Source organism: Lepidochelys olivacea, assembly GCF_965140295.1.
Source record: "Lepidochelys olivacea isolate rLepOli2 genome assembly, chromosome: 7".
In the NCBI taxonomy this organism is placed as follows: domain Eukaryota; kingdom Metazoa; phylum Chordata; order Testudines; family Cheloniidae; genus Lepidochelys; species Lepidochelys olivacea.
In genome coordinates this window covers 54,182,852-54,236,772 of record NC_140417.1, presented here as the reverse complement: position 1 = coordinate 54,236,772, position 53,921 = coordinate 54,182,852, and the positions used below count along the sequence as shown (strand labels likewise).

Genomic DNA, 53,921 nt, shown 5'->3' with positions numbered 1-53,921 from the left:
TTCTCAACCGGCTGCAAAATTTAACAACCGGTTCGCGCAAACTGTTGCAAACCGGCTCCAGCTAACCCCTGGATATGGGCTCTGGGCTGCAGGTGCGGGCTCTGGGGTGGGGCCAGGAATGCGGGATTCGGAGTGCAGCAGGGGGCTGTGGGTTGAGGCAGCGGGTTGGGGTGCAGAGGGAGTGAGGGATCTGGCTGGGGGTACAGGCTCTGGGGTGGGGCCAGGGATGAGGCGTTTGAGGTGCAAGAGGGGGCTTCAGGTTTGGGGGGGCTCAGGGCTGGGGAGGAGGATAGGGCTCGGGGTTAGGGTGTGGGCTTACCTTGGGCAGCTCCTGGTCAGTGGGGCTAAGGCAGGCTCCCTGACTGTCCTGGCTCCGTGCTGCGCCCTGGAAATGGCCAGTAGGTCCGGCTCCTAGGCAGCGGGGCAGGAGGCTCCGCGCGCTGCTCTCACCCGCAGGCACCGCCCTCCCAGGTCCCATTGGCTGTGGTTCCCAGCCAATGGGAATCTGGAGCCAGTGTTTGGGATGGTGTGTGGAGTGTGTGGAGCCCCATGGCCCCCTCACCTAGGAGCCGGACCTGCTGGCCACTTCAGGGGTGCAGCGCAGTGCCAGGACAGGTAGGGACTAGCGTGACTTAGACCCGCAGCACTGCTGACTGGACTTTTAATGGCCCGGTCGGCAGTGCTGACCGGAACCACCAGGATCCCTTTTCTCCTGGGCATTCCAGTCGAAAACCGGATGCCTGGCAACCTGAGCCGGGCAACACGGCTGCAGAGCCTCCAGCCTCGGAGCACGGGGCAGGTGGTGCCGCCCCAGCCCCAGCCAGCCTGGACCACGGAAGAGGGGGTCTGGGGGTAGGGTGTGGATGAGGCCACACCAGACTGGTTGGGAAAGTTCAGCCTCCCCAGCCTATAATACCCACTGCCCATGGATTTCAGAGTTCTAGGGCTGCTTGTCCTAATGCAAGCTGAGGGGAGGAGTGGCTCAAACTGAGAGAGTAAAATGGCAACTCAGTGACAATGACTGAAAGTTCAGGCTTTGGAAATCCTTCACACCACAAGATCAACCGGGGAAAGTTTATCAATGCTCATTGTTAGGTGACAGCAAATATTTTGATCTGGGTCTCCCTTAAACGTGTTTATTGTTAGACAACCTTCAGACTAAGTCCTTCTCTCTGAGGAAAAGGCAGAGCAACAGCTGGAGACAGCCAGACAGCTCATCTGTTACAGCAGCTGAGGGCCTGGAAAGGACCAGCTCTATTCAATCCTGCCTTCCAATGGAAATTATTGTGGTTGATGATCTGCAGCAAGAGCCCTTGTTTTGGGCCACTAGCACAATAGCTAGTGGCTGCTGCTTTCTCCCACTCAAGACAGTTTCTGAGGTATTTCAAAGTGCCTCACCCTCAAACAGGAACGCAGGGCATGCTAAAAGCAATCAGCAGTCCATCAACTTCCATACTCGGTCTCTGGAGAAATAACAGCTCACACTCACACAATGAGACACTTGAACTTGCAGCATGTGCCCCTCTGCAATGGGCTGTTATCCGGGCTATAATTTCACTCTTGTTGAGACCTGACACTATTTCAGTTTGGCAGCTGCATCAAGGAAACAAATGTGGTAGCAAATAAAACTGACTTGGGCAAAACCCAAAGGGTTCCAATGGCCAGTCTGCCCTTTCCCTCCCCACCAGCACACACCATTTTGTACTCTGCTGCTGTCTAAGTGAGATCAGGGCTTGTTCATACAGGAAAGTGTTACCAGTTATTCCATGTAATTACAATGGTATCATTAAACCACTACAGTATTTCAGGTTTCAGAGAAGCAGCCGTGTTAGTCTGTATTCGCAAAAAGAAAAGGAGTACTAGTGGCACCTTATAGACTAACAAATTTATTTGAGCATAAGTTTTCATGAGCTCCAACTCACTTCATCGGATGCATTCAGTGGAATATTCAGGAGTGCAGGAGGAGGCTGTGGGTTGAGGCAGTGGGTTGGGGTGCAGAGGGGGAATATTCAGCCCTCACCTTACTTTATAACTTTTCCCCTGAATGCATCCGATGAAGTGAGCTGTAGCTCACGATAGCTTATGCTCAAATAAATTTGTTAGTCTCTAAGGTGCCACAAGTACTCCTTTTCTTTTTATAGTATTTCAGTATTACTTCCCGTGTGGACACCTTTATTCCAGAATAAGAGTGGCTTTTTCAGCTTGGTTTAAACTGCTTCCAAAATGACAAACTAAACTGAAAAGGGCCCTTTTATACTAAAATAAGTGTCCACCTGGGGGGAGAGGGGGCTCTACCAGTTAAAGTCCTCACCTTACTTTATAACTTTCCTGTGTATACAAGACCTAACTAGCTGCAAATCACCTCAATCCAGTGTGTATCTGTAGAGAAATCCCCTCCCTCCCCTTTGATTAAAGCACATCCCTTGGTCCCTTTGTGGGACAAACCTCTTTCAGCCATAGCCAGCAGATTAGAATCCCCCCGAAGCCAACCTACCCATGCTGCTCCTATGTAATCTGCACTGACCCCTTTAAGCAAGGAAAAGCTTTCCCTTCCCCTACTGTGCTATTGGCCTGAGGAGCTGATCCTGGTCTCCTCCATAGTAGTGGCAAGCTGTAACCATAGCATTTCTGAACTGCCCCCACACCGCACATGGCTCTGCCACCACAGAGACAGAGTTATCCTTCCCTTTGACCTATTTGTGGGCAATGAATGAGCACAGCTCAGGATTACGGTCTTCCCCTTAAGAGGTGCAACATCCTTGTGATGGGTTTCCCTTGGGCTGCCACTTGGAATTGGGGTACCACTGAGCCCGCTTGTCCCACCAGCCTGGGCTCCCTTCATATTGTATTGCTGAGACAAATCAGACAAGCCCTCAGGCTTTACCAGCACACAAACAGGTAGGAACACACCCAGCTGCAGTTTCACACAGATGCAGAGATCAGCTCTGCATGAGAAAGCTCAGTGAAAGAATTGCCCAGCACTCAAGTGCACACCCCCTCTGGGGTGTAAACCCAAAATTGTATCATCTTCTGAGGCACAGAGAACTATGCAGCATAAGCTCATTGAAATCCGTCCCCTTCCTCAACGTGGAGGAAGATATGCACAGCTTTCCCCCCCCCCCCCCGTTATGAATTCCACAAACTGGTTTTAGAGAAAACAAAAACAAGTTTATTAACTACAAAAGATAAATTTTAAGTGATAGCAAACAGATCAAAGCAGATTATCTAGCAAATGAAACAAACACACAAGTTAAGCTTAATATACTAAAGAAATGGTTATAACTAGCAAATTCTCACCCTAAATGTTGTTTTAGGCAGATTGCAGAGATTCTTGAAGGCAAGCTGCTCTCGCTTGCAGCTTAAAACCCCAGGTATTTCTTTCACAGACAAAACACCCTCCAGCCTAGGTTCAATCCTTTCTTCCCCAGTTCAGTCTTAGATGTTTACAGCAGTCATCTTGGGCAGGCAGACGGTGAAGAAGGAACCACGATTATGTCACTCCCTGGCCTTAAATAGGTTTTACATATGGCAAAAGGAATCCTTTGTCTTCCAGTGTGATTCCCACCCCCCACCCCCGGTCAGTGGAAAAGTACTAATTTTATCATGGAGTCCAATATCAGATGATATGATCACATGGCCCTGCAGCCATAACTCAAAGTCTATTTACAGCGTACACAGGAAGGCTTTCCAGGAAGGTGGGAGATCAGCATCTTCAAAGACCTATTGTTTTTCCTGATGGCCCTTTCCAGCCAGCAATCTAGACTGCTTGTATTCTGTCCAGTGGGCGTTCACCAGGTGTAAACACATTTGTAATAGGTGCATCAACAATATTCCTAACTTCAGATACCAAAATGATTCATGCATACAAATATGATAATCATATTCAGTAAATCATAACCTTTCCAATGATATCTCACATGACCCATCTTGCATAAAATACATCTTAGATATGCCATAATCATACTATAACAATATTTCTCTGAAGAACATGGGAATTAGTGTCACAATCCCAATCCCCCTTTGTCAAGAAGCAGGGAGGTGGAATTGCTTTCTGCTTCTGCTGTAGGGTCAAATCCTGCTCACATGGAAGTCAATGGCAAGACTCCTCCTGAATTCACTGCAGCAAGCCTTGGGCCTTAGGCTATGTCTACGCTGGCAATTGAACGACAAAACTTTTGCCTTTCAGAGGTGTCCTCCCACCCCCACCCCCACCCTGAAAAGACAAAAGTTTTGCCACGACAAGTGCCAGTGTGAATAGTGCATTGTTGTCAGATGCACTCTCCTGCTGACAACGCAAACTCCACTCGTTGGGGGTGGAAGTTTTATGTCGGCAGGAGAACAGACAAACAGTGGCTACACTGCATGACTTTTAGCAGCACAGCTGTAGCAACAAAAGCTGGGTAGTGTAGACATAGTCTTAGTCCCTCATCCTTGTGGGCTCAGCACAGAGAACAGCATTTTTTTAAAGATCAGGAAGTGACACTGACTTCGTATCCTTCAGGAGAGGCAATCTTTTACTTCCTCAGTAATGTGGAGGTCACACACCCTAACACAGGAACAGTACACCCCCTGCCACCTCCTCATCTACGTGCTTGTAACTAATCGAGTCAGTTAATCCAGATCAGCTTTGCTGCCTGAACCGTAACTGTAGTGCAGTGGATTTCCCTGTGACTGTTGTTTGGGTGGGTGGACAGCAGGGAGAGAAGAGACTGTTTAGCAGCCAAAGAGTCAAGTTACTCTCTTCCTTCTAAGACTCTAGTGACATGAATGTGATGTGGGGATGTCAAAGGATACCCCTTCCCCCAAAAGAGAGGTTGGAGAGCGAAGGTATTAAAACAAATCTGAATAATCACACCCATTATTTAGCAAATCCACACTAGATCAATCCAGACCATGTTGGTACTGTGCCCAGAAGTCAGTGAGCCTACAAAGACACAGGCATTACCATAGGCCATTTGTTTTTCTCCTTTTTTGATATTACTCACACCAATCAAAGGTAGAATGGGTGCAAGAAGAAAGTTATTCCATGCCTTCACATCTGTGTATGCCTCAGGAATTCTGAATGATTTCCTGTCTCCTAGGAGAGCACCGTTTGTGTTCAGGGAAGTAAAGAGAGAATATTGTCTCCTCCATACACCTTATCATTTTATCATATAAGAGAGGGATTTAAGAGTGCAATCATGCCCAGAGCTGGTGATAGCCAGGCTGTAAGGTGAGTGGAAGAAACAGGGAGAATAAGATCAAGGAATTCTAACAGGTTTGCTTAAATCCTACTTAGAGAAGGAAAAACAGCTAGGTAAACTTTCATTTAATTAACACTTTCCCCACTTCGCTATTATGAAGGTACAGCACTCTTGAGAAAGGCTGTGGTGCTAAATGGAGCAGCAGAATCTAACAGGTACATCCAGCTTCCAAGATCCAGCAATATCACCATGTACATCATCCAGCAGTGCTCCCACAGAACTCATTAAGAGGAGATAATTATCCTCTGCACAGTTGCACACAGTAAGCATCCCAGGGACTGTTTCTGTTAGTGAGCGAGTAAATGTCTCAACACCCCAGACTCTCTGCTTAATTACAAGTGTAATAGTCAGACAGAGAGTGATCATAGCAGCTATAACTGCCCAGGACACAGTCAGCATCCACACTTAATGACTACAGCATGAAATCCAGAGTCAAGTGAACTGTCAAAGTAGTTTTTAAACAAACAAGTATTGTAATGCCTAAGTGCATTAATGGAAAAGAAAAAAAACAACAGAGCACATTCAGTGCTTTAGCAACTGTAAGACCCAAGTATGGCATACTATGGCTATGGTAAAGATATAGCAGAGATTTAAATGATCAGAGAAGGCAACTAAATCAGTGAGAAGCACTGCATAATTTACTAATGCGACTGTAAAATCGGGGATTAGTTAGCATGGAACATACAGTTAAAGGGACTCCAATGAATTATTTGAGATGAAGGTTGAAGAAAAAAAAATGGATAGTTCCCTCTTTTTCTCCCTATCCTATAATAAGAGACTATTTGTTGATGTTCATATCAGATACATATAGAACAAGATACTTGTCTCTCCACCTGAGTAAGGGGCATGAGGCTATGTTCAATGCTAAAGGTTTTAGAGTACAGAATAGACAGAGCAGTCAGTGGGAGAGGTGATCTTAGAATTCACGGCCTCCTTGCTCCCAGCTTAGTGCATATTCTATTTAACCAAAGGGTATTTGGCAAGTCTCTCATCCACATCATCCGGCTTGGCAGTACTGTGGGCCAAGGAGACCAACCCTGAAATGTAGAATGCACCACAAAATCCAGGCCCTTACATGCAGAACTTCCTCCCTGGACCAACAGGTAGGGACATCATCCTCTTTCAGGTTCCTCTTCAAGACCCATGATGCCACCAAGAAATGTCTGCCATCTTATATTGGCTAGGTTGTGGGACAATCCACTGCAACCAATGCTCATGAACTTATAGTTAAAGAAAACCACAGATAATTTGGAACTATCAAATTGAACAGACTGGGAATTGGGGACCTTTTTCAATTCCTCACTTTCCCGTGTTGTGTCATCTTTGATAAGTCACTTTATCATTCTGTTCTTGCTTCCTCTCCCACCACTTGTTTTGTCCTGTCCACGTAGAGCATAAGCTGATTGGGGCAGGAACTGTCTGTAAGTAAACTGTATAGCACAACAGGGATCCGATCTTGATTGGGGCCTCTAGGCACTACTGTAATACAAGTAACAGAAACGAATCCAGGTAACATTATCTTATTACTGTTACACCCATGCCATGCCATGCGCCCCTCCCTTTCTATTGTCCACTAAGGCCATGTCTATACATACAGCGCTGCAGCGACCCAGTTGTACTGACACAACTGCATGACTGCAGCGCGTCTGGTGAAGACGCTCTATGTTGATGGGAGAGCACTCTCTCATCGGCATAAAAAAACCCCACCTCTGTGAGCGGCAGAAGCTACGTCTGTGGGAGAAGCTCTCCTGCTGCCACAGCACTGTGCATATAAGCACTTATGTTGGTGTAACTTATGTTGCTCAGGGGGGTGGTTTACTCACACCCCTGAGTGACATAAGTTATGTCAACTATAATAAGCTATCCAAGCCAGGTAGTGGGTCTTCTTGTGTGATGTTACTGTAGTACAGCTAAGGAGAACAGAGCATGGCAAACTCTTTGTCCGTCCCCCCTGCCCTGAAAAGCGGGTGGTCTAAACTAGAAGTGCTTCGGAGGAAGTCACATTTGATATCTCCCCCACCAATGTATTCTGTGGTAAAAAGGATGCTACTCTGGGAGTTGGTCCTGAATTTCTACCTTTCTTGGTCATTCTTCATAGATTAATGGAAGGTCCAAAAACGTCAAGGACTAAGAGAAGAAAGATTAATACACATCTGGTGAAGCACACCTTTACCATTACAATCAATTGTAAGTTAAACTCAATTTTGGGTCAGGAACCAGCAACTCAAGTCAGGCAGGAGGCTTGCTGTAGAGGCTGCATGTGCTAACACACACAAGCACTTATTGTTTCATATTGTTTCATATTCTCTATGTGTATATAAAGTCTGCTGCAGTTTCCACAGTATGCATCTGATGAAGTGAGCTGTAGCTCACGAAAGCTCATGCTCAAATAAATTGGTTAGTCTCTAAGGTGCCACAAGTACTCCTTTTCTTTTTACACACAAGCACTGTTCACACCCTAGTTGTGAAAACAATTTATTTTATTCCTTATAAGGCTTTATTTCACAATGAAGCAAAACTCAAGACCACATTATGGCTGACTGACTAACACTTAGCAAACATCCATCCTGTTATCACAAGACCCTGTGACCCCATAGAACAATCTCAGCTAATGGAGAAAGTGACCCCACCCCAAAGAAATGTTCAAGTCAAGAACCCCTGAGGAATGCTAACAGCCACCATCAGCCCCAAATGCTCACTGATCACTACTTTTAACTTCTTCTCCAAAGATGACACCAGCTTCAGCTACTGGTCTCCAGTTACTTGGGAAAAGCAAGTCTTCCTTTAAAAATCATCTGTGATATTAGGGAACCTTCTCAGTAAATTGTTCACTGTCTTTGGAGATAAGTTTCCCATCTGGCCCAGGGCCTCCTGTTTAAGTCTTTTCTTGTGCTCCACCTGAAACACAAAGAATTAACCTCTTTTATTTGCTGAAGTGATTCGTGCACATACCCCAGCAATACTTCTAATGATACAGTCATTTCAAAAGCATACCATCCGCCCACTGAGTGAGAGTTATGGTACCAATTGCCTGTATACGCCTAAGGATTGCTTTCAGAAGCCAGTGACTGCTGCCTATTTGAAATGCAGCATAGCTGAAGTTGTGTTGGTCCCAGGATATTAGAGAGACAAGGTGGGTGAGGTAATAGCTTTTATTGGACCAAAACTGCCACAGAACTGTTTTCCAGGTGTGGGGAAAAGTACTCTGAGCATCACAGCTAAATGCAAGATGGAACAGTCTGTTTAGTGTAAATAGTTAGCATATAATCTAAGGGACCATTCAAGGTTGATTCAATGATCAACACCCCCCACATGCACCTTTCAAGATCCATGGATCCTACACATGCCAAACACAACATGTGGTGTACCTCATCCAGTGCACTAAATGCCCCAAATAAGACCTATGTGGGTGAAACCAGACAATCACTACACTCTCGAATGAAGTCACATAGGAAAATGATAAAAGACAAAAGCACCCCATCACCTGTGAGTGAACACCTTCCATAAAGCAATCACTCTATATCTGACCAGCGAGTCCTCACCCTCAAAGGAAACCTGCACAAACACTTTCAAAAGACGAGCCTGGGAGCTTAAATTCATAGACACTAAAAGTCATAGATTGAAAAGACACACTGGATTTATGGTTTACAACAGCAGTTCTCAAACTTTAGTAACCCGAGGATGCCTATTTTGATCAAAAAATTTTCAGGGACCCCCAAAGCCCCAGCTCAGCCCCAGACCCTGCCCCCACTCCACCCCTTCCCCCAAGGCCCTTCCCCACCTCTTTCTGCCCCCTCCCCACTCCTTTTCAGCACCTCCTGCACACCAGGGAACAGTGTGCAGGAGGCAGTGGGAGGGAGGGGGAGAAGTTGGGGGGGGGCAGGGGAACAGTTAAACAGTGGGGGCCTGAGGACCCCCTGGAGTACCCTCGTGGACCCCAATTTGAGAAATGCTGGTTTACAACAATCTGTAACCCACTAACCCCCCTTTTAATCCTATGACTGCAGACGTGTTAATGGGCCACTCTACCTTGAATGCAAAAAAGGATGAGAAGTACTTGTGGCACTTTAGAGACTAACCAATTTATTTGGGCATAAGCTTTCATGGGCTAAAGCCCACTTCATCGGATGCATGCAGTGGAAAATACAGTAGGAAGATATATACGCACACAGAGAACATGAAAAAATGGGGGTTGCCATACCAACTCTAACGAGAGTAATCGATTAAGGTGGGCTATTATCAGCAGGAGAGAAAAAAACCCAAAACTTTTGTAGTGATAATCAGGATGGCCCATTTTTCACTACAAAAGTTTTGGGTTTTTTTCTCTCCTGCTGATAATAGCCCACTTTAATCGATTACTCTCGTTAGAGTTGGTATGGCAACCCCCATTTTTTCATGTTCTCTATGTGCGTATATATCTTCCTACTGTATTTTCCACTGCATGCATCCGATGAAGTGGGCTTTAGCCCACGAAAGCTTATGCTCAAATAAATTGGTTAGTCTCTGAAGTGCCACAAGTACTCCTTTTCTTTTTGCTGATACAGACTAACACAGCTACCACTCTGAAACCTGTCTACCTTGAATGGTTCCTCAGAATATGTGCTAATTACTTATGCTAAACAATCTTCTCCATCTTGCATTTAGCTGTGACACAGAGTACTTTTTCCACACCTGAAGAAGAGCTCTGTGTGGCTTGAAAGCGTCTCTCCCCCGAATAGAAGTTGGTCAAATAAAAGATTACCTCACCCACCTCCTCTCTCATTTGAGATTATGAAGTTAAAGGGCACTGTCAACTTAAAAAAACCCCAAACATCTTTCAGTTTTTTAGTTTACTGCTGTTACAAGTAACTTCTAGGTTTACTGAAACAGTACTAGTGTGGAGTTAAAAATACTGTTCTTTATTTTTGCAATTTGTTTACTTTGTAATTTGACAATGCTTCATATCTAGTCAGTTTCCTGTTTATGCAAGTCTTTCACACAGTGGAATAGAATGACAAAGGCAAATGTAGTACATGAAACTATTTTTAGGAGGGTTTTTTAAATTTGAAATCTAGTCAGTATTAATGTGTTCCTTTAAGTAGGAACACAGTCTTACTGTGTCTATACTTTGCTTTACTACTTTTGGATCCTCCTCTTTCTCCAAATGTCTCTGTTTTCACCTCCATGGGGTCTTCATCCTGCGAAGTACTTTTTGGCTTGTTCCCCATGATCACAAGGATGGCTCTATAAGACTTCTGAATTTTCATTACCATTTTCAATACCAGAAGGTTTGGATTTCCATTGCTCTCCAGTGACAGATTAAGACCACCTATCCCACCACTAAACATGTAAGTGAATGTTTCTGAAGCCCAGGGTCAGATTGAGCAGGTACTGTCTGGTACACTGTACGAACACCAGTTGTCTATCAGCTCTGGTATTTCTGAAGTATCAGAGGGGAAGCCGTATTAGTCTGTATCCACAAAAACAACAAGGAGTCCAGTGGCACCTTAAAGACTAACAGATTTATTTGGGCATAAGCCTGAATCTGAAGAAGTGGGGTTCTTTTACCCACAAAATCTTATGCCCAAATAAATCTGTTAATCTTTAAGGTGCCACCGGACTCTTCGGTATTTCTGAAGTATCTGACCTTTTTTTAAAATAAAATTTCTAAACATAACAAACCTTCCACCATAGTTTATCTGAATCTAAAGACAATTTGGGCATAATGGTTTTAATAGACATAACTGCCTTATGCATCCCAGTGGGTTGTTTACTATGAAGACAGTCAAGCAGAAAAATCCAGCTATTCTGGGATTCGTGGGAAGAGCTTGGAGTCCAGTCCCACTGCCTTCTCAATCTGGCCCCTGCCTTGCACAGACATGTACCCAACTTTAGGAACCAACATTAACTCACAAGTTTAAAAAGCAGATTAATCAGTCTGCAGCTCACTTTATTAGGGCTAATGGCAAGCCCAGAACTAATAGCACAGAATACTGTACATCACTTGATCTTCTTGCACCAAGAGGTTTACACCCCTCATTCAAAACTCTCTTGGTGTAGAGGGGAACAATGTTTTCTGCATCTCCACCACAGCAGAGTCCATAGTTATCAGACTATAACTGACATTAACCCCACATTTTACTCAACTTCTGTTTAGTTTGAAAGTGCACCTGCTGTACTGATCAGAGGTTGGTAAACGCGTAACTATTCACATCCAAATGCTCTCCGACACACAAGAAGCAATGTGTGTCTGATCTAATGTGGATCATCTCCCTCCCCCAGATCAGTGCAATACAAATTAAATTGCATACTGAGTGTCCTTGGCACTACTAAAAGAATAATTGAGGGCTTCCTCCCTCCCTGCCACTAATTTAAGATGACCAAAGAGGCTTTAATTACATCTGTCTTTGCCACACAGTCATAGAATGTCTGGATCTCCTTGGCACAAGCTGCATCGCTGAACTCATTCTGCTTCCAGCAAGCCATCAGTAATGACATCTCTGTAGTACACGTTGCCTCTGGAAGGAAGAGATACTGCAGTAAAAAATCTCAGTTACTCAGGAATATTTCATATTAACAGCCTCTGTGTTGCATAACTCTCAGGAGAGAGGGATAAAACAAGTAGGTGGAGAGAGGAGAAGAGCAAAAAAAAAAAACAACACAGGAAAGAAGAAATCTCAGCATCACTTTGATGTTATGCACCCTTTCAGTCCAAAGATCTGAGCCATTGCAGTTATCGGATATCCAATCAGTCTTAATGATCTCTAGCATTTACATAGTGTTTTGTGCATAACATACTTTACAAACACACATCACATTTCAGGATACCCCAGAAGCTGCCTGAAAATAGGGCCATAATTTGAGGAAATAACAGTTTGGCCTTTTGCTATCTATCCAAAAGGGGGTTCTTACCAAGTTTCAAAGACACTTTTCTTATGCATATTTTATAAACACTGAGTGAGCACCTTAGGGTATTTAATGATCCAAGTGAAGAATTTGCTCCCTCTGAGGCAAACTGCTGCTCTGGTGCTTCCCCTGCGACCTGCCATTTCTACAAAGAGCTGAACGCAATACTTGGGGTGTGTGTGTGTGCGGGGATGACCCCACCTCCACTCCAAAGACCACAATGGACACTTCAGAGCCCAGTTCAACAAGGCAGGAGGAGGAAAGCAGGAGCGAGGGTGCTGAGCAGGAGGGGGACAGCCCGTCATTCCTAGATGCATGCAGCCAGGAGCAGTTTTCAAGCCAGGAGGAAGGTAGCCAGTCGCAGCAGACGATGCTTGGGGAAGAACACACACACCAGAGGAGGTGCTGGGTAAGCAGCTTTTATTTTGGGCAGGAAGTTGTTTGGTGCAGGCTCTTGGGCCGAGGAGGGTTAGGGCTGCATGTAGGATTAGATGTGGAATAGAGCATTGATGTGCTCTCACATCGCAGTAATCGGTCTCAGTGATCTCTTCAAAGGTCTCATGCAGAAGCTGGACAATCCATTTGAGCAGGTTCCTTGGCAGAGCTACTGTGCTCCTTGTCCCAGTAAGGCTAACATGTCTGCGCCACTGTGCCATGAGGGGCGGGGGAACCATTGCTGCACACAGGCAAGGTGCATATGGGCCACGGCAGAAGCCGCATTGTAGTAGAAGACCCTCCCTTGCTTCCCAGGTCACCCTCAGCAGCGAGATATCTTCCAGGACGAACTCATTCTGTGGAAAATACGGGGACAGTGTTCAGTATAGGGGCCACCTGCAGCTGTTGGCTCTCCCAAAGGCACAGAACCGCAGAGGACAGTAAGGCCGTGAAACCATCAGTCTCCCTTGCCCCTGTGCTTACTCACCATTTTAGGGCTCCTGTGGGTTATGTACGCTTGCCTTGGTATGGGCAACTTCTACTATTGTGTACACTGTACTTGTCTTTAAGTACGGCCGAATCATTGTTCTGTCTGGTGTGAACAATGCTGCCTCTGTTAAATGTTGCATTTTGGCTTTACAGATCCCAGCCGTCCTTGTCAATGGCCGAAAAACTCCAAAGAATCAGGAAGCGTCCATGAAGAAGCAAAGAGGACATGCTGCATGAAGTAAATGCAGCAGTCCCTTAATGAAAATCAAAAAGTGCAGGAGTGGCGGGAGAGTGAAATGAGAGTCTGCCAGCAGAATGCGGATCGCCGGCACCAAAGCACGGAGCGGCTGCTAAGCACCATGGAGTGCCAAGTGGACTCGATATCGGTGCTTGTAGCAATGCAGGCGGAGCACTTCCGCGCCCGCCTCCCATTGCAGCCCTTGTCCCAAAACTCTTTCCCTTGTGCCCCCATGTCACCGCCAACCCACTTTCCCCAACATCCAGGTTCTTATCACCGCCAGGTGCCTCCAATACCTGTAGTTTCACCATCCAGCCCTGCAAACTATGACCCTTACCCACTGCACTCAACCCCCATCACCATGCATTTTATCCAGCCTGAAGTGCAGCACGCATTGCATGGCACTCCAGACAGGAAGACTGAGTATGATAACAGCACATACGCAAATCTGTGACTGTCCCGTTCCTCACCCCATCCCCTTCTCTCATCCCACACAGCACAGATGTGTCATGCCCTTTCTGTTTCCCAAGCAGTTGTGTTTCTTTTCAAAGAATGAATTTTCTTTTCAAAGGCAAAAATTTCATCTATTGAAAACATTTTTTATTATTGCATTAAGTAAAAGATACCATAGCCCAGGCACTACAAGTCAGTGCATCATACATAGCAAATACAGATTCCTACTAACATTGGAACCACTGCACTTCACTCCTGTGCTAGGCACCAAACATTAGTGAAAAGAAAAGGAGTACTTGTGGCACCTTAGAGATTAACCAATTTATTTGAGCATGAGCTTTCCTGAGCTACAGCTCACTTCATCGGATGCATACCATGGAAACTGCAGAAGACATTATATACACACAGACCATGAAACAATACCTCCTCCCACCCCACTGTCCTGCTGGTAATAGCTTATCTAAAGTGATCATCAAGTTGGGCCATTTCCAGCACAAATCCAGGTTCTCTCACTCCCTCACACCTCACCAGCACAAGTTGGAAATGGCCCTACTTGATGATCACTTTAGATAAGCTATTACCAGCAGGAGAGTGAGTTTGTGTGTGTATGGGGCTGGGAGGGGGGATGAGGAAACCTGGATTTGTGCTGGAAATGGCCCACCTTGATTATCATGCACATTGTAGGGGGAGTGGTCACTTTGGATAAGCTATTACCAGCAGGAGAGTGAGTTTGTGTGTGTGTGGTTTTTGGAGGGGGGTGAGGGAGTGAGAGAACCTGATTTGTGCAGGAAATGGCCCACCTTGATTATCATACACATTGTGAAGAGAGTGGTCACTTTGGATGGGCTATTACCAGTAGGAGAGTGAGTTTGTGGGGGTGGGGGGGAGCGGAGGGTGAGAAAACCTGGATTTGTGCTGGAAGTGGCCAAACTTGATGATCACTTTAGATAAGCTATTACCAGCAGGACAGTGGGGTGGGAGGAGGTATTGTTTCATGGTCTCTGTGTGTATAGAATGTCTTCTGCAGTTTCCACGGTATGCATCCCATGAATGAGCTTTCGTGAGCTACAGCTCACGCTCAGATAAATTGGTTAGTCTCTAAGGTGCCACAAGTACTCCTTTTCTTTTTGCGAATACAGACTAACACGGCTGTTACTCTGAAACCAAACATTAGTGGTGGCTTTCAGCCTCAAATTGCTCCCTCAAGGCATCCCTAATCCTTGCAGCCCCTGCCCTGGGCCCCTCTAATAGCCCTGCTCTCTGGCTGTTCAAATTCAGCCTCCAGGTGTTGAGCCTCCAAGGTCCATGCCTGAGTGAATCTTTCACCCTTCCCAAGTGTTATGGATGGTACAACACGCAGATATAACCGTGGGAATGTTGTCATTGGCCAGGTCCAGCTTCCCATACAGACAACGCCAGTGGCCCTTTAAATGGCCAAACGCACATTCCACAGTCATTCTGCACCGACTCAGTCTGTTGTTGAACTGCTCCTTGCTGCTGTCAACGCTCCCTGTGTAGGGTTTTCATGAGCTACGGCATTAAAGGGTAAGCGGGGTCTCCAAGGACCACAATGGGCATTTTGACTTCCCCTACGGCGATCTTCTAGTCTGGGAAGAAAGTCTTGGCTTGCAGCTTCCTGAATACGCCTGTGTTCTGAAAGATGTGTACGTCATGCACCTTTCCAGACCAGCTTGCATTAATGTAAATGAAACGCCCATGGTGATCCACAAACGCCTAGAGAACCATAGCGAAATAGCCCTTCCGATTTAGGTACTCGGAGACTAGGTGGGCTGTTGCCAGAATTGGAATATGCATCCCATCTGTTGCCCCTCCAGAGTTAGGGAAACCCATTTGTGCAAAGCCAGCCACAATATCATGCACGTTACCCAGAGTCATGGTTCTTCTGAGCAGGGTGTGATTAATGGCCCTGCAAACTTGCATCAACACGATTCCAATGGTCAACTTTCCCAGTCCAAACTGGTTAGTGACCGATCGGTAGCAATCTGGAAGCTGGGAACGCCAGACAGCAATAGCCACCTGCTTCTCCACCAGCAGGGCAGCTCTCAATCTCATGTCCTTGCGCTACAGGGTGGGGGCAAGCTCAGCACATAGTCCCATGAAGGTGGCTTTTCTCATGCGAAAGTTCTGCAGCCACTGCTCATCATCCCAGACTTGCAGGACAACGTGATCCCACCACTCAGTGCTTGTTTCCCAAGCCCAAAAGTGGCATTCCACTGTGGTGACATTGCTTGTGGCATTCACAGACCTCTCATGTAGAATGCATTACGCGAGTCGACATCATCGTTGGACTCCTCACTGTCAGTTTGCAGCTTAAGGAGTAACTTGACTGCAATTCATGACGTGCTGGCGAGACCCATCAGCATACTCCTCAGCAGTTCGGGTTCCATTCCCGCAGACCGAAAGGGAAGACAGAGCACGCAGCACAAAAAACGTTGAAAGATGGCACCAAACGTGGACGGAAGCACAGGGATTGCTGGGATGTGAACCGATGCATCACGTGGCGTTGGGACAATACCCAGAATGCCCCGCACCCACCCACCCCTTTCCCACAAGCCACAGCACCAGAATGGGAAGAGGTGCTCTGTGGGATAGCTGCCCACAATGAACTGCTCCCCGTGCCACTGCAAGTGCCACAAATGTGGCCATGCCAGTGCGCTTGCAGCTGAAAGTGTGAACACACTGCAGCACTTTCCCTGCTGTGGTCTCCAAGGGCTGGTTTAACTCACAGGGCTCCACATCTGCAAGTGTAGCCATGTCTTTATATTATGCTTCTCTTTACATGACAGCATTTAAGAACATAAGATACCAGATCATTCTTATGGAGCCCCAGCATAGATCATGCCCTACATAAGTTCTTCACATAAGAAGAATTCCCTATTCTCTACCCAGAGACAACTACACTGCACCAGCAGCAACCTCTTCCGTCCAAAGGGGGTTTCAGAAAGATTAAAAGCGAACAGCCTCTGGAAGAGGGAGCATCACCACCCAAACCGGTGTTTCTCCACATTTTCATGCTAGCCACTCCTTCAAAGCCAAACATTTTCAGACACCGTACATTAAAAACTTATGTTATAGTAAATGGATCAACAAGCAGCCTCTCTCCCGTGTGTGGGTGTGTTGTGTGCGCGCGCGCAGGCTTGCAGCAGCTCACAGACAACACTCCGCGCCCCTTGCCCGCCCCGCACCCCCTGATCCCAGGCCAAAGACGAGCCCCGTGAGCGCCGCACCGAGCCCGCCCCCGGGGCTGCGTGACACCGGCCAGAGAAACGCCCCGAAGGAAGCCCTGGGGCAGACACCCGCTCTCCAGGGAAAGGCCGCCCGTGACGCCGCCGCCCCGGGGCCCGTCCCCGGAGGAGCGAGGTTTACGTCGCGTTGGACCGTGACCCACTTTTCAGCGCCTTGCGGCCCCGCCCGGCCCGCGCTCCCCGGCCCCGCACTCACCCCCCAGGCGCAGGCGGCGGTTCGCCACCTGGTTGGCCAGCACCAGGGGGCGGGTGGGGCGCACGGCGGGGGCCCGCCTCTGCCGCCCGGCGGCCAAACGCCTGACCCAGGCCGGGTACACGGGCGCCGCCATGGCCCTCGCGACGGGCCGTAGAGTGACAGAGGCCCGGTCCCACGTGACCCCCGTTCCGCCTCGCGAGAAGTGACAGACCCAGCCCCGCGCCCATCCCCCCACCGGGCAGCCGGGCCTCGCTCCGGCCGCAAAGCCCCGCCCCCGCCTCGGCGCGCCGCAGCGCCCCCTGCCTGGCCTCGCCGGGTGCCCCCACGGGCACCCCTCCTCCCTGCCCCCCGCAGCCCTGCCGTGCCCCCCACGGGCACCCCTCCTCCCTGCCTCCCGCCTGCACCCCCCGCAGCCCTGCCACGTGCATTCTGCCTCTGTGCCCCCCCGCCTGCACCCCCGTAGCCCTGCCGTGCCCCCCACGTGTCCCCCGCAGCCCTGCCGTGCTCCCCACCGGCACCCCTCCTCCCTGCCCCCCGCCTGCACTCCCGCAGCCCTGCCACGTGCATTCTGCCTCTGTGCCCCCCCGCCTGCACCCCCGTAGCCCTGCCGTGCCCCCCACGTGTCCCCCGCAGCCCTGCCGTGCTCCCCACGGGCACCCCTCCTCCCTGCCCCCCGCCTGCACCCCCCGCAGCCCTGCCACGTGCATTCTGCCTCTGTGCCCCCCGCCTGCACCCCCGCAGCCCTGCCACGTGCATTCTGCCTCTGTGCCCCCCCGCCTGCACCCCCCGTAGCCCTGCCACGTGCATTCTGCCTCTGTGCCCCCCGCCTGCACCCCCGCAGCCCTGCCACGTGCATTCTGCCTCTGTGCCCCCCGCCTGCACCCCCGCAGCCCTGCCACGTGCATTCTGCCTCTGTGCCCCCCGCCTGCGCCCCCGCCACGTGCATTCTGCCTCTGTGCCCCCCCGCCTGCACCCCCCGTAGCCCTGCCACGTGCATTCTGCCTCTGTGCCCCCCCGCCTGCACCCCCCGTAGCCCTGCCATGTGCATTCTGCCTCTGTGCCCCCCCGCCTGCACCCCCCCTAGCCCTGCCACGTGCATTCTGCCTCTGTGCCCCCCGCCTGCACCCCCGCAGCCCTGCCACGTGCATTCTGCCTCTGTGCCCCCCGCCTGCACCCCCGCAGCCCTGCCACGTGCATTCTGCCTCTGTGCCCCCCCGCCTGCACCCCCCGTAGCCCTGCCACGTGCATTCTGCCTCTGTGCCCCCCGCCTGCGCCCCCGCCACGTGCATTCTGCCTCTGTGCCCCCCCGCCTGCACCCCCTGTAGCCCTGCCACGTGCATTCTGCCTCTGTGCCCCCCGCCTGCACCCCCGCAGCCCTGCCACGTGCATTCTGCCTCTGTGCCCCCCCGCCTGCACCCCCGCAGCCCTGCCACGTGCATTCTGCCTCTGTGCCCCCCCGCCTGCACCCCCGCAGCCCTGCCACGTGCATTCTGCCTCTGTGCCCCCCCGCCTGCACCCCCGTAGCCCTGCCGTGCCCCCCATGGGCACCCCTCCTCCCTGCCCCCCGCCTGCACCCCCCGCAGCCCTGCCACGTGCATTCTGCCTCTGTGCCCCCCCGCCTGCACCCCCGTAGCCCTGCCACGTGCATTCTGCCTCTGTGCCCCCCCGCCTGCACCCCCGTAGCCCTGCCGTGCCCCTCACGTGTCCCCCGCAGCCCTGCCATTCCCCCCCACGTGTCCCCCGCCTCTGTGCCACCTGCATCCCCCCACCTCCCTGCCATGTCCCACCACGTGCATCCTGCCTCTATGCCCCCCGCCTGCATCCTCATGGAGTACCCTCCCATCCCATTTCCATGCCCTTCACCTGCATTCCTCATCTCCCACAGCCCTGCCACTCCATAGCCCCCTTCATTTCCCTTACCTGCACACCCACCCGCTGCAGCCCTGCTGTGGCCTGCCACCTTCCTCTTCTGCCCTCCTCACCCGCCTCCCCCTCTCTTGCTGCCCTGTTGTGATCCCACCCCTCTCCACTCCCATGTCAGACGGTAACACAAAGCCCACTATGTGCAAAGATTGCCACAGAGCAAGGTCACAGAAAACCTCACCCCACACCTGTGCTGTTTCATGGAAACAGTGCGTCAACCAGCATCATGCCTCAGTGCTGCAACAATGCCACACTAAGTCTTCCTGCATTGCAAAACCCCATCATGTTCTATTGCTAATCCTGTTGCACAGCCACATCCCTTCAGACCCCACCAGGTAGCAGAACAGCTGTAGTAATGTCATGTCAAACCCACCATGTGTCCAGGCTGTGGCAATGCTGGGCGACAGAGCCACATTAACATCTCACCAAATAAATGCTGCTTCCATGAGGGCTATGGGAACTTGTAGTGCATGTATAGAGGAGGTTGGAGTGTGTGAGCCAGCCCTTGAGGCTAGGATATTACATGTGCAGTTGTGAAGAACATGGCTGCAACTGTCAGTAAACTGAATTGATCCTCTAGCTAACCGCTGAAGTTACACCAAAAATTGATTCATTCCAGGGCATGTCTGTCTTTCTGTCTCTCTCCCATCCCTCCTCCCAAACCGTAAGTACATACAAGATAAATAACTGTGTGGCATGTTAGTAGCTTTAGAAATTCACATCCAGTCTCATCTTCTACAGCAGACCCAAAGTCTGGCTAAATGGAAGCATTTGTGGTTCGACTGGTGCAAAACAGTGCTCTTTCAAATGATTCAGTTGTCCAGTGCAAACAAGGCCTTAAAGATGCATTCCCATGATTCAGCCTAGAGCGCTGTGAACACGTTTCATGCTGCTGCTGGAGGTCAGTGCTCACTCCCCCTCCTATTCTACCTGATTCCCTCTGCTACTCAGTCCTTTCCAATAAAATCCATTCCTGCAGCTTGCTGCTCACAATTAGCACAGCAGCTGGTGTCCTTCTCACACTCAGGCCAGTACACCCCATATGCTCAGCAGAGAATTAATCCATCTATTCTGAGTAACTCGGGCTCCTGGTGGGTAGTTTAGATCACTGGAACCCCTGACCCATTTGCCTGGTTTTGGAGCACCTGCAGTGGGTCAGCAGGTTCTCTCCTAAAAATGCAGTTCATGCAGGAGGTATGTAGTGCCTTTGTGATAGGTTATTGAGGCCCCAGACAGATATACTGGGTTCTGCACTGGAGGAGGGACAAGGTAGAGGTGGAAAATGGTAGAGCAGGCAGAGGAGATGGGGACATACAACTCTCAGATGCATCTCTGTCACACACAGTTCATCGTCAGCATTAGTCACCTCCCCTCACCAAAAAGCTTTCTTGGGGCAGCATCGGAATTTCCCTGTATTACACTTTAGAGGATGGAGAAGGAATCAGTTTATTCCACATGGGGAACATGTTTGCGGTTTTCTGAACCCTTCACTTGAGCTTGCCCTGAATATATTGGGGGAGGTTTTATTTGCCAGTGAAGATAGGCAAACTGCTTTGGATAAAATTCAAGCTATTGGTTATGATCTATAAAGTCCTAAATGCTCAGAGACTGAGTTATCTCTGAGATCTTGGTTCCCTAGCTAAGACTAGTCAACACAGTTAGGAACTGCTAGGATGTTCTTGATGTTTGTTCCTGGGGAGAAATATCTCTGCAACCATGGCAGAATAGCTCATTGGAGAGCTCATGCTTCTAGAACCTACTCCTTCCAGCAGGGTCAGATTAAGCTGGTACTGGCAGCTGTATCATTCCAGCCCAATTTTTATTTTAAAAAGAGAATTTAAGTTTATAATTCTTCAGGTTATGAAGAAAACTTCCAAATACGGTTGCCAGTCCTCTAGGATTGTCTTGGTGTTTCCAAGAATTAAAGATTAATCTTTAATTAGAGATTATGTCATGTGATGAAGCCTCCAGGAATACTGTTACTATATAGGTCTGTTTGTTAGCCTGGGATAGAATTTTGGGTTTGACTTTTTGATAGTCTCTTATACTAATATGTATTGTGGAAATATAACATTGTATAAGTATAACCCTGTATAAGGGGACATGCTGGATACATTGTATATGAGAGGGCATGCCAAAACATGTTACAAAGTATCTGAGGGAGCACAGTAGGGACAGTTAGCTTTTGAATGGAGAAGCAATTAAGATAGAGCCAGCACGTCTAAGAAGCAGGCATCAGAATGGAAGGTGTGAAGGGCAATTAGTTAAGTTAACTGGAAGCTGTTAAAGGAGATTGTTACGGGTGGCAGGTAATTGGAATGTTATCAGGAATGTTATCAGGAGGGCCAAATCGCACCTGGAGCTGCAGCTAGCCAGAGATGTCAAGAGTAACAAGAAGGGTTTCTTCAGGTATGTTGGCAACAAGAAGAAAGCCAAGGAATGTGTGGGCCCCTTACTGAATGAGGGAGGCAACCTAGTGACAGAGGATGTGGAAAAAGCTAATGTACTCAATGCTTTTTTTGCCTCTGTTTTCACTAACAAGGTCAGCTCCCAGACTGCTGCGCTGGGCATCACAAAATGCGGAAGAGATGGCCAGCCCTCTGTGGAGATAGAGGCGGTTAGGGACTATTTAGAAAAGCTGGACGTGCACAAGTCCATGGGGCCGGACGAGTTGCATCCGAGAGTGCTGAAGGAATTGGCGGCTGTGATTGCAGAGCCACTGGCCATTATCTTTGAAAACTCGTGGCGAACCGGGGAAGTCCCGGATGACTGGAAAAAGGCTAATGTAGTGCCAATCTTTAAAAAAGGGAAGAAGGAAGATCCTGGGAACTACAGGCCAGTCAGCCTCACCTCAGTCCCTGGAAAAATCATGGAGCAGGTCCTCAAAGAATCAATCCTGAAGCACTTGCATGAGAGGAAAGTGATCAGGAACAGCCAGCATGGATTCACCAAGGGAAGGTCATGCCTGACTAATCTAATTGCCTTTTATGATGAGATTACTGGTTCTGTGGATGAAGGGAAAGCAGTGGATGTATTGTTTCTTGACTTTAGCAAAGCTTTTGACACGGTGTCCCATAGTATTCTTGTCAGCAAGTTAAGGAAGTATGGGCTGGATGAATGCACTATAAGGTGGGTAGAAAGCTGGCTAGATTGTCGGGCTCAACGGGTAGTGATCAATGGCTCCATGTCTAGTTGGCAGCCGGTATCAAGTGGAGTGCCCCAAGGGTCGGTCCTGGGGCCGGTTTTATTCAATATCTTCATAAATGATCTGGAGGATGGTGTGGATTGCACTCTCAGCAAATTTGCGGATGATACTAAACTGGGAGGAGTGGTAGATACGCTGGAGGGGAGGGATAGGATACAGAAGGACCTAGACCAATTGGAAGATTGGGCCAAAAGGAATCTGATGAGGTTCAATAAGGATAAGTGCAGGGTCCTGCACTTAGGACGGAAGAACCCAATGCACAGCTACAGACTAGGGACCGAATGGCTAGGCAGCAGTTCTGCGGAAAAGGACCTAGGGGTGACAGTGGACGAGAAGCTGGATATGAGTCAGCAGTGTGCCCTTGTTGCCAAGAAGGCCAATGGCATTTTGGGATGTATAAGTAGGGGCATAGCGAGCAGATCGAGGGACGTGATCATTCCCCTCTATTCGACATTGGTGAGGCCTCATCTGGAGTACTGTGTCCAGTTTTGGGCCCCACACTTCAAGAAGGATGTGGATAAATTGGAGAGAGTCCAGCGAAGGGCAACAAAAATGATTAGGGGACTGGAACACATGAGTTATGAGGAGAGGCTGAGGGAGCTGGGATTGTTTAGCCTGCAGAAGAGAAGAATGAGGGGGGATTTGATAGCTGCTTTCAACTACCTGAAAGGGGGTTCCAAAGAGGATGGCTCTAGACTGTTCTCAATGGCAGCAGATGACAGAACGAGGAGTAATGGTCTCAAGTTGCAGTGGGGGAGGTTTAGATTGGATATTAGGAAAAACTTTTTCACTAAGAGGGTGGTGAAACACTGGAATGCGTTACCTAGGGAGGTGGTAGAATCTCCTTCCTTAGAGGTTTTTAAGGTCAGGCTTGACAAAGCCCTGGCTGGGATGATTTAACTGGGAATTGGTCCTGCTTTGAGCAGGGGGTTGGACTAGATGACCTTCTAGGGTCCCTTCCAACCCTGATATTCTATGATTCTATGATTCTATGAATTGAAGATATGTGACTGGTCTCAGGGATCTCGAAGGGTGGCGACTAAAATCTTTTTCTTCTTTTGTCTGTAACTTTTCTGTAACTTGTTCTCCAAAAAACTGTATAAATTAAGAGACACAAACCCCACTCGGGGGGCTCACTTCTAAATGTCTTAGCAGAGCAGCTTTGCTAATAAAACAGAGTGGTCTGATAAATTGTGAGTCTGAGTCAAACTTTGACAATTTGGAGGTCCCACCGAGACAGCAAGCGGCTTCACTGAGGCTGTGTGATCCCTGACTGCCTTGCAGGACGATCGTGGCAGCTGGCACCTGGACGCTTAGTCCAAGCGATCCTGCACAAGACAGAAAGGTACACAGTAGCAGCCCAGTCTACGCCATTGAACTTGTTGGTTCCCACTCTGTTCGGGTAGGGGTCTTTGGATCCAGCTTCTGGAATCAGACGTCTCAGGTAATTATTATTTTGTGCTTTAACTGGTTTGAGGACTGTCTTGTCTTTGTGTCTATCCGTCTTCCCCGTGGTGTGTGTGTGAATCTGGGAGCCATCTCTGTCCGGAGACTGGCTGACCAAGGGGTCCCCGTCCCCATGGTCTGAATAAGTGGAATCTGCACAGCTGCAGCCGCACCACGCCTTGGGTATAACCCCTGGTGTGAAAGCAAGGGCAGCTGAGGCAGTAGCCTGTGGGCTCCTTTCTGTGTGTTGCACCGGGTACCGCTCTGCTGAGCCCGAATTTCCTTCTTCTGTGAGTGCTGTGTGAAGTCCTCCTGGATGGGTAATCAGAAGTCTAAGGTAGAAGAGTTCCCTAAGGGAGCTCCAGCTTATTTTATGTATTTTAGGAGGGGTCCGGACTCTTGTAGGTTTCTTGAAAAATGGTCCAAATTAGCTCTAGAGAACCCCAAATTACAGTGGCCACTGTTAGGTTCTTGGGACAAGGATCGAGTGGACGCTTTAAAAAGCAAACTCGTTCTCCCAAAAACCAAATTGGAGAGAGGAGAAGTAGACTGCTTCATGCAGTGGTGGGAAGAGGCAAATCATAGATGGACTGAGTCAAAACTCACCTCTCTTAAAAATTCTATCAAAAAACTAACAGTTCAATTGGATGCAGTCTCTCCCACCACTAGCCCGAGCGCTCCCCTTTGCCCAGTCCTGTGCAATGATCCGGATCAAACCCGACCCCCACCATACTCCTGCGCAAATAAGAAATCAGAAAAGGAAAAGTCATCAGTGACTACAGATAATGAAAGTGAAGAAGATACCCTCATTGGCCTCGCAGCTCTGCAAAATATTATGAAGAAGAAATCCAAAGCAGACTGCAAAGATTCTCTTGACATCTCTTCTTGGAAAAGAGAACCTGATGGGAGGTTAATGAGAGACTCTGATCAAACTGTTGTGGCACCCTTACGAGTCCTTAAAATGGGAGAAAGTGAGTCCATATGGGATTATAAGCCCTGGACTCGTACGGAACTTTTATCTATAGTTAAAAGTTTTCCCAAACCACAGGAAAACTCTGTCAAATTTGCTGAGGAGTTTCTGTTAATCTGTGAAACCTATGAACCCTCTGAGACAGATCTCCTCTAACTGTGTAAATTGTTAGCTCCTGCCAGTTATTATGAAAAATGGTTGGCTGCCGCAGACTGGCCAGCTGAGGCACGCCACTCAACCATAAAAAGTACTGGCCCAGATTCGGCATACAGAGACTGGTGTATGGCTCTTTGGAAGCGCCTGCATCAAGCCATTCCCAAAGTGTGGTCTCCTAAAACAAACTGGACAGCAATACGTTGCTGTAAGCAAGGGCAAGACAGGCGACTATAGGTCCTGGCTAACTGATATTTTCCTACAACATTCAGGAATACAAGAGCCCAATGTAAATGGGCAGGGGGCCTTGGCACATGCATTTGTTGATGGTCTTCTCCCTGCCACAGGCAGCATGTTAAAACGAATAAGTGTGGGATGGGAGACTGAAACCATGGACAAATTGCTGGCAGTAGCAGAGCATTGCCACCGCACTTTAAAAGGAAAGGAGGAACAGTCCTCCCAAAAGTTAATGGCTCTGCAGATACAGCATTATTCAGGACTAAGCAGACCACACCGGGGACAGGGACGGGGTTGCGGAAGGGGGCGGGGGGCTGGATTAACTGGGGTTTGTAACTACTGTAAACAGCCTGGACACTGCTTACCTCTCCTCTGCTTGCCTCACTAGGTATGAACTTTTGCTGCTTTCAGCCTCACATATCACTATTAAGCGCTGCTCCCGGTTAAATCCTGCTACCCTCCTTCCTTTACCTAGTGATGGTGAACCCCATGACTGCCTTGCAACTGTCTCCGCTATCACTGTCCCGCGCCCCGACCTTTCAGATGTACCTTTCCCTAAATCTGACCTGGTATTATTCACTGATGGGTCCTGTTATAGAAATTACCAAGGCCACCTTCTTGCAGGGTACGCTGTGGTCTCTCTCTCTGAGACCATAGAAGCTGCGCCCTTACCCTCTGTGACCTCTGCCCAGGTGGCTGAACTGATTGCTCTAACCCGTGCCTGCTTTCTAGCCGAGGGGCTCTCTGCCACTATTTTTACTGATTCTCGGTATGCCTTTGGGGTTGTGCATGACTTTGGCACCCTCTGGCAGGCTCAAGGTTTTCTTACCTCTACTGGTACCCCTATCAAGAATGGCCCCTACATTGCCGCTCTCCTGTATGGAGTTTTACTACCATCTGCCTTGGCAATTGTTAAGTGTACTGGCCACTAAGCGGCAGACACCGAGGTGGCAAAAGGTAATGCACTTGCTGATGCTGCTGCAAAACATGCCGCCACTATAAAACCTTCACCAGAAGCGTTTCTTGGTCCCCTCTCTGTCTCTGTAACGCCACCATCCCTGTCTCATCTCGCTCAGCTCCAGGATTCTGCCCCAGAAACAGAGAAAGACTCCTGGAGTGCTTTGGGTTGCTCTTTGCATTCTGATTCCCTTTGGCGATCGCCCACTGGTACCTTTGTAGCCCCCCTCTCACTCTACCCGTCTCTAGCCGCCCTGCTACATGGTGTTTTGCATGTCGGCAAGGAGGGGATGGTCTCTGCTATGAGTAAGGCGGGATGGTGGTCTCCCCATTTCAGCTCCTTTGCAACCCGCCACTGTGCCACTTGTGTTACTTGTCAAAGCCACAATGTAGGCAAATCTGTAAAAGTAACACAAGGGTTCTGGGGTTTGCCTCAAGCACCTTTCCTACACTGGCAACTTGATTTTGTACAAATGCCAAAGTGTCAGAAATATGAATTCATTTTAGTTATAATATGTCTGTTTTCGGGTTGGATTGAAGCCTTTCCCTGTTGCAAAGCTGATTCATTGTCCGTTGCAAAATGTCTGTTAAACCACATTATCCCTACCAAGGGAATTCCTGCCACTTTGTCTAGTGACTGGGGAACACATTTTACTGGAAAAATTGTTCAACATCTAAACCAGGTATTACATGTCACCCACCTGTTGCACTGCCCTTACCATCCACAGAGTGCAGGGGCAGTTGAAAGGCGAAATGGTGTGCTTAAAAATAAGCTGGCAAAAATCTGTAGTTCCACAGGGTTAAACTGGCCAGCTGCTTTACCACTGGCCCTTATGGAAATTCGGTCATCCCCATCCCAGAGACACAAATTGAGTCCATTTGAAATCATCATGGGACGCCCTATGCGAACAATGGCTACTATTACCCCAGCCCCAGACCTAAACCTAACTCACAGCATGCTCCTCCAGTACTGCAAAGGGTTAATGCAAGCTGTGAGCTCCTTCCATTCGCAGGTGCGAGCAGCTTGGCCGACGGAACCCACCTCTGCTGCCTGTCACACTCTTGAGCCTGGTGATTGGGTCTACCTGCGGCACCACCTTCGGAAGCACGCCTTGGAACCCTGGTGGAAGGGTTCATACCAGGTACCGCTCACCACCCAGACAGCAGTGAAATTATCCGGCATCGCTGCATGGATCCACGCGTCACAGTGTAAGCCAGCGCCACCTCAAGGGGACCAAGCACCTCTGCAAGACCACGCAGGACCAGCTTCAACCCCAGAAGACAAAGAGGAACAGCCTGCAATACCTTACAATCTGCGCTCTCGTAACGGTTGCCAGAAGCAGAGGGTAAGCAGACAGCAGAACCCAACAAACAAGAAGCAGTAGTGAGCCTAGTGCCTGCTGCCTGGTGGACGTAAAACCGTGACTGCTGTTCCCTCGAAAGGGGTTGTCGGAACCAGAAAGGGTCCTGCTTCCAACATGTGTCCTTTGAGAAGCTTAATCCTCAGCTACTGTGTCCTGAGGGTCTGGGGAATCCAGAGTGACAGTGACAATTCTTTCATCCAACAACAGGTGCAGATAGCCCAGATCCTGAATATTTCTAATTGCTGGGTCTGCAGCCACATCCCAGCTCACTCACAAGCTAGTATCCCCACCATGGCAATCCCTTTGAATTCCTCAGAGCTTGCTGGAGAACCCTATCCACTTAAAAGGACATGGAAGGAAAATGACACTTGGGGGCTGGGAAAAACATATGTTCCTAAACTTATAAGTGTTGTGAAAGGAAAGGGCCACTGGTGCTGGGTGTGTAATGGGACAGGGCTGAATCTAGGGAGGAACAGCTGTCTCCAATACATCGTGTCCCATGGTGTATGGGACTATTCAAACAAGGTTGGAGAATGGCGAACCGGGTATGGAAAGATAAACTTCCTCTCAACCTGGGATCAAACCAAAGATTCAGTCTCTTGCTCCCCCTACAGCCTCCCTGAGAAAAACAGCACCATCTACAAATGTCATGTGAATGCTACCTCTTCTCCCAGTGAAAATCATCCTGTGACCTTTGGGGGATACTATTCCTCCTTCGTAAATTCTTACATGTCAAAGGGTTGCAGTCAACCCTTCCCAGCTTTAATGGGACATCATTGGGTTTGTGGGGAAAATGCTTACACTGTGTTACCAGCAAATTGGTCAGGTATCTGTTATCCTGCTCAGCTCTACCCACAATTCCGGGTGCTTCAATCCCTCCCATGAAATCGCCTCTGTAATTTCAGGCGAAAAAGGAGGGACTTGCCAGATGCTAAATGGTATGTGGATAACATAAGCCCCCTAACTTGGGAAGAAGCTGTTGGCATTTCTTTAGTCCCAGTAGGGGGAGTAATCCACCATGCAAAAAGGCTTTTAAGGTTACAAGCGGTGGTTGAGATCATGGCCAATGAAACAGGAGAGAGCTTAAAAGCTCTAGCCAAAGAAGCAGGAGCGGTCCGACAAGTGGCCCTCCAAAACCGTCGGGCATTAGATATAATACTGGCAGCCAAAGGAGGACCTGTGCTCTAATTGGAACAGAATGCTGTGTATACATCCCTGATAATACTAATGAGGAAATAAATCGTGGTAGCCATCTGGAGCAAATTGCATACCTTCCCCACAAAGAACCAAGTTCCTTGTGGAAATGGATAAGTAACTTATTCAATTTCTCTAGTCTGGGAAACTGGTTGTTTCAAGGAATCCTGACTATCCTGTTTGGAATTCTAATAATCTTTGTGTGTTTTCAATTGATTTCTTGTTGTATCCAAAACTGCACAAGACACACCATCCATCAGGTTACCCCTAACCAGAGTGCTAATCTAATGTTGTTAAATGTCACCAGTGAAAGTAATGAAAAAGAACGATTGATGTATGGAATCCAGTAAGTCATTGGTCATGGGCGTAGCCTTGACCAAAAGGGGGGATTGTGGAAGTATAACATTGTATAAGTATAACGTTGTATAAGGGGACATGCTGGATACATTGTATATGAGAGGGCATGCCAAAACATTTTACAAAGTATCTGAGGGAGCGCACGTAGGGACAGTTAGCTTTTGAATGGAGAAGCAATTAAGATAGAGCCAGCACGTCTAAGAAGCAGGCATCAGAATGGAAGGTGTGAAGGGCAATTAGTTAAGTTAACTGGAAGCTGTTAAAGGAGATTGTTACGGGTGGCAGGTAATTGAAGATACGTGACTGGTCTCAGGGATCTCGAAGGGTGGTGACTAAAATCTTTTTCTTCTTTTGTCTGTAACTTCTCTGTAACTTGTTCTCCAAAAAACTGTATAAATTAAGAGACACAAGCCCCACTCGGGGGGCTCACTTCTAAATGTCTTAGCAGAGCAGCTTTGCTAATAAAACAGAGTGGTCTGATAAATTGTGAGTCTGAGTCAAACTTTGACAGTATAAACAAAGGACAAAGATACTGTGATGTTGCTTCTGCCTAGTCAGATGGATTTGTTAGTACAATGGGAACAGATAAGAGCAGTTAAATTGTGACTTGAAAGAATACTTTAAGATTGCCTCAACCCCTATCTCAAGGCAAAGTCAAGCAACCAGACCAGTCACGGTAGGGGGGATAAAACACTAAAAGATGAAAGAAATTCCTGTCCCTGACCGCAGCACAACCTCACTCCTTACCCTTCCCATGGGGTACAAAAGAATCATAGAATCACAGGGTTGGAAGGGACCTCAGGAGGTCATCTAGTCCAACCCCCTGCTCAAAGCAGGACCAATCCCCAATTTTTGCCCTAGATCCCTAAATGGCCCCCTCAAAGATTGAACTCACAAACCTGGGTTTAGCTGGCCAATGCTCAAACCACTGAGCTATCCCTCCCCCCGAAAGAGGTGGGATGAAGACCCAAGACCCAAAATGGAACATGACCCTAAGTTGTAAGGGGTGGGACTGTGGGTGTGCATTGCAGGTATATTTGGGCCTGCTAAGGAGGAGGCGATGGGAATGGGAAATGAGAATGGGGAACGGGGACACAGGCAAGGCTCTGTGGTGTCAGAGCTGGGAAAGGGGACATGGGGTAAATGCGGTTTCAGAGCTGGGAACAGAACACTGGGAAACAGACTCTGCCGGAGTGTAGAGCTATGGATATGCTTGTTTGGAACTAACCCCAATAAACATCGCATTGCCTGCACTTCGGACTTTTGGTCTTTTGCTTTCTGTCTGTGTGACAAGAACCGGGGAGAGTGTGAAGGGAAAGCCCTCTAACAAATACAACCAACCATAACTCCTTGTCGACCATAACTGGCAACCTTACTTCCAGACTGGCTCAATCCCTTGCTGTCTAAATCACTCTGTAGCTAGAAGGCCTGACATAACACCTCTAAGAAGGGCAAACTGCCCCATTTGTCTCACTACTGTGTTACCTAAATCTACCGATTGCTAACTCGAGCTCCTGCTTTTCAACTAGGACAGGAAGCAGAAGTGGGAAGATAAATGAGACTGTTCCAGTAGTGTTTCTAGCCTGGCTGGGAGTACTGGAAATTTTGTGAGAAGGCTGTGAGGTTTGTGCAGACTCAGAAGAGTCAGATGTTTTGAAGATGCTTCATGCACAGGCTGAGATATTCAAAGTATTCTAGATGATTTGGATGTCCATCCTTTAATAGGATTCTAAACCCCTTAGACATCTTTGCAAATGTCAGTCACAAACTTTGGAGTGACTCTCTGAACTCCAAGGTGTTTGAAGTTCACTTGCTCATTTGCTGATGTTTTCCTGCCTTGTGGCCTGTTTTCCTCATCCATTGCAGTAACTGCCTGGCCTTGCATGGGAGAGCAGAGGAAGAGATGGCCTGTTAGAACAGAGGGGATGATGGACTATGATACTCCCTGTAAATGGGCAGCTCTTATTCCAAACCCCATTAGCTAATGGTGACACATTCATCTTCAAAATCTAATCTCAGTTTTAAACAATCCCAAGAAAAGTGGGAGGAGAAAGCTCCACAAAGAGAATTTTAACAGCTTCCTCTCAGTTACGTTGTCTGCATTATACTCTCTTCTTGGCATGGAGCCTGGGATGAGCTGAGCATTGGCCTGAGGAATTCATGAGCAGATAGAAGTACATACATGACAGTGTCTGCATGCACCATGGAGACATGCTTGCAGTAAGAAAAGGAACTCAGTTTTGAGGCATGCAGTGGAAGAACAGAGGGGAACATTCAGGGGTCAGAACGTTCAGGATGAGCTCCAGGCTGTACACCACCCCAGTAATAACAGAATTACAAATGGAAGGGATAGGAGAAATTCCTACTTTTCAGATGGACTCAGAAGGGGTCTGGTCTATTTGGCAGCCTTTCTGAAGAACCACAGCTGCAAGTACCACTGTAAATCCTGGCTGCACAACCCAAGAGCATACAAAATTCAAATTGCATTTGCAATCTAATGACCACAAATTTGAATAAACATGGTTAGGAGCTGGATCCTGGCCTAAGTCTCAAACAGTCAAGGATATGATGGACTAACTGGGCAAAACGATTGGGCTTGAAAAGAGGCATAAGAAATTTCAGCTCAAAAGATAATTTTGTTTTCAGGAAATTATATGTGCCTGAAACAGGCTTAGATTGCAAGAACCACCTCCATCACAACTACAGTGATGTTAGCACCATACTATAATAAATCCACCCTTCAGATGAGACCATGTTGTCATCTACCTATTTAACAGGTGAGAAATTACACTAAGGTTTCTTCTGTCTGTCTTGAGCATCCATCCATGAGGAAGTTAAAAATCCTAGGGCACTTTCCAAAAGGAATAAGGGCTGACTCATTTGCTCAACATTTTGAGGCCAGCATTTTGAATGTGGCACAAACAAATAAATTCATGAAGACCACAAGACCTCTTGAGTTGCTCTGAGCCAGCCTACTTCAAGACCACCCAACCCATTCTAAGACTTCAAAATCCATTTTGAACTGCCCTGATCCGTCTCAAGGAATCCAACTTGTTTCTAGCTGTTCTACTCTGACCCTTCCTGATCCATCATGAGATATCCCCAAGCTATCCCCGTTTGTCTACAGCTGCCCTAACTTTCCCCAGTAAACTCAGTTTGTGTTGATCTAATCCAAGATGCTTAGAGAATCAATTCCGCCAAGCCCAGAACTACTCCCATCTGCCCAAGCTATTCCATTTGAGCCATATTGACATTTGGATACCCACCGTGATAGAATAGAAATCTAATCTGAGCTGCCACTACCTATCCCAATCTTTTTCTAGCAATCCCAATTAGATCCCAGACCTCTGTAAGTCTCCCTGTACTACCCTGAGCCCCCCTGATTTGTTCTGAGCTGCTCCAGGCTATCCCAACTGATCCTGACCCTAAACTGCTCAGAACTATTTCTATCCAGGCTGATCTACTCTAAACTATTCTACACTATCCTTGATGCACTCTCATTTTTAGCTGAACTCGCCAAAGTTATCATGATTTGGTTTGATCTATTCTGAGATATCCAGATTAGTCTCTAGCTGCCCTGAGCCACCTCAAGCCTACTCGCTCTCCAGTACAGGCTTTTATACTGTTGTAGAGAAAAGTTTGTGGACAGAAATCTGAGTAACCATACAAATTAGTATACCAGTCACATCATGGCTTTGGAAAAGAATTCCGCAGCCCTGCTCGTCTCACCCCCTTCCCTGAAGCCTGCAGTGCTTCAAGTACACACTGTATACATTATAAATTGGCATAGTTCCAGAGACATCATCAGAGATATAATTGGGGATTGGTCCTGCTTTGAGCAGGGGGTTGGACTAGATGACCTCCTGAGGTCCCTTCCAACCCTGGTATTCTATGATTCTATGATTCTAAGTGCCAGCTCTAAGACATCGTCTGAGTCATAGAAGGAGAAGTGCAGTTTGTTAAGGCATGACACGTCTTGGCTCAGCTGGTCACATAATTAAAAGGGTTTTGTGTCTGATTAATTTCATCCGGTCAGTAGAGGTCTCTGAGCAAAATGAGAGGAGCTGCCTCCTTGTACACTTCTGATGAATACATTTTCTAAGGGGGCCTAGGGAGCTATCAATCATTCCAGTCAAAGCAGCCTTTAGGAATTAGAAGACAGGTAATCATTAGGGGAATGGCTCTGCCTTGGGACTAGTAAGTAGGTGGCAAGGGCAGGTGTCTTTTTGTCTAATAGGAGACAGCTGGTTCAATCAGTGAAATCCTTGTGGAATGGATTCCAATTCTATCTACCCAGGTCCTAACGCCTTGACAACTGTTCGTTCACCCAGTAACTAATGTTTCCCAATCCAATTAAGACTGCTCTCTGTCAGGGAGGGAGGAGGGGCATCTGGACAGTGATTCTCCCGCTGTTTCACTCGGTGGACCACTTTGTGTGAGCTAGATCATCACAGAAAAATACCTCACACACCCCTGATGTCCTAATTGGTGGTGCTCAGAATGTTTCATTCTATTTACCCTCATGAAGGACTCCACAGACCTTTGGTGGCCCATCAATCAGTTTGAGAATGACTAATCCACCACTTAGTACTTCAAAGGGGGAAAGCCACCCCCCATTTGATCAGTACTGGAAATAGATGTCACTGTGTCAGCCAATCATATTTTTCAGTGTGGTTATGTCCTTCCTAGAAATAGTGGCCTCTGTGAAGGATGGCAAAACTGATCACCAGCTAAAGAGATAAAATACCCAACTTCCCCCTGCTATCACTGTTTCTTCCATGAGACAAGAATTATTTTAGTCTTCCTTACACCATCAATTGTCTTGCAATTTCTTTAACCCTTGGATGGACACTGCCTTCTCCACAGAGTTCAAGATAAAGAGGCTTCAAGTAGCATTGACCTGTGCAGAGACATTGGGTAAAAATTTCAAAAAGCTTAGGTGACTTTGGGAACCTAAGTCCCATTTTCAAAGGCACCTAAGTCACTCAGAAAGAAGCCTAGGTTCAACTGACTTTCAATGAAACTGAGACTCTGAAGTCAGTTTTGAAAATGAGATGTGGGCACTTTTGAAAATATTACCTGTCAGCCACCATAGCTGCTGCCACTGCAAAAAAGAATACCGCAGAGTCAGACCACAGCTCCTTTGACTCCTACCTTGAACCCCCACAGATCCCAAATACTGTAGATCACCAGGGTTGGGAACACTGCAGAGTAATGATGCAAGGGGAGAAGCACTCTTCTGCTGCCATGACCGCATCTCGGGGCGCTTTGCCCACTTGCAGTAGTGGAGGGGACCATTGGGATTTTTTTTTTAAGTTCCCTTTGGCTAAGGTTCCCAGTGGCCTTTGAAACTTTTGGATGCCCATTCATTCAAATGAGATTCAATATAATGTATATAATACACCATTTTATTTTGCCCTCAGGAAAAAAGCCAAGTCCTTAAAATCGCTCATCCCCACAGAACAAGCCTTAAGCAGATACAAAGTGTGTGTGTGAGGGGGAATAAGAAAGTTATCTCTAAGAGGTGGAACCTGAGATTATTATTCAAGGTCACAAACAATAAGTATAACACCTCCCAGGCAGCGAATATAAAGCCAATGAATTAGAGTCATTCTAGCATTCAGATATCCAGAAAACACTAGTTATAAATTATAACCGGCACAATGTCTATAAATCAGATTATGTTTATAATAGACAAATCCTGCAGTTGTCTCTGCTGCTGTGAAGGCTTTTCTCACAGCACAACTGATGCCGGTGTGTGGACAAGGGGCAGAATGATTTGGAGATGTCATACAGAGGATGCACATGCCCCACATGGCTCCGCTGCATATTGGCAGATGGGGTTGGAAACAGGGCTCTGATGGGAGAATCACTGCTATTCAAGGTCTTCTAGTCCTGCACTATGTGAAGGGGAGCTCAGGGGCTCGACAGTTATTAGCCTGGAGCAGAAATGACAACAGCTCTTCAGCCTAGGAGGGAGAATTCTTTCGCCTCCTCCCATCTGCAGCGTTTCCCTTGCAGCCCGCCATATTACTCAGGCTAGGCACTGAAGGGAAGAGTTTAGGCACTGCTTATTACACATGACAGATACACCTCAAACACACTGTTGATAATCCACACCCGTATTAGACCAGAGACACTGTGGCAGTTACCATTAATCCAATCTCTCCTTTTACTGCTATGGGTAGCTTGGAAGTAGATAAGTGTACAAAGGACTTAGAGAGCCAAAAACAAGACTTTGGAGAATGCCACAGTGTAAGGGAGTAGAGAAGTCACGACATGTAAAGCAACAGGAAATATAGTTCCTTTCATTCAATTTTTGCAAGTTCATCACTATGTGACTGCAATACAAAAGAGGATGATTCTTACAGCACTGAAAATGAATGCAAAATACGGGGGGGGGGGAATCCATTGAAAGAGGCTCATTAAAGCTGCTTTTAAAGCAAAACAATTGCATTTAGAGAACTTCGAACAAGAGTTAGGGAAAATGTTTATGATAAATCTGCATACACATAAGGAAACACTCTATTATTAGTTCTATTAAAGAAATACAAGCTAAGTTACTCAATGCTAATGGTATATGGCCCATATGCAGTTATATGCTAGCAACAATAGCTACCCTCATGCTGAGGGATATGGCAGTCAGAAAGGCACTATCTTCAACAGTCATCATACCCAAAGACCTCTTCTAAAAGAACAGAGGTCTAAAAAAATCACTAAGATCTCTACCTATGCCATGCCACATATATGCTTATGGTTGGTGTTTCCTCCTATTATCATTTTGATGACTCAATATCATGGACTGTTGCATATTTGCTCCTGATAAGTTAAAAAGTAGCTAAAAGTGCAATAACAAAGTATTGGAAATGTATTTACCTGCCTTCCCTGACTTGGGACATAATCGCATGAATTCTGAAAAAGCTACTAAAATTACAAGACAAAACATCTAAAGTATATTCTGTTGCTATCTGGTTTTTATTTTTCACCTTTGTTATAAAAACAAGACCAACATTTTCCATCCAGACCACCCATCCAGCTTCGTTTATATGAAAAGCGTACAGAGAATCAAAAAGCTGGCTCAAAAAAAGGAGCCTCACATGAGACAGGCTGAGTAACTAAAGAAGTGACTTAAGCTAGTGTTTATGTTTCAGTTCAAGGGCTATTTATCTGTTCATGTGCTGCAAAGAAGGTACCAAAATATGAATGAATGTCTCCTTAAGTATGTTAAAAAGAAAGACAAGAGGACAATAAACGTATGTAGCAACCAAACCTATGTGACTTCCCACCAACAGATGTTTGTAGGTCTGAAGTCTGACTATATTGTGTTGCTACAATACTTTGCATTTACACAGTGCCTTTCATGTGAGGGTCAAACAGAGAGATAGGTATTATTACTTTAATCTTCTAGGATTGAGAAACTGAGCAACAGAGCGGTTAAGTAACTTGTGCAAGGTGAATCAACAATTTAGTGGCAGAATAAGGAACAGAACCCTGATCTCCTCACTGCCAGTTCCCTGCTATAACTTGTAGACTACACTGGCTTCCTTTCTGAATCTATGGAATGGCTCATAAAATGTATTTAGCGGATGTGTAGATAAACACCACACAAACAGGGTTTAAGGTGCACAGCATTCAAAGCTAAGTTTTCAAAAGGAAGCACTCATACTGAATGTGTTAAAATTGACAGAGCTATGTTAAAGATAACAAACACTTTCATGTGGAATGAAAGAAATGGGGACAGCAAGTGTGGATGTATGCATGTCCATTACCACTGTTCTATTTCAGTCATGGACCTACCAGCTCCGCTGAATGAGTGTGTGGTTTCGTTCAAAGGGGAAGAGAAAAAAGGCCCTGTTAGAAATATTGGTGCCCACTTTCTTCTGCTCCTGCAGGAATCACATTAAGTGAACTATGCCACATTCAGAAAAGTACAATCATCCCAAGAAGCCCCTAGACACAGCAGAGATCAATGGATTTTTAGTAGGTTTAGCACAATTTAATTTTTTTAAATATATAATTTCTATGGATAATATCAATATTTATTTTAAAGCATTTTTTCAGTTTTATCAAATTAAATTTTCACAGTTACAAGAAGTTATGGATGTGTGTGTGTCAGGCAATAGAGTGAGGTCAGACAAAAATTATTTAATGACAACAAACATTGAGATTCCAAAAGTTACAGTTTTATAACCATTAAAACAAAAATTGTCAGCATCACATATCAAAAATATACAAGGTAAATATTCTTATATCAAACTCTAATAAGTTATCCAGGAGCATTTTTCTTACTTTATCTATGTGTAAATGTCAGTTATTACCAATAGCAATACCTTTTCTTTAGTTTGTGTGGGTAAATTGATGTTTACTGATATTTACAAATAAAAATCAAATCCTTCAGGTTGGTTGTGGAGCCCCCTGGAGTAGTGCCTTCATGATGCTCACTGCATGACCCTACTGACCCGGCGCCTCCTCATTCCTTCTTGCTGGTTACTCCAATAGAGGGGAAGGCGGGCGGGCTTAGAATGGATATGAGCAGCACATCTCGAACAACAACAGTTATGAGAAGGTGAGTAACCGTTTTTTCTTCTTTGAGTGGTTGCTCATATCGATTTCAATTAGGTGACTCCCAAGCCTTACCTAAGCGTGGGGCCAGAGTTATTGAATAGCTGATTTGGGCACTGCTCTGCCAAAAGCTGTATTATCTCTGGCGTGCTGGACAATGGCGTAATGAGAGATGAACGTATGTATTGAGGACCAAGTTGCTGCCCTGCAGATTTCTTGTATCAGGACCTAGGCCAGGAACGCCGCTGATGAGACCTGACCTCTCGTGGAGTGTGTCATAAGTGCCAGGGCTGGTATTTTGGCGAGCTCATAGCATGTGCAGATGCATGACATGATCCAGGAAGATATTCTTTGAGATGAGACCGGGAGTCCTTTCATCTGGTCTGCCACCGCTATGAACAAGTGGTTCGACTTTCTGGATGGCTTAGTGCGCTCAATGTAAAAGGCTATTGCTCGCTAACATCCAGGGAGTGCAGCCTCTGCTCACAGCTACTGGCATGAGGCTTAGGATAAAAAACAGGTAGGAAAATGTCCTGACTAGCGTGGAAGTGTGACACAACCTTAGGAAGAAAGGCCGGGTGAAGTCTGAGTTGCATCTTATCCCTGTGGAAAACCGTATAAGGTGAATCTCAGGTCAGAGCCTTTAACTCAGACACCCTCCTTGCTGATGTAATGGCGACCAGGAAGGCTACCTTCCACAACAGATAGAGAAGGGAGCAAGTCGCCAGTGGTTCAAATGTGGGCCCCATTAGCCTGGAGAGGACCAGGTTATGGTCCCATGTGGGGACAGGCTGTCTGATCTGGGGATTTCATCTGATGAAGTGGGTTATAGCCCACGAAAGCTTATGCCCAAATAAATTTATTAGTCTATAAGGTGCCACAAGTACTCCTCGTTGTTTTTGCTGATATAGACTAACACGGCTACCCCTCTGAAACCTGTCACCATGTTACAGAGCAATAGCAAATATTTGCATTGTAAATCTCTAATAATTTACAATAATTAAATAATTATTCTAATAATTATTATTAGAATAATTTAATTCTAATAATTAAATAGAATTAATCAAAGAATTATGAATTAAAGTGCTCATCATGTAAAAAAGAAGGCCCATTGAAAGCAAATGAGCCATTGTGAAGCATCAAAGGACAGAGACCTTGTTGATTGCATTCCTTATCCCCTTTCCCCCACCCCTCAGGAAGGGGAGACCTGCAGATAAACTAATCCATCAGCTTGGATTCTGGGGTGAAGGGAATAAAAATCTCTGACAAGGAGAAACTTGGTTCTTTTTGCTCCTTGGTCTCTAAAGGGGCAAGAATTGTTAAGTATAAGCAAAAGACCCCCAGCTGTTTTGCCTCGGTTAGCCCGACAGTACATATAGAGTCTGCTTATGATAGAAGTTGCTCTTATCTTTTGAAACTCAAGACTGATAGTCACTTGTGTATGCTTTAACCTTGTAAATAACATTTCTTAGTTAATAAATTTTAGTTAATTTATTACAGGACTGGCTCTAGGCGTTGTTTAGTTTGAAATCGGAGATAAATTGCCCTGGGGTACAAGTGACTGGTCCTCTGGGACTGGGAGTAACCTGAATATTACTGAGATTTTTGGTGTAAGGGACCATCTATCACATAGTCAAACTGCCTGGGTGGTAAGATAGACTTGAATGCCCAAAGGGACTGTCTGTGGCTCCATGGTAAGACTGTTACAGTGATTTAGGAGTTCATAGTTTTTACTGGGTTGATGAAATCTAATTATAGAACATACAACCAGTTTGGGGCTTTTGCCCTGCTTCATGATAGTCTGTCCTGAGGTCGGCACTCATGCTTGTGAGCCACACCAGACAGTCGGATATACATATAATCTTAATATGGTTTCCACATGTTTAATGTTTGTTGCTGTTCAATCATCCGCTGTATAGTGTGTGGGGGGGGTGTGGGGGGGTGGTTTGGAATTGCAACTTTAACTGCAATTTAACCAGGTAATTTTTTTGTGATAAATTACTTCAAGGCTTAAAAGCCACGTCGTAGTGACAATAGCTGAGAATGTAAGGCCTGAGGCCTTTTTCTGCAGCCACATCAGGCCCATGAGCCAAGAAGCAGAAAGTCACATCCTTACATTCCATCTAAATTATATTAAAATAATGTAATATCAGACTTGTGACAGGTTGCTGGACAAGAACTCAGCCCTCTGTCATGCCAGCTCCCATTAAGGGAAGTAAATTGGAGCTGGCTAGAGAAAAACCTGCACCAAATTGGTGAATGGGAGACAGCTGCCAGTGTTCCCTCTAATTTTTTTTTACATCCATGTGCGGAATTAATTTTATGTGCAACAATATGGAGGTGATGTGTGGTGGGGGTGGGGCAAAGGGGTTCAGAGTGTGGGAGGGGGCTAAGGGCTAGGACAGAGTGTTGGGGTGTGCGGGGGTGAGGGCTCTGGTTGGGGGTTTGGGGTGTGGGAAGGGGCTCAGGGCAGAGGTTTGGGATGCAGGGCGGGGGGTGTGAAGGCTCTGGGGTGGGACCAGGAATGAGGGGGTTAGACTTCAGGCAGCCCAGGGGCTGCAGCAGGTAGAGACGACTCCTCCCGGTCCCCTCTCGCTGCAGAAACTCAGGGCCAGGGGAGAGGCGCCCCCCCCCCCCCCCCGGGCCGTGGCAGTTTTAGTGGGCCTGGGCTAGGCCGGGCCAAATCGGGTCGGGGCGTACGTACTATGTATAAAGATGTACTTTATGGTTATTGCCCTTCCGTCTATGGCCATGACGTACTCCTGTCCTATGCCAGGTCTTGGTACTTCATGGATGAGTCAGAACAGACAAGGCAGTGATGAGTGGGGACGGGGGAGACACTGCTGTGCTGCACATCAGGGGAGACATTCAAAAGACACTCGTTCTACCCTTGGCCGGTAGCAGTTAAAGGACCTGTGGAACTTTTCCAAATCATTGATGCTGGGCATTTCGCTCCTCCCACCCACAGAGTGCACTGGTGTACTACACCCCCTGTCCTTCTACCCCCACTTTACGTAGAGCAGTCCCACCCCTGGAAACAGACTGCTTGGAAAGAGGACTTACCCCACAGATTCATCTCCTTATCTGATCGACTTTAAATTTGGGAGAGAAAGCCTAACCTCCACTCCATCCTCAGTGTTTAGCGGTCCCACTTCTTTCTTTGTTTTCTTCTTATTTATATGGCTATAGAACCTTTTACTATTGGTTTTAATTCCCTTTGCAAGGTCCAACTCTACTTGACTTTTAGCCTGTCTCACTTCATCCCTACATGTTCTGACCTCAATAAGGTAGCTTTCCTTGCTGATCCCTCCCATATTCCACTCCCTGTACGATTTAATGTGAGTGGCTGTTTTTTGCCTCATTTCATTATTTGGATACTTCACTTAAGGCACATACAAAATTAAAATGGGGGAGGAGGGGAATCACCACCTGACACATGAGAGTGAAGAAATTATTTGAAGCCTAAAGGAGAGCTGTGCAACAGGAATTTAGTACGCCTGGTCATATCAAAGTATGTAACTGAATCTACAAAAGCAAATTAGTCAACTAATTGCTTGACCAAATACTGTCAATACATTTACATGTGTCGGTAATTATGACTTCCTGCAATGCACGGTTTGTAATGCTTTGATGCCTATGCCCATCAAGTTAGGTTACTGAGTGGCAGAATTCTTCTGCAAAATGTTTTCTCAAGGGGACTGGAGTGGATGTTTTCAATGCTAAGAGACAACCACAAAAAGTTAACAGTTGCAAGACCGAAGTGAAAAGGAAAAAATTAGTGCACATGGATTTGTATTATAGACTTGAATCAAATCTGCACCAGAATACCCAGGTTTTGTGAAGGGAGTCATTTCTTGGGGACAGACCCATGCAGATGGAAGGAATTCAATCTCACCAAGCTGCTGAGTAGAAGCTGAATCACTATGCAGCCATTACTGCAACCTTAAGGCCGCAGTTAATCCTGCTGCTGCTCCCACATCCCTACCCTACATGGAGTGATGACTGGTGGGTCCACATTGGATAGTGGATCTGCAACTGTCTTGCTTCTTTCCATGCCTACCCCTCTGCCTCCATACCCCAAAACCTTGCTGCATAGGGATGCAAAGGGAGTCTCAGAGAATGGGGTTCACACTGTGCAGTGGTTGCAGATCCAATGAATAGAGCTGACACCCATCCCAAAATCTGCCCCATGGCCTATGCAGCAGAACCATAGTAGGTCTGCTACAAGGTCTGTTCCATTGTAACAGAAGACAGAAGTGGATTTTCTCCCTAAAAACAAGTATATATGAGTTTGAGTGAGAAATCACAGGAGATAAGATCAGGGACAGTAAGGCAGATGCAGGGATAAATTGGAGCCAAAGACATAACATGAGAGGCTATTACTAAAGGATGCAAAAGTATGCTGGATAAGAAGCAAATGGATGGCTAAAGAGTGTGTTTAGGTCCCTCGCTTAAAGCAGGGGAGGACAAAAAGAAATTCTTCAGTCTTCAGTAAAAAAAACCACAACACTAACAGAAGATTTAATGCAGTACTAGTTAAAAGGAAAGGGAAAGGCCACAAGGCAGAATTACTTAATACATTCAATAAGCAGGGCCCAGGGAAATTCTCAACTCTAGTAACTGGCAGAAGTGGTATTAGAAGTGGCTATTATTTTTGAGATCTTATGGAGGCAGGCAAGGCCCTGCTGAATTGTTGGAAGAATTAAGGAGGCAGAGGATTTGTAGACACCTAAGAAAAAAAAGGTGAAAAATGGTAGGCAACATGAGTTTGTTACACAAATCATGCTAAGTGTGTGTGTGACTGGATAATAAGTTTAGCTGCTAAATAAAAAAAACAGAACATATCTCCATTTTAGTAAAGCGTCTGATATGATTCCATGTGGCAGTCCCTTAAAAAAACAGATTAGATGGAATTTACATAAAATGACTGAACTGGATGAAAAAAATTGATCACCAATTATCAATGATTTAATGTCAAGTTAGGAAGAGATGCTGTCTGATGTTCCTTAGAGGTCTGTTCCGGGTCCAGCACTATTAATACTTTCATTAGGGACTTGGAAGATGGCAACAAGAGCAAGCGAAATAAATTCTGATTATATGAAGCTAGGAAGGAGTGTAGATAGTTTGGAGAACGGAATTAAAATACTCTATTGATAAACTGAAAAAAGGGCTAAACAAGCGAGATAACTGCAGAGAAACACATCTATGAAGGATTAATCAACTGCACAAAAACAGAGCAAAGATACACTGCATATAGGCACAAGACAGCATCTAGTCACCATAATGGATGATAATTTAAACAAGTCAACAATACAATGCTGTTGTAAAAGAGGTTGTATTAATAGCAGTAATAAATGTAAAACATTATTCCACTTTCATCCGCACTGATTATGGCTATGGTTCAATTCTAAATTCCTTTAAAAAAAGACAAACAAGAGTGTTCAGAAGAAAGTGACATGAAGACTACATTATTTTAAAAATGGGACCTTTGAGAGGAGGTTTAGGAAGCTGGATATGTTGCCTCTGAGAAAAGACTGAGGGGGGATTTTCAGACTGTGGTCCGCGGACCACCAGTCGTCCACGAGCTCCATTCAGGTGGTCCGTGAAAAGTTCCCTCTAAGGGGCGTGCCTGGGTTGCTGCACATGAAAGAATGAAGGGCCACACACCTAATTAGTGGAGCCGCGCAGGCATGGCTCCACTAATTAGGTACCTGGACCCTGGAGAAGACACACATGTAAGGTGAGGTGGTGGCCTTGGGAGGAATAGGGGGTAAGTGGGAGGGGGCAGTGGGGTGAGAAGAGGGGCTGCGGCGGCCAGAGAAAGAGGCAACTTTTTCCAGCTCTAGGGCTGCTGCGGCAGGGGAGAGAGGGCACATCATCACATTAGAAAGGTAAGACTAATGCTATTAAAATAGGAGTTGTGTGTTTTTATCTGTAGAACAATAAAAAAAGTTTATTAAGTTTGTTTTTTATATAGAATTTTTATCCAAAGCACTTTACAATAGTTAGCTAACGGTACAAACAATATTTGGAAAGATCATTAAGTGGTCCGCGGAGACTCTCAGCAATTTTCAAGTGATCCGTGAAAAAAAAAAAAGTTTGAGAACTACTGGGTTAGAGGGCTGATCTAAGATCAGTTGTCATTAGTTCACAGAACACAGGATAAATAGTGAATTGGACTCACACAGCATGTAAATCGCACATGTGCTCATGCCCACACAGTGTGGGGGTATAAATTGCAGCGTTCTTTTCATATCCTGATCATTATGAGATTTACAGGAGTAAGAAATACCACATCTGAAATGATGTTTTTGCCAAGACCACTAAGATTGTCATCATTTAACAGAAGTGAACTCTTTGATGGAGGGGAGGGGAAGGGAAAAAACTTCCCGAAATTTACTATGTTTGAGGCATATTCACTTGAAGAGGGAATGCTTTATCACTGAAGTTTCATAAGGCATAACCCTTCTCCCCAGATATAATCTATCATAATTTCCGCACTGGAAAAATTACTTGTTCATAAAAGCCAGGCATTTACTAGTATCCCTGATTTTAAAAAAACACCCATCTTAACGGGAGGGATAAGTGCCTAGTGAAATAAAAAGCCTTTATAAAAATAATACTGAATATGTGGAATTAAATTCCTGAAATGAAACAAGCTTAGGACACCTCAGTTCAGCCTCAACAGGCCCATGTTCCAAGTCATTTGGCACAAAGTGTAATACTTTTTTGGTCAGAGGAAATTACACTGAAAGCACAAAGAGACTGAATTCTTCTCTGACCCCAGAAGACGGTGCCTCCAGAACAGGGATGGGAATCCACTGCTGAAGTAGTGTGTGTGTGTGGTGAACTCAAGCCTGATCAGAGACTGACTGTCCTCAGATCCCATGAAGGGAAGGTCTCCAAAGTTAGAATGAGATACAAGATGAGCAATTCCTCTTGCATTCTAAGAGAGTGTCTTCGGAGACAGGTAAAAGTCCCTACCCTCCCAGCCTTCTGTGTAACACTGAACCAGTGCTCATGATGATGGTCATTGCTGTCTGGTCCTCTTCACGAAGATCTCATGCATATAATCCCAAAATCTTCCCTGATGAGATTCGTTATGGTGAATCATGGTGGTGAGAGCCTCACCCTGATCAAGACTCTGCCAATAATCCTGTAGCCACATCTCCTTCCAGCTGAAACATAGAAGAGGGAAAGCGCAACAAGCCATTAGAAAGTGACGGGGTCTGAAGCTGAACCAACAATAAGACTGAATTCCTCTCTCACCTAAGAGAGGACTATGAAGGACAGAGGTTGGGGAAGTTCACTATTAAATATTGGAATTACTGAGCCACTGTGCTCTCTCTCTCCCTCTCAATCAGTGATTCTCAAACACTTTCTATTGGTGACCCCTTTCACAAAGCAAACCTCTGAGTGCAACCCCACCCTATAAATTAAAAACAAACTATTTTTAAGTGCTCAATTTATCACACATTTTTATTTAATTATTTTTTATAAATTATTTTTTTTAACTAGTTACTGTTTCATACTGGGAATGAGCACAAAGAAACTTTGTCAAAGCAGACTTAGTGGTTTGAGCATTGGCCTGCTAAACCCAGGGTTGTAAGTTCAATCCTTGAGGGGGCCATTTACGGAACTGGGGCAAAAATTGGGGATTGGTTCTGCTTTGAGCAGGAGTTTGGACTAGATGACCTCCTGAGGTCCCTTCCAACCCTGTTATTCTATGATTCTATGATTGCCACCTTTACTTCTGTGCTGCTGCTGGCAGCAGGCGCTGCCTTCAGAGCTGGGTGGCTGGAGAGCGGCAGCTGCTGGCCGGGCATCCAACTCTGAAGGCAGCACAGCCACCAGCAGTGCAGAACTGCAGAAGTAAGGGTGGCAATGCCACACTATGCCACCCTTACTTCTGTGTCACATTTGACCTTTGCACTTGGAGACATGGCTAAGGGGAGCAGGGACTAAAGCAAATTTTGGGGTGGCTATAGCCCCTGCAAGCCACCCCTCCCAGCACTGCCCCTGCCAGTGTGTCTGATTGTTAAATTATAAATTACTGCCCCTTTTTTTTTTTTTTTTGGCCAATCTCAGTGTTCTGATTGGTCTGCGGTTTAATGCAGCTCTTCAGCTGCTGAACAATCAAGCCCTCCAATGTTGTCTCAGTACCATCCTTTTAGTCTCAAAACAACAAATCTGTGCACATGATACTACAATCCCCAGAGTTCCATTTCCTTAAAGCGGTGGGGATAAAAAAAAAATACACTTTGTTTAGGAACAACAATCACTGCATTATATGTTTACAATACTTCTGAAGTAAATACAGTACATTGCAACAGAAATGGGTGTGTAATTTTCTAAAATGCTAGATTTAAATTATATACTGTATAGCAGTTGCTCTTTCATGCAGGTGTTTGTGACCCCCATGTAATAACCTCATGACCCCGTTTGAGAACCCCAGCTCTAAATGTATCCTAAGAAATCTGCTACGTAAATTCCCTTCAGAAACCACAACACCTCACTACTGGCTTTGGAACTTGTTTAGATTTTGTGTTTGTGAATTTAGTGTTAGGGTAACATCAACAGCCTTGGAGAATGTAGTCCTCTAATAAAATAAAACCTTGCACATAATCCTAACCTGGAATGACCACCTCTAGGAGCATCGAAGTAGCTCTCTATGGCCCATATAGCGATAACTGGAGATGGGGTGAGACCACAAGTCATAGCAAACACTAAACAGCTATCAGATGGGAACAGCTTTTGGTCATAAGAAGCCTAGGCTGTATTTGAATTAGTAATCAAGAGAGGAAAGGCTTTGAATCCCATCAATCCCCTGAGCCTTCCAGTTACTCAGTTTTTTTGGGGGGGGGGCGGTTGGGGGGGTATACTAAGGTTCTCAAACTTTGTCATAGCATGGACTACATCTTAACATAAAGTGTGTGTATGGCAGCTCCCTTCCCATTCATGGTCATGTGGAGCACCTCCTCTCCCATTCATACTGTGACAGAGTACGCCAAAGCTTCATGTAAGTTGTCACTGAGGTCGTTCCATGACTAGCTAAACCTGGCAGGTTGTTCTTGATGATCCCTAACATTCAGCCTCTCATGGAACATGTTCCCTCCTCAGCCAAGCAAGACTACCACAGATTCTGGCCAAAAAAACTGAGTGGGATGCCATTTCAAACCTGCCCATATCAGCTACGCAGTACTTACTGCTCATCCACAATGCCACATTCATTTGTCTTCCCCCCCCCCCCCCAAGATAATGAGTACAGCACTTCTGGCATCAATTCTACTCATCACAGGATGAAGAAACCTTCAAGGCTGTGTTGCCCAGAAGCAATCCTCACATATATAGTACAAAAGTCCCAAAGGAAGTGTACAGTGTGGTCAGAGAAATATTCTTTGTGAACATTCAAATGTGTATGTACATTCTAGACCAATAGAATTTGTTTTCCCATTATCAGTAATGTCACTTGTTAGGATATAGATATTCAGACCTGTCTGTAAAGGCCTATATTCTAAGACTTTAGGTGTATTCTTATCACTTGGCTAGTTAGGGGTATAAAAGAAAGAATCAAAATCACTGTCTGCCTGTGTAAGGTCCTTCTCTTACTGTGACAGTCTGAGGCCCTGTGCTTAGGCTAAGATCTTTGGCTAAGCAACAGAGGCAGCCATAAGCTGGGAAGCAACCGGTCACATCCTCACATTCCAAACTAATCACATTGAAAGAAGGTGCTATTGGGCTGTTAGGAATACAATCCTGTCCCGATAGTGCCTATCACCTCCAGAGAAAGGGAAGTGCCTAGAAGATGTAAAAGGAAACTTAGTTTGATAGCATCCTGTCTGGCAAGAACTCACTTATCAATAGCTGGGATGTGAAATCCTCACTTCTGTATTGTTTTGTCATTATAGTTCCCACTTTGCTATTGTTTGTCTGTATAATCTCTGTCTGGTTCTGTGATTGTTCCTGTCTGCTGTATAATTAATTTTGCTGGGTGTAAACTAATTAAGACGGTGGGATATAATTGGTTACATAATCATAGGTTTCAGAGTAACAGCCGTGTTAGTCTGTATTCGCAAAAAGAAAAGGAGTACTTGTGGCACCTTAGAGACTAACCAATTTATTTGAGCATGAGCTTTCGTGAGCTACAGCTCACTTCATCGGACGCATACCGTGGAAACTGCAGAAGACATTATATACACACAGGTTTCAGAGTAACAGCCGTGTTAGTCTGTATTCGCAAAAAGAAAAGGAGTACTTGTGGCACCTTAGAGACTAACCAATTTATTAGAGCATAAGCTTTAATGAAGTGAGCTGTAGCTCATGAAAGCTTATGCTCTAATAAATTGGTTAGTCTCTAAGGTGCCACAAATACTCCTTTTCTTTTTTCTATATACACACAGAGACCATGAAACAATACCTCCTCCCCCCCGGGTCCTGCTGGTAATAGCTTATCTAAAGTAATCATCAAGTTGGGCCATTTCCAGCACAAATCCAGGTTTTCTCACCCTCCGCCCCCCCCCCCCCCCACACAAACTCACTCTCCTGCTGGTAATATCCCATCCAAAGTGACCACTCTCCCTACAATGTGCATGATAATCAAGGTGGGCCATTTCCAGCACAAATCCAGGTTCTCTCACCCCCCCCACCCCCATACACACACAAACTCACTCTCCTGCTGGTAATAGCTTATCTAAAGTGATCATCAAGTTGGGCCATTTCCAACTTGTGCTGGTGAGGTGTGAGGCAGTGAGAGAACCTGGATTTGTGCAGGAAATGGCCCACCTTGATTATCATACACATTGTGAAGAGAGTGGTCACTTTGGATGGGCTATTACCAGCAGGAGAGTGAGTTTGTGTGTGTGTGTGGGGGGGGGGGGGGGGGGGGCGGAGGGTGAGAAAACCTGGATTTGTGCTGGAAATGGCCCAACTTGATGATTACTTTAGATAAGCTATTACCAGCAGGACAGTGGGGTGGGAGGAGGTATTGTTTCATGGTCTCTGTGTGTATATAATGTCTTCTGCAGTTTCCACGGTATGCATCTGATGAAGTGAGCTGTAGCTCACGAAAGCTCATGCCCAAATAAATTGGTTAGTCTTTAAGGTGCCACAAGTACTCGGTTTTGTTTTTTTTTGCTGATACAGACTAACATGGCCACCAATCTGAAACCTGTCACAAAGGACTAAATGGACTGTGGAAATTTAAATGTTTCTCACAACTAGCAGTGGTTGCTTCAGAACAGATTTGAGTTACATTGCTGGTAAAGTGGAGGGAAGCTTACACTGCCTCTGCCCATGCTGAATCTGGCCTGTGGACAGAAGTCTCCAGCCTTTAGGACTGCCAGTCCAGTACCTTTCACCAGCATTGTGGAAAAGCAGGGACGGAGCCCAATCGTCCTGTTCTGATAGGTCAAACCCTTGCTTTAACCACTAACCAATGCTCTTTACGAATTCCCCCCACATGGCTGTACACAGCATACAGGACTCTTGCTTCCACCTCAGGGGTGTCATACATTTCAGGGCTGCTCTACATATGTAGTTTGAGAAGCATTTTGGGATCCTTCAGGGTGAAAAAGTATTATACAAACCTGTATTAATTGGGCTTTTAAAAAAAATGATTTTGTAAAAACAACATTCATAAAATACCTGTCTCCTGCAGAGAGATCCTCAATGTTTCCAAAGCCAGGGGCTGGCATGGGACATCCCATGTGTGTGAACTGAGCTATGTGGGGTTCAGGAGCTGGCACTTTCCCACGAGATTTCTTATGATCCCTCTCACCAGCGACTCGGATGTTCTCCCTGTCACAGATGAAACACTCAAAGCCATTCAGGTAATTGGGCAAAGTCATGTCATTCACTCCCCACTCACGTCTCTCCATGTTCTCCAGCAGAAACTGGTTCGTAATGCCTCCTGGCTTCTTATACTCTAGATATTTCAAATACTCCTCTCCATTCCTGTCCAGGAAGTCAAGGAACTGTGCTAGTTCTTGGGGGCTTCCAAAATCATCCACGAGGATGATGGAGAGGTCATCAGGCATCCAGTCCCGCACAGATGGGGAGCCTCGGTATACAGGGATGGCACCCAAATGCATTGGACGCCACAGCTTCTCGGTCATGTAGTCATTGCATATGGCATTCTCCATGGCAAGATGAAACTTGTACCTGGAGATAAAGGTCATGAATTCAGAATCCTCTGTTGTGGCTGTAGAAGTGTCCCTCAGCCTCTCACTGGGAAGCTCTCGGTTATTCAGGCATTTACCATAGGAGTCTACCTAAAATAGTAATAATCATCTTTACAAAAGTAATTTCTCTGTTTTAAGCTTATTTTCAGTGGACAGTTTCCTTATATGATTCCTTCTGACCAGTTCCTAAGAATCTGAGCTTGGCCTCTCATTCCAACATGTTCCTTCTCAACAAGTGGAGTAAGCCAAAAAATTCTAAAATATCTAATATTCATTGGAGAATATTTTTACATTTCAACTCTCCTTCCTCTTCCAAGCACTCAATTCCTTTCCCAACAGGTTAAGAGGAATTCTGAAAGTCAATGGCACCTCCTTGTGTCCTGCAGCAGAACTGTGCCTCAGATGTTTAACCACAGCCAACAGACACAAGATGCAGAAAAACTTGGAGAAGTAGAAACGTTAAAAAACGGTACATTTATGTAGTGGGCAATGCAGAACAGGAGTTGGTGAGGAAGGGGATGAGGCTCATTTTTCCTGTAATTTTTTTCTTAACATAATACTATCACAGCACTTCCCAAATGCTGTATAGACATCAATTAATCCATATCAATCTGTAACCCACTAACCCCCCTTTTTTATCCTATGACTGCAGAGGAGTTAACGGGACACTCCACCTCGAAAGGTCCCTTAGAATATGTGCTAACTAGGTATGTTAAACAATCTGTTCCACCTTGTATTTAGCTGGGTCTGTGACGCTCAGAGTACCTTTCCCACACTTGAAAAGCTCTGTGTAGCTCGAAAGCTTGTCTATCTCATCAACAGAAGTTGGTGTCTGATCTCCTGGGACAGACACAGTTACAACAACACTGCATACAGTCTCAAAAACTGAGTTTAACAGCAGATCTTAGGCCTACAATACAAGATGTAATCCTGTCCAAACACAGTGGTTAGTAATTCTATAATTGAACAAGTGCTGAACATTATTTCTCCTTGTTTACAAGTACAGCTAAACTGTGTTCAGCTAACATGATTGCTGGCAAGAATGTTTATGCATTATTTAATCTCATAGGGTGACCCTGATTTTGACAAAAAGAAAAGGAGGACTTGTGGCACCTCAGAGACTAACCAATTTATTAGAGCATAAGCTTTCGTGAGCTACAGCTCACTTCCTCAGATGCATCTGAGCTGTAGCTCACGAAAGCTTATGCTCTAATAAATTGGTTAGTCTCTAAGGTGCCACAAGTCCTCCTTTTCTTTTTGCGAATACAGACTAACACGGCTGTTACTCTGAAACCTGATTTTGACAATAAGACAACTAGTTTTACCCTCAGGCAGGTCCTCAGTGTGCTTCCCTTCCCATTACAGCCCAATTACTTCATCAGTATGAGGTCAGATATGGGATGCTCAATGCCAGGTAGGCTAGACCTCAGCATTTTTTCTTCAGCCTGAGGGTCTAGACTGCTCCCCCTCATGTCAACCAGGTTACTAACTCAAGTTTACTCAGTCCCCACAGACAATCATAGCTATCAGCCCCTCTTGTGTCTCCAGGGTTTAACTTGTAATGACAGAGGCGCTGGAGCTCAAGCAATTTTTACACATTCGTAACTCATGCAGCAAGCCCAGAGGTGCCAGGGCTAAGAACGGCCAAGCCTGGCGGTACCGGGGCTCAGCCCTGGCACAAATTAAGCATGGAGCGTCTCCCCCACTCCTCTCGCTGCCTGCCCCGCAGGAGCCCGAGCAGTTACCTGGATGTGTTTCATGAGCTCCCGCACGTATCTGTCCCTGTCGGAAGGGACGTCGCAGTGGGACTGCATGTACAGCACCGGGGCATAGCCCTGCTGGCGCCACCGCTCCTTTTCCGCCAGCGGCAGGGCGGCCCGGCGCAGGTAGGCCAGGCTGGGCAGCCACTGCAGGGTCAGGGGATAGTCCGACTCCCTCCGGAAGGTGGCGGTGTAGTTGAAGAGGCGGATGCCGGGCCGGTGGGAGAGCAGGTAGTTGTTCATGGGGGACTCCTCGTGGAACAGCGCCCAGGTCTGGTGGGGCAGGCGCGGCAGCGGGGCCTCGTAGGCCCGGAAGTCCGTCCCGTAGAAGATAACGGCCTTGGTGCGCCGGTGCAGCGCCACGCGCCGGCGCCGGGTCACCAGGCAGGAGCGGCGCGCGCAGTCGATGCGCTCCGTGTCCCCCGGGAAGTGCGGGAAGAGGCCCGGGCTCCACCACAGCAGGATGGGCAGCTCCCGGTTGCGGCGGGTGTCGCCGTTCCCAGGGCCCCGGTACGAGGCCGCGACCACCGCCCCGAACTCCACCGGGGGCAGGCCTGTGCTGGGCTGGAAAGGGGAGCGGCCGCGGGGCTCGGGCGGCCCCTCCGCCGGCTCCCACTCTCCGGCTGCGAGCGGCCCGGCCCCCGCGGCCAGCACCGCCAGCACCAAGCTCGCTGCAAGGCAACAGCGCAGCCGGGACGCCCGGCCCTGCCCGCCGCCCCGAACGCCCATGGCTGGCGGTTCCGCGCGGGCGCCTGCCAACCCCCCTCCCCCCGCTGCTAGCCCCCCTCCCCTCAGTCCGTCCCTGCGCTCTCCAGCCCAACTGTGCTGTGCCAGGGTTGCCAACTGTCCAATCACAAACCCAAACACCCTGTCCCTGGCCCCGCCCCTTCTCTAAGGCCCCGCCCCGTTCCTTCCGGCGCTCGCTCTTGCTCCAGCCGCACTCATTTTCGCCAGGCTGGGGTAGGAGAAGGGGCGCAGGGTGCAAGCTCCAGGAGGGGGTTCAGGGCTGGGGGTTCAGGCTCCGGCCAGGCGGCGCTTACCTGGGGCGACTCCCAGTCAGCGGCGCAGCAGGGCTAAGGCAGGCTCCTGTGCCTGACCTGCCCCAAGCCGCTCCCAGAAGTAGCTGGCCCGTCTCTGTGGCTACTGGGGCGGCTCTGGACACTACCTCTACCTGCAGGCAGCGCCCCCGCAGCTCTCATTGGCCACAGTTCCTGGCTACCAGGAGCTGTGGAGCTGGCGTTCAGGGTGGGGGCAGTATGCAGACACCCTCCCCCTGCCTCGCCTCCCCTTCCCCAGGGGCCACAGGGATGTGCTAGCTGCTTCCGGAAGCAGTATGGGGCCAGGGCAGGCAGGGAGCCTGCGTTAGCCCCGGTGGACTTTTAGCAGCCTAAAATCTCCCTGTTTGGCTTCAGTCACCTCTGGGAGATAGAGATCCATATTGGGAGACTCCCAGCAAAACTGGAAGGGTTGGCAACCTTAGCTGTGGTGCCTGCTCAGGCATTCGGGGCAGCCCCATAGAATCATAGAATATCAGGGTTGGAAAGGACCCCAGAAGGTCATCTAGTCCAACCCCCTGCTCAAAGCAGGACCAATTCCCAGTTAAATCATCCCAGCCAGGGCTTTGTCAAGCCTGACCTTAAAAACCTCTAAGGAAGGAGATTCTACCACCTCCCTAGGTAACGCATTCCAGTGTTTCACCACCCTCTTAGTGAAAAAGTTTTTCCTAATATCCAATCTAAACCTCCCCCACTGCAACTTGAGACCATTACTCCTCGTTCTGTCATCTGCTACCATTGAGAACAGTCTAGAGCCATCCTCTTTGGAACCCCCTTTCAGGTAGTTGAAAGCAGCTATCAAATCCCCCCTCATTCTTCTCTTCTGCAGGCTAAACAATCCCAGCTCCCTCAGCCTCTCCTCATAACTCATGTGTTCCAGTCCCCTAATCATTTTTGTTGCCCTTCGCTGGACTCTCTCCAATTTATCCACAACTCTCTCCAATTTATCCACAATTTATCCATCTTGGTGCCTGCCTGCCCGCCCCTCCCTCCCGTCCCTCCTCGCTCCCTGTCCAGGTGTGGCCTGTCTATGCCAAGTTCAGCAGATCAGTTGAGCCATCGTTCCCTGCACAGCCTGCAACCCACACCAGTGCTGAGGGATGGCCCCTTGCCTTCACAGGTTAAGCCTGGCTGGGCCATGAGAAGCTGGATGTAGGTTCCTCCCCAGATACAACAGGAGAAATAGGATCGCCTCATAGCCCAGCACAGGCAGCATCCTGGTGCCATTCGCTCAGCAGCAGCCAGGACCAAATTGCCCATGCCAATGCTGTGACATTAGGAAGCCAGACAGCTAGCCCCAACCCAGCCTGCATGCTCAATGGATCCCATGCCAGGCGGTGACAGCAGGGCTCAC

At 47.0% G+C, this 53,921-nt stretch overlaps 2 protein-coding genes across 2 annotated transcripts; both read right to left on the bottom strand.

Moving 5' to 3' along the window:
- Nucleotides 1–7,702: 7,702 nt before the first annotated feature.
- On the bottom strand, nt 7,703–17,386 carry CHCHD1 (coiled-coil-helix-coiled-coil-helix domain containing 1). The gene is made up of 3 exons (XM_084633906.1): nt 17,206–17,386; nt 11,622–11,740; nt 7,703–8,141 (listed from the first exon to the last, which is right to left on the bottom strand). The coding sequence occupies exons 1-3, from the start codon at nt 17,336–17,338 to the stop codon at nt 8,028–8,030; spliced, it is 366 nt and encodes a 121-aa protein (XP_084490032.1). The 5' UTR covers nt 17,339–17,386; the 3' UTR covers nt 7,703–8,027.
- Nucleotides 17,387–42,942: 25,556 nt separating this feature from the next.
- Nucleotides 42,943–52,263, bottom strand: FUT11 (fucosyltransferase 11). Its single transcript, XM_084633905.1, has 3 exons — nt 51,498–52,263; nt 49,217–49,842; nt 42,943–44,751 (listed from the first exon to the last, which is right to left on the bottom strand). Exons 1-3 carry the CDS (start codon nt 52,239–52,241, stop codon nt 44,604–44,606), a joined length of 1,518 nt encoding a protein of 505 aa, XP_084490031.1. The 5' UTR covers nt 52,242–52,263; the 3' UTR covers nt 42,943–44,603.
- Between the last annotated feature and the right edge of the window lie 1,658 nt (nt 52,264–53,921).

Excerpts from the sequence above, each read along its gene's own strand:
- CHCHD1 (XM_084633906.1), bottom strand. The coding sequence starts at position 17,338 with ATGGCGGCGCCCGTGTACCCGGCCTGGGTCAGGCGTTTGGCCGCCGGG. Across the intron at positions 11,741-17,205 it reads CCGCCGCCTGCGCCTGGGGG|AGGCAACGTGTACTACAGAG; the intron begins GTGAGTGCGGGG and ends TCTTCCTTCCAG. Across the intron at positions 8,142-11,621 it reads ACTGTGTGGCAAAGACAGAT|GTGGAGCACAAGAAAAGACT; the intron begins GTAATTAAAGCC and ends TTTGTGTTTCAG.
- FUT11 (XM_084633905.1), bottom strand. The coding sequence starts at position 52,241 with ATGGGCGTTCGGGGCGGCGGGCAGGGCCGGGCGTCCCGGCTGCGCTGT. Across the intron at positions 49,843-51,497 it reads AGCTCATGAAACACATCCAG|GTAGACTCCTATGGTAAATG; the intron begins GTAACTGCTCGG and ends TTACTATTTTAG. Across the intron at positions 44,752-49,216 it reads GATCTCTCTGCAGGAGACAG|CTGGAAGGAGATGTGGCTAC; the intron begins GTATTTTATGAA and ends TCTATGTTTCAG.